The sequence below is a fragment of the Stegostoma tigrinum genome, chromosome 8 (assembly GCF_030684315.1).
Source record: "Stegostoma tigrinum isolate sSteTig4 chromosome 8, sSteTig4.hap1, whole genome shotgun sequence".
NCBI classification, from domain to species: Eukaryota; Metazoa; Chordata; class Chondrichthyes; order Orectolobiformes; family Stegostomatidae; genus Stegostoma; species Stegostoma tigrinum.
The window spans coordinates 30,425,366-30,497,454 of NC_081361.1; the positions used below are offsets into that span (position 1 = coordinate 30,425,366).

Here is a 72,089-nt window from a genome sequence, read left to right on the forward strand (position 1 = left end):
GGTGAGATTCTAAATGAATATTTCACATCAGTATTCACTATGGAGAAGGACATGGAAGCTAGGGAACTTGGGGAAATAAATAGTGATGTCCTGAAAACAGTTCATATTAAGGGAAGGTGCTGGAGGTTTTAAAATGCATAAAGGTGGATAAGTCCCTGGAAACTGAGCAGGTGTACCCCAGAGCGAGGGCAACAATTATTGGGCCCTTTGCTGAGGCATTTGTATCATTGAAAGCCATGTGTGAGGTGCCAGAAGACTGGAGGTTGACTCACGCGATGCCATTATTTAAGAAAGGTGGGAAGAAAATCCAAGGAGCTATAGACCAGTGGGTCTGACTCCAGTGGCAGAGAAGTTATTGGAGGGGATCCTGAGGGATAGGATTTACATGCATTTGGAAAGGCAACTGGTGAGCATGGCTTTGGGTGTGAGAAATTGTCTCTCCTAACTTGTTCAAGTTTTTCTTTAAGACCTCATGAAGACGACTGTTGAAGGCAGAGCAATGGATGTTGTTTATATGAACTTCAGACAGGCTTTCAACAAGGTGCTGCATGGGTAGACTGCTCCGGAAGGTTAGATTACGTGGAATACAGGGACAGCCAGCTATTTAGCTACGAAATTGGCTCGAAAGTAGGTGACAGGTTGCTGGTCGGGGGTTCCTTTTTGGACTGAAGGACTGTGACCAGCGGTGTGTTGCAAGGTTTCGGTGCTGGGTCCACTGCTTTTTATCGTTTATGTAAATGATTTGGGTGTGAACATAATAGATATGGCTAATAGATATGTAGATGACATCAAAATTGGAGGTGTAGTGGACAGCAAAGAATTTTACCTTCAAGTATAACAGAACATTGATCAGATGGGCCAGTGGGCCAAGGAGTGGGAAATGGAGTTTAATTTAAATAAAGGTGAGGTGCTGCATTTTGAAAAGCCGAATCAGGACCGGACTTCATGGGAAGGTCCTGGGGAGTGTTGCAGAATAAAGAGACGTTGGGGTGCAGGTGCATAGTTCTTTGAAAGTGGAGTTGCAGGTAGATAGGATAGTGAAGAGGGTGTTCAGTATGCTTGCCTTTATTGCTCATTGCATTGAGCCTAGGAGTTGGGAGGTCATGTTATGGCTGTATGGGGCATTAGTTCAGCCACTCTTGGAATACTGTATTCAGTTCTGGTCTCCCTGCTATATGAAAGATGTTGTGAAACTTGACAGGATTCAGAAAGGTTTCACGAGGATGTTGCCAGGTTTGGGGGTTTGAGCCACAGGGAGAGGCTGGGGCTATGTTCCATGGATTGTCAAAGACTGAGTGGAGAGGTTTAAAAAAAATGTTCAGCATTGGTAGGGTCAATAGCCAATGTCTTTTTGCCCAGGGTAGGGCAGTTGAATACGAGAGTGCATAGGTTGAGGGTGAGAGGAGAAGGTTTTGAAAGGGTCCTCAGGGGCAATGTTTTCACACAGAAGGTGGTGCATGTATCGAACAAGCTGTCAGAAGAAGTGGTGGAAGTAGGTACAATAACATTTAAAAGGAATCTGGATGGGGATACAAATAGAAAGGGTTCAGAGGGTCATGGGCCAAATGCTGACAAATTGGACCAGATCAGTTTAGGGAGTTTGGCCAGCGTGGACAATTGGACCAAAGGGTCTGTTTCTGTGCTGTACAGCTCTATGACTCCATGAGTACCAGAGACCCTTAAACATCAGAATACATTCCTCCTCTCGCCAGTTTTAGGCTGAGGAGTGGGATCTGTCTACTCTGTCCATTTCTTTCCTATTGCTTCCTCCTTTTTTTTGCTTCTTTCTTCTTGGTGATGTCCAGAATGCCCAGCTTCAGTGCAGGCCTAGTGAAGTTATCCATCAGCTGACGTGCTCTCAGCATGTTCTTCTGGCCTTGAGGTGATTCCAAAGCAGTGTCCTCGAGAGACTCAAAGTGAAGCCTGACACGTTTGGGTGTTGAGGCTCAGACTGGAGGTTAGGTGCCAGCATGAACTGGGTTACAAGAACTGACATTCTGAACTTTTTGTTTGCATTTTAAAATTTGTTTCTATGATCTATCATGGTGAACTTTTTCTTTATTTTTCCAATTGATTCCTATGATCTATAATCCTGCTCTTTATTTATTGTTCTAATTGATTCCGATGATCTATAATGCTGGATGTTTTCTTTTTTTAAAAAATATTTTCCTGACCAACAATTTGTACTTCAGAATCTTAACCTGGGTACCTCTATACATAAGTTGGCCCAAGATGTGACATGTGAGTACACATGACAATAAAGTCAATGCTAAGATTCAATTCAAAATTAGCACCCTTTATTTGGAAACTATACCCTCTGGTCCTAGACTCTCCCATGAAGGAAACATCCTTTCAACATTTAGCCTGTCGAGCCTCTAAAGCATCCTGTACAATTCAACAAGATCACATCTTTCTATATTCCAGACAATAGAGTCTCAATCCATTCAGCCTTTGCTCAGAAGGTAATCCCACCGCACTGGAGATCATCGAGTGAATCTTCTTTGTGCTGCCTCCAGTAAAATGATATTTTTAAAATAAGGGGACAAAAACTGCTGACATAGTGAAAATGTGGTCTCACCAGCACTTAGGACAGTTGCTGTAAGACATCCCTAGTCTGACATTTGTCCTTCCAAAATTAACAACATTGTACTTTCTCACATTAAATTCCAATGGCTTTTTGTCTGCTCAGGTGTCAATATCTCTTTGTGAACTCTTTGTGTCCCTCTCACAACCAGCCTTTTCACATTTTTTTTTCTGCAAATTCTGCCCCGGTCATTATATTTCCTTGCTCTAAGTCATTTATGTATGTTGGAACAGTTGTGGTCCCAGCACTGATCCCTGTGAAAATCCACTGGCCACAGGTCACCAAGTTGAAAACGAACCTCCAATCACTGTTCACTATTTCCTGCCTGTTAGCCAATTCTCCATCCATGTTAACATGTCACCTCTAACACCATGGACTTTTATCTGAAGACTTCACCTTTTGTGAGGTACCTTGTTGAACGCTGACTCAAAGTCCAAATACAACACATGTACTGGCTCCTCCCTAATTGCTCTAGTTGAGCAATCTTCAAAAAATTAAGAGTCAGGCATGATTTCTCTTTCATGGAGCCATGATGACTCTGTTTAAGTAGAGTACTATGTTCCAAATGCACTGTTATTATTTCCTTAATGATTGATCCCAATACTTTTTCAACATTAAATGTTTGGCCTAAAGTTACCTGCCTTTCGCCACCCTCTCTTTTTGAATAGTGGGGACGGGGTCACATTGGCAGTTTTCCAGGTACTTCCCCAGAATCCAAAGATTTGGAAAACGACAACAGTGCGTCCACTTTTCCTGGAGCTACACCTTTTATCTGTACTACCAATGCTTGTGCCAGCACTCGGTGCCCCACAGCACTGATGACACAATCATTGCAAATGCCATTATTCAACAGTCCTGGGCAGAAAGTCTTTGAAAGTATGTCACGAGCAATGTGGTCTTTGTACTGAAGGTTGCATTTCATGAATGGCATGGAGTCAGTGGGTTAAGTGAGTAGATGGATATTAGAGGCCTTTTTGACTGGTGGCACCTTTCCCACATAGTTCGAACAAACTGTTCCAATCCTGGCAGAGCCATTATTTGGTCAAGCAGTTTCTCTATCACCTGACTCCCAAAAGATATTTCCTGTGTGGTACCAAGCTACCTGCCTTCCTTTCTCGGATTATGGCCGTCAATTACCCCAGATACGTGGTTCCTGGAGGTGAGCTCTCAACGCATAAATTGCTGGGGGCAGGTTATGGATAGTGAAGCAGCACTAGTTAGATACAAAACATACTAACACTTCTATGAGCACTGTATTTTCTTTCTACTTCAAAAGAATGAAACAAAAGATTGCTATTTAATTTTTTTATTGAAAACAAATGTGAGAATATTAAAAATATTTACTAAACACTGTCTTTCGGAACAAAATTAGACAAAGAACTCAGATGATTTCCTACACCTGTGCATGGTATTGTTGGCATAGCCGAGATGTTGAACAATTTTAGTATTGAGTGGTTCTGTGTAAGTATCTAATTGTTGAATCCTCTATAGGGCACCAAACAATTTACAGGAGAAGGAGGAGGAGGAAAGAAAATACATAAGATCTCTCAAACATCAGGGTGGTGACCTCCCTAAACCTCCTCCTCACCAGAGCTCATTGACACACAGATTCACATTGGGGAAGGAGAATCGAACATTGCCTGTGGAAGACATGTCTGCTAGAAATGTTACAGTCCTTCAGTACGTGCTGTTCCTGGTATAATTTATACATACTGCAAGTGTGATTTGATAGAGACTCAAATACTGTTCAAATATTCTTGGCATTTTGCTCCTTTGAATGGATTTTTGTTTTCGGTCCGTTTGAAAAGCACCTGACAATGTGATTGCATTAAGATGAAAAGGTCAATGAGTGAATGTCAGATTCGGCTGTTAACCACTAAGACCCACAAGAAACCATGACAGTTCTGAGTAATGGAACATAAGCAGGCAAACAAGGAACAAAAAGTTTATCACAGTATTCACGTCTTCGGTGATCTGGTCCCCTGTGCATCTTTTAAATACCTTTCATCCCCAAAATGGTTTGCCCTTTACAAATATATATTCTTTTACACACACACACATCTCACAGTATAACAATTCAAAATAAATTTATTACAAATCTGAACATTAAATAACAAAGTCCAAATACAACACATGTCCTGGCTCCTCCCTAATTGCTCTGGTTGAGCAATCTTTAAAAAAATAAGAGTCAGAGATGATTTCTCTTTCATGGAGCCTTGATGACTCTGTTTAAGTTGAGTACGATCTTCCAAATGCACTGTTATTATTTCCTTAATGATTGATCCCAATACTTTTTCAACATTAAATGTTTGGCCTAAAGTTACCTGCTGGTCTGGTCCCCTGTGCATCCTTTAAATACCTTTCAGCCCCTTTTACACACATACACACACACATCTCACAATATAACAATTCAAAATAAATTTATTACAAATCTGAACATTAAATAACATAAAATTTGAATCTGAAACGCATGTAATGTCACTGGCAATAATAAACAATCTATTAATTCTTGTAGTTGTCCTTTGTCAAAAAAAATCAACGTTTTATTTTTAGAAATCCAGAATATTTAAAACGACTCAACAAACAAAGATTTGTGGGCTGAAGACACTGAAGACCGAGCCACACATTTCAGCTAAGTGCTCATCACTGCACCAATGGTTTGGATAAATGGTTAGTGAGTTTGTTTCGTTTTCCCCAAAATGGCTTGAACTTTAAAAATGTATATCCTCTCACAGACTCTCTCTCACTCTTACTCTCTCACTGTTTCATTCACAGTCTCACACTTAGACACACAGACTTTCTCACACAGAGTCACATCCAGACAATCTCTCACAGACTCACACTTCCATATAGCCTCTCTCACACAGTCTCACTCATCCACAGTCTCACTCACACAATTTCTCTCTCGGTCTCTCACACACACTCTCAGTCAGTCGCACTCATACTTCACACACCCACACTCACACTCAGTTTCACTCACACATATGAACTCACTCTGACATCCCACAATTTCACAAGCACAGTCTCATCCAGTCTCAGTCTCACACACACAACCTCACAATTTCATTCACACACAGCCTCTCTGTGACCTTCACTCTCACACATTCTCACTCACACTCACGTTCTCACTCACACACACGGTCTCACTCACACAATCTCACTCAGGTGCTGCGGTCAGAGATTACACAGTATGCAGCTGGAGGAACACAGCAGGCCGGGCTGTAACAGAGGAGCAGGAGAGTCAACATTTTGGGTTGGGAACCTTCATCAGGACTGGGGAGGTGGAAGGGAGCTGGGAAATAGAGGGAGTAGGGGTGGGGTTGGAGGAAGGTAGGTGGGATGGTGATAGGAGGATGCAGTTAGGGGTAGTGGGGATTGGTCAATGGGAAGGGTGGTGCGGATAGGTGGGAGAGCAAATGGACAGGTTGTGTCAGGTGAAGGAGGTGGGGATGAGAGGGAGGGTTGGACATGGGATGAGGCCAGGGTTGGGGAGGTTTGAGACTGGTGACTTCTGTGTTCACACCATTGGGCTCTGGGCTTGTGAGGTGGAATATGAGGTCTTGTTCCTCCAGTTTGTGTGTGGCATCACTGTGGTGGAAGTAGCAGAGAATGATACGCTGGATGTGGATGTTGGTGGGGTGGTATATGAGGACCAGGGGGATTATGTCTTTATTTTAGCTGGGGTGACAGGTTTGAGGGCAAAAGTGTGGAAAATGCAACAGATGCAGTTGAAGGTGTTTTGAATCAACAGAGGCAGGTTGTTGCAGTCCTTGAAGTAGGAATTATACTTCAACAAATGCAAATTCCCACTCTGTTGATCCAACATGCCTTCAACCACAGATTTTGTATTTCCCATACTTCTGCTCTCAAAACACCTCCCCGCAATAAAAATAAGGACAGAGTGCCCCGGTTCTCACATACCACCCCTCCAATCTCCGCACCCAGTGTACCATTCTCCACCACTTCTGACAGCTACAATTCGATCCCACCACCAAAGAGATATTTTACTCCCCACCCCTTTTTGCCTTTCGTAGGGACTGCTCAGCCCGCGACTCCATCGTCGGCTCCAAACTCTCCATTTACACCACCACCAAGCCCTGGCACCTTTCCCCGCAACCACAGGAGGCGCTACACCCTCCCCTACACTTCCCCCATTCACCTCCATCCAAGGCCAAAGGCAAACTTTCCAAATCTGACTGGGATTCACTTGTACATCCTTTAACCTGGTCTACTGTCTCTGCTGCTCCCGATCTTACCTCCTCTGCAACGGTGAGACCAAGTGCAGACTCGGGCACTGATTCAAGGAACATCGGTGCTCTGTACATGACAAACAACAACACCTTCCAAATGCCAACCATTTCTCGCTCCCACTTCCTGGGTGAGACGTCCATCCAGGGCTTAGTCCAATGCCAAGCATCACAACTACACCCCTCCATTGATTGAAAACTCCTTCACCTGCATCTCTTGCATTTCTCTCCTCAAACCACCTCCCCTCAATAATAATAAGGACAGAGACCCCTGGTCTTCACAGACCAATCCACCAACCTCCACATGCAGCGTATCAGTCTCCGCCACTATCGCCATGTGCGATCTGACCGCAACAATGGAGATATTTTATCCACCACGATAGTCTGTCTTTTGTAGCGATCGCACACTCTGTGATGCCCTCATCTGCTCCACACTTCCCATTTTGGGGCCACTGTTGTTTGTCTTTTTCATAAATGACCTGGATGAGGGATGGGTTCGTAAATTTGCAGATGAGACAAAAGTCGGTGGAGTTGTGGATAATGCGTAAGGATGTTGCAGGTTACAGAGGGACATAGATGTGCTGCAGAGCTGGGCTGAGAGTTGGCAAATGGACTTGAATGTAGAAAACTGTGAGGTGATTCACTTTGGAAGGAGTAACAGGAATACAGAGTAGTGGGCTAATGGTAAGAGTCTTGGTAGTGTGGATGAGCAGAGAGATCTTGGTGTCCATGGACATAGATCCCTGAAGGTTGCCACCCAGGTTGATAGGTTGGTTAAGAAGGCATACGGTGCCTTAGGTTTTATTGGTAGAGAGATTGAGTTTCGGAGCCATGAGGTCATGTTGCAGCTGTACAAATCTCTGGTGCGACCACATTTGGGCTATTGCACACAGTTCTGGTCGCCGCATTATTAGGAAGGATGTGGAAGCATTAGAAAGGGTGCAGAGGAGATTCACCAGGATGTTGCCTGGTAGGGAGCAAAGGTCTTTATGAGGAAAGGCTGAGGGACTTGAGGCTGTTTTTGTTGGAGCGAAGAAGTTTAAGAGGTGACCTAATAGAGACATACAAGACGATTAGAGGATTAGATATGGTGGACGGTGAGAGCCTTTTTCCTCGGATGGAGATAGCTCGCACGAGGGGGCATTGCTTTAAATTGAGGGCTGATGGATAGAGGTCAGATATCAGAGCTAGATTCTTTACTCAGAGAGGAGTAAGGGCATGAAATGCCCTGCCTGCAACAGTACTAGCCTTGTCAAGTTTAAGGGCATTTAAATGGTTGTTGGATAAACATATAGATAATAGTGGAATAGTGCAGGTTAGATGGGCTTCAGTTTGGTTTCACAGGTCGGCGCAACATCGAGGGCTGAACGGCCTGTACTGCACTATAGTGTTCTATGTTTTATGTTCTAACCCCACCACCTGCAGCCTATTCCTCTGCAACTGCAGGAGGTGCTACCCTGACCCTACGCCTGCCCCTTCATGTCCAATTGGGGTTCACCTGTACATCCTACAACCTGGTCTACTGTATCCACTGCTCCCAACATGGTGACCTCAACATCAGTGAAACCAAGCACAGACTCGGACACCAATTCATGGAGCACCTGCCCTCTGTTCATAACAAATGCAACAGCTCCTAGTTTCAAAGCATTTTAACTCCACCTCCCACTCCCTGGATGACATCTCCATCCTGGGCCTCCTCCGATGTCACAATGATGCCACCCGCAAACTGGAGGAGCAGCACCTCATATTCCACATCAGGAGCTTATAGCCCTGTGGCCTAAACATGGAATTCACCAGTTTTAAAATCTCTCTACCACCCTGCCTCATCCCATGTCCAACCCTCCATCTCATGCCTGCCTCCTTGACCTGACACAGCCTGTCCATCTTCTCTCCCACGTATTGCTCTGCCCTTCCCACTGACCAGTCCCCACTACCCCTCGCTGCACTCACCTATCAGTATCGCACCTAACTTTCCCCAGCCCCACCCCAACGCCCTCTCTTTACTTTCCGGGTCCCTTCTCCCTCCCTAGTCGTGAGGAAGGGTCGACTCTCCTGTCCTCTTATGTTGCCTGACCTGTGAGCTTCGTTCAGCTCCACACTCTACTGACTCACTCTGACTTCACTCAATCTGACTCTCACATAGAGACTCACACAGTCTCACTCACAGAAATGCACTTTCATTCACATACAAATTCCTAGTCTCTCATGCACAATCTCACTGACTCTCTCTCTCTCACAGTCTCACACACACAAACACACACACTCACACAGTCTCAATCTGAATGCACACAGTCACACTCACTCTCTCACTGACTTCACACAGTCTCACTCACACTCATGGTCTGACTCACACTCTCACAGTCTCACTCTCAGTCTCACTCATACACAGTCTCACTCCGACTCACTCACACACGCGTTCTTTGTCACACATATGTTTTCACTCTTAATCTCACTGACTTCACACAGTCTCACTCTCAGACACACACTTACACAGTCTCACTCCGACAAACACATATCTCACTCACCTACAAACTCCATGTCTCTCTCCGACAGTCTCACTCTCACTCGCAGTCTCACTCACAGCCTACTCTGATGCTGTCATTCTCACAGTCTCACTCACACACTCAGTCTCAGTCACAATCTCACTGACTTCACACAATGTCACTCACCCACACACTCACACATTCTCACTCACACAAACTCACAGTCTCACTCACACACAGTCTCATGCTGACTCTCACTCACAGATTGCTTTTCAAAACCAACCACTCGAAACATGTTTGTGACGTTTATGGAAGACTGGTTGCAGGATTCAATTATCCAGCCTTTGACTGATATTAGCTGTTGTGCGAAATGATATAAAAGGCAGAGAGAAGCATTTCACACAAAAATCCAAAGTTCACGTTGTCCAGGTTGTCTGAAGGCAATCACTGTTTTTCAAATTGCCCTATAATTTAAAGTAGAATACTGCCAAGGTCATTTATTCAGATATTGCAGGGCTTTGAACACTAAACAGAGGTTTTAGATACAATAGAGTCATATGAAACAGTGTGTTCCTTACAGCTAAAACGTCCAGAGACACCAAGATCTTCTTCTGGTGAAACTGGGTATCGTCATGCTCGGAGGCCTATATGTGTACCGATACTACAGGATGAAATTATAATTTACGCTCTTATTCATTGCGTAATACGTTTGCATTACCGGGAAGTACGAGCACTGAAAAAACAGAGGAAAAGCACATTATTATTCACATGTGCTTTCATAATATTGATTGTACACAGGCCCAACTGCTTGCTGGACATAGAAATATTAATGGCTGTGAGGAGCAGAACTAATTTATTGCAAGGATTCAAAGCATATTACAAAACACAAAAGAACATTTTGGAGTTATACCATCCTGAGGTAAAATCAATGACTGAAAATCATTATATTTTAGACACTTTCTCAGGGTCAGCGTTGTTGGTCAAGACTCAAATTCATTTCATATCCCTAGACGCCTGATGGCACATGCCTTCTTCATGACAGTTTGTACAATCGAGTAGCTTTGTTCGGCCACATCGGAGGCCACTGAAGAGTCAGCCAAGCACACAATAGCCCAGGTAAAGATGTCAGATTCTCCTTGCTGAACAACAATGCAAAACCCCAAATGGTTCATGAATGATCCAGCAGCTACATGGTCACTTCTGCATCAAACACAGAAAGTTGCAGTGTGATCAATGCAAAAACACTGAGAAAAGCAATCATTTCCTTTAGCATTGAATCGGAATCTTGAAGCTAACACCGCTGGGGACACCGAAAATAAACACAAGTCAGTGATCCAGCGTATGACCATTTTCTGAGGGCAATGATAGGTGCACAATAAAAGCCAGCTTTGTCAGTGACACTTGCAGCCAGTGGATTGATTTTTCTTTTCTCAGAAAATTGACAGGAATTGCATGCTGCAGACGCATTGGGACCACAGCAGAATGAAACCTCTGAGTCCTCATTTCTACTTTTCACCAGGAAATGGTCGGGGGAGGGTTGCTGCAGATTAGCAATTTGGCTGCAGTGACTGCACCCATATTTCTTGTCTCTCAGCCATGGGGCAAAAGGAGGGGAAAAAGATTAAGTTCAGCAACAGGAAGCATTTCTTTTGGAATAACCAGTTAGAATAAGACTGAACAAAGCAGAACAATGTTATATCAATGTGAATAATTCAGGGCTCATTGCCACAACCAACTCCAGATGTGTAACCTTCACTCAATATGGCTTTAAGAGTGGTGGGCATGTGGAATGCGCTGCTGGCAGTGATAGTGGAGTGAGATACTTTTGAGACTTTGAAGCGACCCTTGGATAGGCCCATAGAGGACAGTAAAAAGTACAGCGTGCAGAATAGATTGATCATAGTGGGATAATAGCTCGGCACAACATCGTGGGCCAAAAGGCCTGTACCTGTGCTGTACTGTTCTATGTTCGATGTTAAGTGGTTCTGAAGAAGGGCTGCTGGACCCAAAACATTCACTCTGATTTCTCTCTACAAGTGCTGCCACACCTGCTGTGCTTTTCCTGCACTTTCTGCTCTCCAGTATTTGCAGTTCTTGGAGATTTTTTTGGCTTTAGGGCAATCAGATGAAATTCGGTACACCGAATAATTCTATTTGGTACAAATATTAGCTGTTTACTGGCTTTACATTCATCAGAGTTGAATCCTGCTGAACATAGTTGGATGTGTTCAATTATACAAATTGAAACATCTTCAGCATTTTGGTGAAATCAGTAGGAAATATCAATCCCCTTGCAGTTGTTTTGTCATTCAGAAACAGATTTAGATTAAATTGACGCAAATTCCACTGCTCACCTTTCTTTGATTCTATGATCTGTGCAAGATCATAATCCTGAGGACGGTCGGTTTCAAATCCGAGCACGGCCATTGCTTTCGTGAAGGTGTCCGATACCCGGTCTTGGTTAGTCACCTAAATAAAACAATATTCACTTTTCATTGATGCATTCGACACACACACACAAACAAATGAAATTTGTCAAAGCTCAATTTCCAAACGGTTGATAAACATAGCTGTTTTCACTCAGAAGACCAATTGGGACATTACACTGAAAGCTGTAAAAGTTACATGAAGAAAATAATAACTGGTAGGGCCGTTATTGTAAAACATGCCTTCGATGCTCCATAACCCATAGACTGTGATCAGTAAATGCTGCAATGTGAATAGCAACAGATCCCAGTGCTCAGGTTTACCTACACAGTCAGTTTGAAGTCAGTAAGTAGTAATGAAAGTAGTAATTTAAATAAGCCACTTCCATCCCCTCCCACCCAAAACCCCAATACCATTTGCCTGCTTTTAACATTTATTGTCAACACAGAAAATGGCTCAATGGTTGTTCACGAAATCTGAAATTTCCTAACGCTGTGCTTATATGTATAAAATGGTTCATAAAATTGCTTTACAGTTTGAGATATTTAGCAATTTGTGATTTGAAGACAGTGCAAATATTTCACATTCAATCAATTGTGCATTGCACATGAATAATATTGGTTGGGCAGGATATTGAAAAGACCAATTTTTTGGAGAAATTGTCTGTTTTTGTTTAATTCTATCTTATATTTGGCGATCACGTCTCTCAGCTCAAGTTTGAGCAATGACCTGTAAGATGAAATGCACGAGCTGATTTGTTGTTTCTCCTGGAGAACCACAATGTTTTCTGGTTGACTAGACTCATGCTTAATTTCACTTTAATTGCACCGTAGTTCATGGCTAAAAAAAATTACATTTGCCAGCCACGCAAAGCAAAGATCATAATAAATACATTAACGAACAACAAATTTGAAAAATACCACAAAAGTTGTGGAAATAACTTCCTGAGGAGGTGTCAAGTATAGGCAGAATAACAATAGGTAAAAGACATTTGGATAAGTACTGAAATAGGAAAGGTTAGAAGGGATATTTTGCGCTGTATGTCTCGACAACTCAAAGTGGTAGAGTCAAATATTACACAATTAGAGGTTATGTTAACTAACATCCCGTAAATTGATCTTTTTGGAATAACTAAGATCTTTTCCACTCTGTTTGCGCAGACTGTAAACAATTAATCACTGATATTAGTGATTCATTGGCGATGCACTGGATGTTCTAAAATATGTTTGATAAAGTAGCACACAAGTGTGCGAGCAAAAACTGAAGCCAAGGAAAATAAATGAAATAAATGATCAAGCCAAACAAATAATCTATATGCCTTCCAATTTGGCCAACATTCCTTAGGCTTTACTCAACTAGTCAGTTTGGCAATTCTTCTATTTTGCACACTTCTCCAACCCTTTTTGATGTGCTTTCTTCCATGCTCCAGACTTTTAAATTTCACATGAGTCAAAGACAGGAAAGAAATACTATTCAATGTCTCTGCTAATATTACTCGATTTGTAGACAGATGGACCAAAGTGCCTGTGGCCAGCTAACTAAAGATCTGGTCCCTCCTTGCTGATTTTTTGCACCGTTAATGGCGTGGGTTAATTTGCGACTTTTCTCTTCAATAGTTATCAGCCCATTCCCAAAATGGGGTAGCAGAGTGCTGCACCTTACTATTGACATTTAAACGAGAAATACAAGGGAAATGCAGTCAGGCCTAAAACCTAAACACTGCCAGTGCATTGCAAAACCGGATAGAAATGATGGTCATAGCACACCCATAGACCAAAAAAAAGGCTTTGGCAATGTGGAAAGCAGACAATGAATATGACTGCATGGCAACAAATAATTTGGATAAAAAATTCTCTCGCCTTTATGTTGATACTGACAGGAATCAACGACGAATACGTAGACAAACGACGAGAGAAAACAATCCAGGTACTTACCAAAATAGTTTTAAATTCTTTTGCTTTGTCTTGCTCAAAACCCACATGAATGAGGCAGTTTTCCCCATTTTGTTGGTTGTATCGGGGGCGTGTTGTACTCTCGAACCTGCCTGAGCAAGCACGCTTCCGAGACTTCGCGATGTCACATTGTGGATTTGATGGCACACCACTATTGCGTGAATCTCCTGGGGAGGTGGTGTCTGTGGATTTCAGTGACTGTGGAAGAATTATTCTGTTTGAGAAGACTTTTGGCAATTGTTGCATATGAGATAGTTCCTTCTTCCCAGTTATATTTATTGTTCCACTTCTGAGGAATTATGCTCCCACTTGTGTTTACTAGCTGTTAAGTTAATGTCAACAATTCATCACACAGCACACTGGTAAATTACCAAGTTAGGTTCCTGAAGCACAATAACATTGTGGTCATTTCACTTGACCATTTAAATTGGTGCCTCAATTCTAAGTTTGTCAGATGAACCCTTTGGAACCTCAGTTTTCACTCAGCAATTGAACATTCTTACATCAACATTTATCTGCCCGTTTCACCCCACTATGCACAGAAATCTTGAATCCAACTACACTGTGTAACGTTAAGGCACACATTTATGACATTGTGAGTGACTCTGAATGGGCAAAACAGTGTATTGTGCAGGTCAGAGTATGTGTGGGACAGTACCACAGACAGAAAGAAAGACAGAGATAGCAACAGCAAAACACATGGAGCCATAGAACCAAAGAAACTAGAAGCAAAATCATTCAAGTCACTGCAGCTCTTAGTTTATTATTAATATAGAGGCAATCACAACACTAAACAGGAGAATCCATAAAAGGGCAGAGGGTATTTTAAAACAAAATAATACCACTCCAAAACACCCAAACCTGACCGAATAATGCTTAACCCAATTCTTGGGAGAATAAATTGCTAAAATATCCCTGAGACAAGTCCCCCTGGACATATTCAATAAACATCAACCATGAACTTTGATAATCTCCCGCGATACAACGGTCTTCAGCAGACAACACAATAATCAATAGCTAAAAGGCCAAGGATAGAAGAAAAACAAAACATGCAGTCAAGAGGTCTGCGTGCAGGGAGCTGAATTCCTTTATTGCAATTGTTGGATCAAGGCACAGCCAACAGACTCGAAAGTACTGCTTTTGGTGACAGTGCACTTCAAGCTGCTGCAGTCATACCCCATGCACTAAAATTTACTGTGCAGAAATTAAAAATGATGTTCAGGATTAAAGATGAAATACTTTCATTGTTCGTGTGATGATTTTTTTAAAAAATCACATGTATAGCTTTATTTATGTATTTTTCAAAGTTGTATAAAATATCTAAGCAAAACAAAGCAAATCTACACATCTCAGAAAAAAAAGCTTTCATTTCGTGAGCAAATAACATTTGTTCTGGAATTAGATGCTTCAGTAAACGGCAAAAGGTTGAATTTTGGTGGGAATGGCATAGCTGTCTTGCATTGGTTCTGAAACCAAGTAACCCAACTTTGGCAAGTGGGACCTGCCATGGGAAATTGCTGGCAGCGGCCAATCATGAGGATGGTTCATGAAGCTGCATTCAAACTGAGGATTACAGTCTGGCTGAAACCTCAAAATGGCTAACAGTCCATTAGCTCTTCAAAGAAAGGTAAAGTAGATTGGCCAGGCAGTCTTCCAGCTCCAGTGGTTGGGGCGCTATCACTGAGTACTCTTGCATCCTCTCGAAAGGATAGGATAAGAGAGGGAAGAAACACAGAAGAAAGTCAGAAAAGAAAGAAGTAAATGCATCTGGACGGACCAGAGTCTCCGAGAACAACCTATTTTATGTGGTGAGTGCCATCTTGTCTTACCTTTTCCGGTGGATTTTGCGAAGTGCTGTGCTCTTGCATTTCAAAGTTGCTGCAATCTCCCGAAATTCTGGCTGAAGCAATGCTTTCTTCACAATCGTCACTCTCAGGGGATGTCGGCTGCTGAGAGCTTTTAGTTGGTGTGCTGTTTGCTTTAACACCTCTCCTTGAAAACAGTTTGCATAATGGAAGGGGAACACATCAGAAATATTGAAACGTCATTACATTCTTGTCAAACTTTCAAACAAATTAAACTAGAATGAAGGTATGTTGATGCTGTGAGTATCAGAAGTTTGAATTGTGCCACATTCAGCCTGTGACAAATTAATAGTGACGCACTAATACCAAGAGTGAGCATTATTAGTGTTGAATATTGTTCCATTTTCTAATGGTTAGGGAGTATACGGATGGGAGATAACATTTTGCATATACAAGTGGCACAAGAATCTGGACTTATGACAATGTTATTCAACCTGATATCAACCTAGTTCTTACGAAAGGGAAAATGTGGACTTGAATACCCACAAAGTAGAAAATTTACCCCAACCTGGCCACATGCTAAGGCGTACATACTTTCTTCCTGAAAGAAGAAATTTGTTAATAATTAAAGTTAAAACAAAGTAACACCATTGATAAGTGATAGAAAACTATGCACAATACTTTGAAAGGTAGGATAGTGAACTCGTAATGTGGCCTTCAGGATATGGGTACTGCAAAAGTTAGAATTTCTATTCAGAACCTTGCATTCAGATTGCACATTTAACACAGAAAATTTCCCAAAACTCTCAAAAGGAGTACTGCAGCTGGCATGACAAAAATTTCCCACACTGAAAATCCTGATTGTTGGCACATGAGGCATGACATAATACAGGGAGCAGAGCAGGTGGCTGCTGAAATGTGAGATTGCAAACTAATGCAGCGTTGTTGATTGCCTCCACTTTGACAATCATATTTCAGCTCCGGAAACTAAAATCACATCCAGAGAACATCTACACTCATGTAAAGAGAAGATATTCCAGCAAGTGAATAAGTGTTTCCCTTCTCTTTCTTGGTTTCGATATAACAGTCACATGAAATAGTCCACATCACTGCAAGGCACAATGCACCAACAAGGCATGGGCTTTCCTCCGAAACTCTACATGGGTGTGTGGGGGAAAAAAATGACTTTGCTGAGATCAGCTCAGTCCTTGACTATTGTACAGAAATATAAAATAATGTCTCTAGCTCAGGAAAGTTACTGAAAAAAATAAGTTTGAAGTCTTTACTTATGCATGCACGACAGCACAAACATATACTTTCATGTCAACTTCTACATGGCAATATATTTGAGTTGTCATGTGGAATTTCAAGTCTGAGAAGCATGGCCGATAATTTTTCAGCACAAGTTATTTTTGCTGCCTGCTGACCCACAAAGTAGAACATAGATCTGAATTTTCATTCAAAATTGTTAATCATTGCCAGTTTTCATTTTATCGGCCCACAAATATGCAAATTCATTTCACAGTAACAGCTTTTTTGTTTAATTGTCACTCATAAACAAATTCAATGAGGTGAAATTTAGCCATGGTGTATAAACTTCTGATAATAAATGAGAATCATGAGACAGCAATACCAAGCTCATCACAGGTCCACATTCTACAATCACGGTCAAAGCAAAGAATCTATATTAATCAGTCTACAATAGACACATTCACAAGGTGAGAAGAGCACTACTATTCCTTGCTTCGCCTCAAGTTAATCAACTTTATCAGTGACTAAAAACATCTCAGTCCCATGAAGCAATAATGAGTCCATATCAAACAAAACCATTTGTCAAGAAACCGATGTACTTATCTGTCTGTCCAATCATCCCTACAATAAAGGAAGTCATGAGATATCTGTTGCATTTAACATGGGATACTTACCAGCTGAGGAGCTTAAACACGCTCTTTTTGGGCTTTGCTGGTTTCTCCAGTTCAGAGGAAATACTGGAACTGCAGGATGGCAGATAAACATTTTCAGACAAAATTCATTCAAACTTAAACAGATGCCTTTGTTCAATATTCGTATTACTGATAGCAAATCAATCATTGACATGGAAATGAAATTGCATGAATGATAATTTTGCTTGCAAAAGACACGTTTTCAGGCAGGAGTACAATGAATATTAGTTTGACTAATGAATGACAGCAGATTTAACTGCAAATGTTCTCACTGTCGGCACAGCGATCTTTTCTGTTATGTGAAGAGCAGATCAAGATGATAAGAGGTCTTACGAAGTGTCACCAGTCCCAAACGTTAACTCTGTTTTCTTTCCACAGATGCTGGCAGACTTGCTGAATTTTTCCAGCAATTTCTGAGTGTGTTTTTGAATGCCAGCATGCACAGTTCCTTTGGGTATTTTTTTTTACCAAGAAGATAACCCAACAAGTCTTTTTGCAGAACACATGGAATTGAACAAAACGGTCAAACATCGACAGCAGATGCAGAAAAATTAACAAGGACCAGGCTTGAAATAAAGTGAATTGGAAAAAATGAGAATCAAACTTTGAGTGCCTAAGGTAATAGAATAGGTTTTAAAGTGATGCAGAAGTTCGTCTGGGCCTCATCCACACTGTCATGTGATGTACAGACATTATCGGGCAAACAATATAAAAGTGGTCATGAATCAGTCACTGCAGGTGACTAAAACACCACGTGTCACGTGTAGGAGGTAGTGAAATGAAAGAGTAGCTCTCTTGACCAGTAGCAACGGGAGCAAGGCTTACTGTTGCTGATTCTTTTCAGAAAATCTGTCCGAAAATCAGCCAAACCGTCCCAGAGGTCAAAAAGAACTTTAAATACAACTTATGATCCACGCAAACTGAGGCTCTGTCACATATTGTACTTCCTGTTACAAAAAATATCATGATTGAAGTTGGCTCAAAACTGACTGTACCGGTGTTTGAATTGATGATAATGCCAGGTGCTTGTTACACATGTTCATCCATAGCCTGAGGATGAGCTTAATAGGGAGCTAACAAAGTGTGGAGCTCGCTGAACACAGCAGGCCAAGCAGCACAGATTATTTTAAATAATAACTTCTGTCCACCCACTTATGAAGAAGCTAACTGCTGTCAACTAATGTAAATATTACAAAGCCTGCTCTGTCAAAACAAAAACCAAGTTCAGTTTTCTAAAATCTGATCCTTAATCAACTCTGGCCCACCAATGGCAAAGTCATTATTTTTTAATTGGAGCTTATTTTTGCTTGTATTACTCAAAAAGGCACTGTGGCCATCTCTAGATGAGGAAATGATATTTTTAGGCAACCATTTAAAAATACTTAAAAATGCTGACCAATTGTGTCGGTTTATTGCTAATTTTGTGTTCGTAATAGGATTATGTATTTGAAAAGAAATTCAAACGAAAAGAAACACATCTCAAAACTAGTACAGTTTACATCTGGATTTGTAGATGCACCCAAAGCACGAGGTCTTGGACGTGTTGCTAAAATTGGTCACTCATCAAGTCTTTGCATTTTCCTGTTCCCGTTGGCTTAGCGGCAATACAATCTGTGCTATTATACGCCAATAAAACACATTTTGACACAACACAATGGAAATGATTCATTGAGCAACTGGCTTTATTCTGATATGTCAGAATTCATGATCACAACTTTGAAACCAAGGAAAAGGAAGACGATAATAAATTGGCAGGCTCACTCGCATTCAACAGCAGTTAAAATTGTGGAAGATTTTAATGACAAACCTTAAATATTTTATCTGCACATTCCTACAAGACCAGTTACTTACTTGTTATTCTTACTTAAGTATTGTTGCATGAAGAACAAGTCCAGAAACTTCTCGTCTGGACGAAGGATGCAACATGTCCAAGCAAACTGCATGCATTTAAGATGCGAAATTATTTCATATTCCTGAAGGAACACAAATAAATAACAAGCTGTTAACAAAAGTTCAAAATTGCAAGAAGTGCAACTGCTATATCGTACTCAGTGGTACTTTAAACAGCATCAATAACTTTATTCTAACCAGACGGTAAATCATGTCATAAAAATATTTCTGCTTTGGAAATAAATGACATTTATGTGACTTTTCAAGGTTAAATTTCAATACAGATTATCCAGGATGGTTTCAGAATACAAATTCACGGTTCAATGATGGATTTTTTTTCAAAGAAGTATTCGGGATTCACCTCAGAACCATAAGCTGATGAAGGCTGAAGGCAAGAAGCATTATGAAAGATCATTCATCCAAGCAAAAGAAATTCTGCAAAGTACAAAATAAGTGGCTGGTCTATCGTAATTGATGCCAAGGCAGAGGGTGAACATGTTGAGTTAATTTTTCAAAGTTGCGGCATCATAAAGTTTACGGGCCATGTGCCTCTAGGTTACTGGACAATTTTCTTTCAATCACATTGGCTTCTTGGTTGAACGTTGTCACGATTTGACATGTAAAGAGGGGCAGAACTCTCAAAGTCAAACGTTGATAACATGTCACTTTTAAGTTGTAAAGTGCATGCCAGTTTTCAACAGGTCAGTTGAAATAAACACTTGAAGCATCATCCATGAGAAATGATGCGCTATTTGACAGATGACACTCTGTGCTAATTAAGTGGAGTCACACAGCGTTGGTTGCCTATTTTGCATCCCAGCTGATTTTACACCACAGGGCCCAGTTTGGCAAATTCCGCGTCAGTTGCTTCTGATGGCAACCTATTCTATTCATAGGTTAGATTAAAATGGCACCTCAAGTTACAGTTTTGTCAGCAAAACCATGTGACAAACAATGAATTGAACTTTGTATCATGTTAATATTCTCACACTGCCTGCTGAATGCTGCAGTACAAGATGAAACTATCGCCTGCATGGATTTCCTCTGGGTGCTCCTGTTTCCTCCCACAGAACCAAGATCAGTAGCAAGCTGATGCTATTCTCAGCTGCTCAACTGCACAATAGGCAGTGACGTCCAGCTAACAAATTTACCTGTACAAAATAAAAATGATGCCCACTTTATCCAATCTTTAGAAAAACTAAACCTGTATTCAATCAACTGCAAAGCCTTTTGCATGTTTCTTTATTTACATATTGTTTGATTCACAACACAAAGCATCAAATTATTCTCATCAGTATCGTTAATCACACTCATTAGTTTTTTTTATTGCTATGAGCAGCTTGCAATGAAACTGTAACAATAGTGCTTATCAGCAAATAAGGAATCCAAATCTTGTAAAACAGACTTACGAAACGATAATTGGGGAAAGCCGAATCCAGTTTTGTTAAGTCCGTGAAGAAAGTTCCCTGGTATGGTACAATTCCCTGAACTATACCCTAGAAAAGTGAGGTGAATTTATTTCATCCATTGTGAACGCATTGTCATATTTCCCAAACATACTACTCCATGCCTAATTTATACCATTTATCATGCAACTAAATCTATTTAGAATCAAAATTTAGGACTCAATTTTTGACACAGTTATACAGTGGAATACAAAGTTAGATCTATAAACGATAGGCAAGTTCGGAGTTTGATCCCTGATCTGTGAACTGTCAACCAAACTCAATGTTCGTGTAACTTCATCATTTGGAGATTGGAAATTTTCTAAGTACTGTGCAATTTTACCTGAGGATGAAAACAATTTATCACACCAGATTTCCAAAAGTTTGACTCAGTAAGGTTAACCATTGTTTTCCGAAACTCAAGCATATAATTCGACTCAATATCTTTTCATAGGACACCTTTCTGACCCCAAGAAATCATTTCATGGTCTCAGAATGCTAAGGTGCTAAAAGCCTAGGAGATCCACCAGAATTGGCAAACTGGAACCAAAACTGACTTTGCGACTGGAAGTATGTGTGATTTTTGAAGGGCATTTCTGCAACTTGAAGCTTTCATCCAAGCAGCATACCGCAGCGTAAAGTGGTAGTTCTTGTTGTGTGTACATTAATTTAAGGCACAAAAGCTACAAGTGTGAACAGCAGGTTCACAGGTGACACAAGAATTGGAGATGTGGTAAACAGCAAAAAGCCTTAGTCTCCAGGATTACACACATGGGCTGGTTAGAAGCCCTGAAAAGAGGCAAATAGAATTCAATCCTGAAAAGGGTGAGGCAAAGCGTTTTGGGAGGACAAATAAGTCAGGACAAGACAGGTTAAATGGAAGTTTTAGAAAGTACAGAGAATCATGAGGACCTTGCTGTGCGCATAAGCATATTCTTGAAGGCAGGAGGACCTGGGGACCAGGTGTAAACGCACCATATTGGATACTTGCCTGAATATAAGAGTAATGACAGACGTAAATAACATTAGTTGAGCCACAGTTAGAACACGGTGTGCCTAGAGACTAAGGCATTTTGCTATTTACCACACCTCCCATTCTTGTGTCATTTGTGAACCTGATGTTCATACGTGTAGCTTTTGTGTCTGGAGCATTGAAGAACACACAGCAAGAACTATCACTGTACCCTGTGGTACACTGCCGAATGAAAGCTTCAAGTTGCAGAAATGTTCTTCAAAAGTCACGCTTACTTCCTGCCAAAAGCTAATTTTGATTCCAATTGACCAATACAGCTCGGGCTGGAACATTTCAGTTGTAGAGAGGGGCTAAATAAGCTGGGACAATCTTCAATGCAACAAAGACACTGAGGGGGAATCTGGATGAGGTTTAAAGAGTTCTGAGGGATTTGGGTAAGCGTTAGGAAAAACTTTATTCTCTGTCTATCAATATCAGGGCTTACAGTTTTAATACAACAAGCAGGGTATTTCGAGGGATTTGTTCAAAAACTTTTCACCCAGAGACAGAGGGTTTCTAGAATGCACTGCCGAAAAGGGTGGTCCAGGCAGGAACCCTTGAGACATTGAAGAACAATTTTGATGAACTCTTCAAACACCATTGCAAACCAAACTCCTGGGTGGGGGTAGGGGTTGCGGCATTGTGTAGGTATGATACCTACCGTTGAGGCAGGGGATCCCAGTTCAGTCCAACCTCGTTCAGAACGGAGTTATAAGCATGGCTGAATGGGTTGACAAAAACACCAATAAATGCAAATTCTTTAAAGGGGTAGAAAAACAAAGTTGCTGGAAAAGCTCAGCAGGTCTGGGAGCATTTGTGAAGAAGAAAACTGTGTTAATGTTTTGGGTCTGGTGACCCTTCATCAGAGCTCTATAAAGGGGTCTTGTGGTTCAGTGGTAGCGTCCCTCCCGCTGAGCCAGAAATCTGAGTTTGAATTCCACCTGTGCCAGACAAGTGTCATCATGTGTCAGAACATGTTGATGAAGAATACCTAGAAGGCGATGGGCTAAGTTCTACAAAATGGGATTAGAATAGGTGGATGCTTTTTGACCAGCGCAGACACAAGGAGCAGTGCTGCAAAAATTCTCGTCATGTTGCCTCATTCATGATGGCTAACTGAGTTATTGTGTAACTTGGGTTTAGTTCTTCCTTCGCTATCCTAAAAGGAAACACCAGATGAGCACCTGAATCTCTGCCTTTGTGAGCATTGGCATATTTCAATGCTTGAGCCAAGATGTTGTATTGAGATTAAATTCCATTCCCTACAGTGTAGAAGCAGGCCCTTTGGCTCACCAAGTTCACACCGCCACTTGAAATATCCCACCCAGAACCGTCCCCTACAGCTCACAGACCCCTCAACACTACCAGCAATTCAGCATGGCCAACCCACCTAGCCTGCACATCTTTGGACTGTGGGAGGAAACCAGAGCACCGGGAGGAAACCCATGCACACACGGGGAGAATATGCAAACTCCACACAGACAGTCACCCCAGGTTGGAATCGAACCTGGGTCCCCAGCACTGTGAGGCTGCAATGCTAACCAGTGAGCCACTGTGCCACCCCAAGATGTGCTTCACTGACCGGGAATCGAACCCAGGCCGCAGCGGTGAAAGTGCCGAATCCTAACCACTGGACCACCAGGGGTGCTAACCATCTCTCAAAGACAGCAAAAACTGCAGATGTTGGAGTCAGAGTCAATACAGTGTGGTCCTGACCTGACACGTTGATTTTCTTGCTCCTCTCATGCTGCCTGACCTGCTGTGTTCCTTCAGCTCCACACTGTATTGACTGTCGTATTTATCCATCAGACCACGGGAAATGTTTGTGCATACCTGCCTGGCCTCGCAGATTTACTTCTCTTAAATGTAGAAATATTCTACCCACAACCCAACACATTGATAGATACGCGACAAGCAGCTTGGTTATAGCTTCAAACATATAACCAAACATGTTAAATGGCTTAAGTAGCAGCAATGCTGATAACTTCCCTTTAGTTACCAGGAGAACTGCTTTACAGCATGGTTATAACAAAGCTACACCATGATGGAAAGATAAATCAGATTTACTTGTTAAGCTTAAAGATTAACTGGTTCAACTTGAGAACATTTCATTCCAATATTAAACATAAAGGGATGATTTACCTTCTTCTTTGTTACTTTCAGTGTTTTGTGTGTCAGTATTTCGTTCTCTTTCAAGGTGCTGTTGAGGGTGGCAAATTTTGAAGCTCCATCTTGAAAATGGACAGAGAAAACCAGCTATTCATTCACTGCATCTAATCTGTATCTCCCAAAATATCAAATGAGATAACAGAAGAGATTTCAAAACACAAGCCTTTATTGTAAAAACATTTTACAACACGAAAGCCTTATGTCAACAGTTGGCCAATTCGAACTCAAGAGGTGATAGCCAGGCAATGATATTTGGAAGTGATATTACAATTTATCCCACGCAGAATCATTTATCACAAAACTAGTATCAATGTTAAACCCATAAAACAATCACTTGGGAACTATTTCAGATTCCCATCCAAGTGTGCAAATCAAATTGTTGAACATCATGAAACTGCTGCATCAAACTGCATTAAAAATGAGATATAAAATTATATTTTCTGAGATTTAAAAACACAACAGTGAAAATTATGATTGCTGGCTCACTCAGGTGAAATTCACCAGACATTTGGGGGAGTATTTTCAGCAAATACGCTATGGTATATCAAGGTGGTATCTAATCACTACACTCAGTGGCAACTATGGATTGACAGTAAGTGTTGATATGGTGGCCTTGCGAATGGCACACCCATCTGAATAAAGCTTAGAAAACCATATTGCCATCGCACATCTGTGTAATATGCTCAAAGATTAACAAACCTTGCATCAACATTCACTGTACAATCTGGGAGATAGCATTATGGAAGTTACACAACTGTCCAATCTTGATCTCAGATTTTCCCGTGTATATTTACAGAAATTTACACCACAAAAACAATCATCCTGCACAACACACGTTTTTGATTATTAAAACAAATCTACTTTTAGATTCAAGCCAGATAGGAAAAATAATTTGGAATTCTGCACTGTGCGCCAATAGCAAACATAATAAACAAGGTGTGACAGCAGCACCGTAGAAATTCTGGAGCAAACAGATGGACAGCAATGCAAAAGCATAATCAACCGCAACTAGAACTTTAAGCAGTATGAAAAACGGAGTGTCTGTCAAATTGTTAACAACCCAACATGAATGCTGCATTTCGTCCTCTTCAAATACCAGCTGAAAAATGCTTTGATTTAATCTAAGAATGATTAAACAGAAAACTTGCATCTTGCCTCCTTACTGTCCTGGACACACTAGATTGGTCAAGTGACACCAAAATATTTATAACTAACAAATTATTTTGTTACTTTGTAAAATTCAGTAACAAAATGAGTGGGCAAGCAGCATGATAAGCAGAGTGAGGAGGAATGTCAAGAAACTTGGGAAAACAATATGCTTTTTGAGAAGGTTTTTGAAGTTCGTTTGAAATGTCAGTTGTGGTCCAAGCTAGTTGAAACTAAATAGTTGATGTCTGAAATGCTCAACAAACAAAGCAATGTGATTATCTCTCAGTTCCTATGTAGTAAATATTTATTACCGCAGAGAACAATAAAAGGAAGACATGCTAATTGAACAAAACCACTTACGAGAACCAATTAAAGCTGTTCATGTTTTATTAATTACGAGGCCCTCCACGCATGCAAATCAAAAGAAAAGAAAACTGACATATATCCCGCTTCATACATTGCTCAAGTGTTCAAACTTCCAAGATAACGAACACTGAGAAAGATAATCTGTGAAGGTTGCATCATGACAGAACGATTTTGGAAGACTTGAGCCAAGTTCGACCATCCACATGTAATACACGTATCCCTTGTGGCATTATTGATTCACAGTATTTGTATGCATTCAGACACCAATGTAATTCATTGTAGATATTTTGCTTGAAAATACCTATAATACACTGAATATCGATGCACTGGGCCAAATGCAACCCCTGACCTGCATTTTCCGCTGGCTACTTGTCATGATGTTGTCGTCTTCGGAGAATAGACTTGAAAGATCTTCAAATGTTGTCTTCGTGCTCCTCGTCAAGGGAATAAAACAAATTACTCCTGACAGAATAGAGTCAAGATTGCAAACAGCTGACATGGAATCTGACAAAAAAGCAAGTAATACAAACAGTGAAGGGCAGTGAAGCATTTTTCGAACAATTACAGTTATTTTAACGAAACAGTTCTGATATGTTTTGACACATCTCTGTGGCAGGTAGAATTTGAACCCAGACTATTTAACCCAGAGATGGGGATATTACCACTGTGCCACAAAAGCCCTTCATTGCAGTAGTTTTAGGAAATCTCATCACAGCAAGTGAGATTTCACCTCCAAGCTGCCTGAAAAAAAACATGATCAAATCGTCTACGGCACAGGAGTATAAACTACAAGTGTGCACTTCGAAGACGTATAGACTGCTTTCTTGGGTGATTAAAATAATTGTGTTCTTTGTATTTTAGGTTCCTATACAAACCTCCAGTTTATATCACCCCGTCACAGCACATCCACAGGAAACTGTCTTACGTTACATCCAACAGCAGATCAGTTTTGGAACACAATAGTTCAATATTTTAAGCTGTCAAACAGTTTTCTTTTTCCACTGTAGAAAATTAACTCCTCACTCCTTAGTGAAAGAATTATAGATTCTGCCAATAAGCCAATTGTTAGGATTGCACTGTAGTGCCTCTGGTAATCCTGTCAACACATCTGGAGTGTGAAGATCACTTGGGCAAGTAAACTTGGAGGTGAAACCTGCAAATTCCTACCACATATTTATTAAAAATAATGACACGGCTTTTTCAGAAAAATGACTCACTTTGACACGGCTGCCCAAGTCTTCTGAAACTCAAAGACGTTATTTGCTTGCAATGCACAGGTAATTGCACACACTGAAGAAAAATTTCCCAAAATCCTACATTCCTGTGAGAACATAAAACATGAGTTCTGTGGGAAAAACACCAGCTCCCCATGACCCATTACCTCAGACATTAAAATGTTCTATCAGAACGATGCGAGCTGCAAAAATAACAGCATTAACAAGCCGACTTTGTGGGGGCAAAAATTCCACAAATCTTAGCAACTTAAAACTTGATCTTCATTTTTTTTTTCCTTGAGACAGTTCACTCGCTACCAACGCTTGACTGGTTAGACATGGTTACTGACACCAAAGGAAAGCTTCGAATGAATAGGATTGAGACACGGCCATCTGAGTGTGGAAGTGGCGAAGGTAGGGAGGTGGAGACGGGTAATCATCTGTGTTATATCCATTGTATTCAGCTGATAAACGAATGACAGATTACATTATCTGCCTGACGCATGAGATAATCATTCAAGGAAAGCGTACAAATCAGAAAATTGAGTCTACTTTTATGAATCATAATGTCATTGAGACTGAGTTAACTAATCGTAGTGAGGATAGCATGTGAATGTCCTTCATCTGCTTGCCCCACGGAAGCTGGCAGAAAAATAGAACAAATCAAACCTCCCTTCCACAAGCATAAATTTGAAAATTGTTGGGAGGGGCCGAGGGGCAGGAGGGTAGGAAGCTTGCAATTGTTTGTTCTCAGCTCTCAAAACCACTTCTGCTTCGGGAGGAAGGCCAGGGAGGGGGAGAGTCATTAGGTCATATTGGCTTTATGTGGAGGTGCCTCACTTGGCATCATCAGATGTATGCCTTATCTGATTAAGTGCAGCAGGTAAGATCTCAAGCCCACAGTATACCGGCTTGAGGGAAAAAAGGCTGCTGCAGTAAAACGTAAGTGACGGAGGACACTTCAACATGGATGAGGCACCTCATCAACTATTGTCAACTCAAATGACAACCGGAAGAGTCAGCCAAGTGATCACTGGAAGGTGGCGATTCCTCTTCAGAATGGCCTTTGACAGCACCAGTTTCTAGGTCGGCACGGACAGCCTGTCAGGAGCTCATGTATCCATGTCAACGGCTGGGTGTCTGCCTCCATTCAGTTGAATTTCTCTGGATTGTAAAACTGGAGACAGACATCAATGCCTTAAGATTCTTTATGAGTCCAAATCAATGCAGGCAGTGTTGCCAAGAGCCAAACCAGACTTGTCTCAAATACCTGGCAAAGGTATTATTATGAATCTTCATTCCCAACCTTACGATTGAGTAAATATTTTATTGTGACAGGAATATGGGAAAATTCAATGATAATACACTTTTGTTGCTCTGATCCAGTGCCATTTTGGATGGTAAAATGAATAAGAATAAATTACTTAATTTACTTAATTAGGTAATTACTAGGTTCCTGTCCTGATTCTTTCCAAATGTACTCGTGGGAATGCCACATATTGATGACAAAGACAAGCCTGACATCAGGTATGATAGCCCTTCCTCATCCTTTTCCCAATTGCTGATTAAAATGCAAAGACAAATTCCTTTGGCAAACACATAAGAAACAGACAACCAGGCAAGTTACTGAAGGGCCATCATGCGGGCATACAGAACGCAGAAAACTGAGAATAAAATGTATAATGTATCATAAATCTGATCACCGCTCGGAAGGGAGGCAAACAACATTCTGTTATGCCTAATAAGTAACTTTGTTTTTGAAGGGCGACTAAAAATCTGAAATCAGTTTACTTTATTTCTCCACAGAAATATTTTTGATGAGAAAGAAAACTTTAATATTTCACTGCAACTGTAAACTGAGGCATGAACTATTAGCAGCCAACACTATGGAAGTTACAAATACTAGGATTTGCCATGAAGCATTCAATTCTAATTCTGCTCGTCAATTCGAGAGGCTTTCAAATCCTCAACAGATCAACACATAGTAGGAACTGCTTGCTCTCTTTCACCATGGTTGTTTCAATCAGTGAGGACGTTAACCTGTCACAAAGATTAAAAATCACAAAAGAACAGTGTACCTTGGCAACATCAATCCACTTCTCAATGATTTTAGCCCTCTGCCGTGGTTTTAGCTGCTGAGGCTGAATGATGGTGCTGGTGACACAATTCTTAACGTTATTGAACTGTGCAACGATAGCCCAGACGGTTGATGCCCGATCTGGTTGTTCAGCCCAGATGGACCCTAAACATTCGCGGGGCACAAGTTTCTTAAAATGATCCTGATCAAAAATAAAAAGGAAACAAAGGTTACATATATTAGCAGTACCGTGGTTGAAGGAATGAACTACAAACAAGGTTCTTCCATTCATGAGTAAACTCATCCTGCTAGTTTGCAATTGTACATTCAAAACTGCACAAGCTACTTTGTCAACAACTGAGTACATAATACACACATTGATGCCCAAGGTGCATATAGGTTGATCAGACAGATCAACAGCCTTGAGTTTTCAGTCATCTCCTTCTTATTTGTAGGTTAGATTCTAAATCACTGGTAATCTCCACCCAGCTCCTACTGCTGGCTCCGTGCACAGCATCAATGCATGGCTTTGTTGGCAATAGTCACTCCTACTGATGCTCAGCCATGGTGGTCCATAAGCTAGACAGACTGGCCATCAGGAAAGTGGTCCTGCATCATGTCCACTTCTCACATCAAGGCAGATTGACAGAACACAATGGCAGCCACACCCCGTGTTGGTTAAGTAGACCTCAACGTCAACACCTCCCCACTGTTGCTTTCATGCTGAAGCTGAATGTTGCCAAACATCCAAGCCTGTCAATTGATCATGCTGTTTGCATTGTGTCCTCTTGCATCCCTGTTCAAGGCTAACAACTCCCACAAACAATTATGCTCCGAGTGTCAAAGTTAACACAAACATCAAATAGCTTCTTCAGATCCCGGTGAACTCATTCAGAATGGAGAAATTTGTCAGTCTTGTCAATTTCAACGCCACAGTTGGCTGTGACAGGCTGGAGCAGAAGGGAGTGCTCAGAAACCATGGAGAGGGTAGGCTGATACTTTTGATCACTGGAGCATAAGAAGTTGAGAGGTGATGTTATAGAGTTTTATAAAATCATGAGGGATACGGATAAAGTGAATGGCAGGTGTCTTTTCTGTCGGCGGGAGGATTTCAAGACTCGGGGGCATATTTTTCAAGATGAGATGAGAAAAATTAAAAAAAAAGGCATGAGGGACAATTTTCTGAAACAAAGAATGGTTTGTGGGTGAAAGGAACTTCCAGAAGATGTGGTGGATGGGGTACAGTTACAACATGTAAAAGGTGTTTAAACTGATCACCGAAAGTCTGCCCTGGTCTTCCCATGTCAACATTATGGTCATGAAAGCACAACAAAGTCTCTACTTGCTTCAAGGCTCAGGAAATTTGGCATGTCCACTAGGATTCTGACTAGTTTTTACAGATGCAAGACAGAAAGCATTCTATCTGAATCACTGCAATTGCCAGAGTATGAACAATTTCTTTTTGCTTTCTTGTATTCTGAATGAAGCAAGTTTTTCGTTAGATATGGTATCAAACTTACATTTTTATGTAATGCTGTTTTCCATCTCCCATGCAGTTTGATCTGTCCAGGTAACCAGGCCTGCAATTGGTCAGACAAGATTAAGTTTCGTTACTAAAATTAGCATTTGCTTCCATTTACAATTGTGTGACAGCTGTTTGAATGGCTAAAAGCTCTGGTTTCAGTACTGCACCTTGTGTTCAGCTGCTTTTCTTAAACTGGTCACACTCCAGATAGATGACTGGAATAGATGGTAATTTTGTTTCATCAAACTGACAGAGCTTGTTTGCAAGAAAGCAGAGCACAGGTAGTGGGAGAGGCAAAGAGTGCAGGAGAGAGAAGGACAAAAAGTCTTAAGCCATTTCCCTTGCAGCGTACTTCAGAGAAGTGAAGCGAGGGTAAACATTTCAGGACCAGGGCGTTGAACGGCAAGCAATTTCTCATTGAAGTGTTGTGGATGATTTCTGTTGAATTAATTGAATACGAGCTCCAATCTCTAGCAATAAAGCAAGCATGACAGAGGCAAATCATTCCCCCTAATGTGATTGCTATGGTCTGGTATGCAAAGGTGTTTGCTGCATTCCTGCCACTTGCTTTCAAGAGGAAGCTCCAAAATAATCCAAACAACAGCTCTCCCGCTAATGCCTTTCACATTTTGCACCCTGATTGAAAGATCATTTATGTTTGCATTATAACAAAGTTCCCAAAGATCACAACTGGCTGCAAGATGTTAAAAGATTCTGGAGTCTCTGAGATTCAGTATTTTATCTTGTAATGAACCCAGTGGGTTCAGCAGACAGCACTCCAGACATTTGGCTCCAAAGGATGGTGCTTTTTTTGCCTTATTCAAAGCCTATCATCGATTTGAAGGACACAGTAGCTGGTGATACAGGGAAATGACAGAAATGGGAATCCTGTTTTTTCAATATATTCATATTCAACACAGGTCATAGGGAAGTAATTCAACATTTCTAATCCAAAAGATGAGCAATTTTTGATTGAAACATCTTGTCAGAATACTACTTTTCTTGAAGAATGAAGGAATAATGCAAATATCAGAGATGCAACAATGTGATTACAATTGTGAGGAATGGAGCTCAATACACTGCAGTGTTATGCCTTCACAAGGAACCCTGATGTTCTCCTGCAGTAACTGCCATCTCACCTGCAATTGCCTTTCACTTCCTTGCATTCTGAATAAAGTAAAACCTCATTCACATGTTGCATTCAACTTATTTTACGATGACGCCCTCCGTTGCTGGAAAACACGCATCTCCACCTCCCTCGCAGCCTGAATGGTCAACGTTTTCAGAGCTGCAAATGGTCACAAAGCGTTATTCAGTCATTTTAAACAAACATTTATGTTCACAACAAAATAATTTTTTATACTGTTGAATCGGTGCGTCAGTATTTCAAGCCATTGACAGTTGGGCTGGAGCATGGAAGCACAGAAAGGTGAAAAAGCATGTGGCAAACCATTTCTTCAATGCTTTACATCTGTTGTGTCATCAAGAAAAGTCTCGAATAAACAGCATGAAGCAATTATACAAGAGCAACTAATTGGACAATTTCTCCGGTGAAGAGCTTTGGATACAGTATTGACATAGAGGATTGAATGGGTATTGGCTCAGCAATTGCAAACATTAATAGTGGCAAAGAAAAGCTTGCTGCCGTGCCATCATTCTGATTTCACCATCAGCCCTTGGGATCGGTCCATTTCATTTATGCGATACTGATCTGGGAACAGCTTCATGATCAGCCCACATAAGCACACTGCCACCCTGGTGGGGCCACTCCTCACAGCAAGAGTGGCTCAGCTCTCAGTCCAAGCAGCAGGGTTCCACCACAATTCACAAAATTGTTCCTGCAAATGTCTTGTTAAAAAACAGCCCCACTATCTAACTTCTACAAAAATTAAACATTTTGGAAGCAGAGTCCAACAGTTTCCGTAATGTGGTCTGGAATCGTATATTCTAAATTGTTCTGGAAAGTATGCAGAAAATCTTAACTGCATAACTTCACAGGAATTCTTGGTTATCAGCAAATGCCATTATTCCAATTACAATAATGATCAGGAATTAAATTGCACTTGGAATTTAAGCCACTCTTTCGTTTCTTCAGTTGTTCCTGAAGAACTATTGTTTTCATATTCATTGCAGATTGGATTGGCAAACTCACTCGACCTACAACTGGTCAAAAGCGATGAATGAAATTATTTAAATTTGTATTTGCCTCCATCTATAATTGCGTGCCAGCTGTTTGAAAGGCTGAAGGTTCTGGATTTAGGATTGCAGCCTGCATTCAGCTGCTTGTGTCAAACTGGTCACACTCCAAATGGGTGACTGCAACAATATGATCACTTTATTCTTCAAAACCTTTCAAGGCTGTTGCTATTAATAAGGGTTAGGGAGAGAAATGGGACACCCATTTCTTGCATTTATTCATATTCAAAGTTTTGAAAAGACTTCTGAAGCCCGAGGAATAATGCAGATAAACACAAAGACAGTAATTCAAATGTGAGAGTCTGGAGTTCTGAACACTGCACTGCTATGTCATGTTTTCATGAGAACTCCTCACAATATCGTACAATATCATACATTGTATCACAGAGTGGAAACAGGCCCTTCGGCCCAACAAGTCTACACAAAGCCTCAGAACATCCAACCCAGGCCTATCCACATCTAGACCACCTAATCTGCACATCCCAAAACACGATGGGCAATTTGGCATGGCCAATTCACCTCGCCTGCACATCTTTGGACTGTGGCAGGAAAATGGAGTACCGGGAGTAAACCCACGCAGACATGGGGAAAATGTGCAAACTCCACACAGTTACATGGCAGCGGAATCGAACCTGAGTTTCTGGCGCTGTGAGGCAGCAGGGCTAATCACCGAGCCACCGTGCCACCCCGTAATTGCTAGCTCCTCAGCAATTTCCTTTGTATTTCTTGCATTCTAAATGAAGCAAAACCTTAACCACATGCTGTATTCAAACTTATTTTTTCATGATTGATTTTAGAATGCATGGTTTCCCATCTACACTGTCAGCGATCTGCAAATAGTCTGAAATGTGCTATTAAGTAATTTTAAGCAAACTCCTCAATGCACAATAAAAACATCGAATAGACTTGAAAGCAACTGAGTCGGTATTTCCTGCCGTTTTTCAGCTGATTTTGTGCAACAGGTCAAGACACAACTGCAGTATGTGGTGTTTGTTTCCCAGAACCCTTCAATGGTAGTTTGCAGGATAAGACAGAGAGACTGGCGCATGGAAGTTAAAAGAGAGAGAGCAGGATGCAACAAATCCATTTCTTCAACACTTTCTATTTGTTGCAAAGTCCAGAAATATCTTCAATAAAGAGCTCCAGGCTGAAACGTAGAAGGGCAACCAAATTTCCCATGAAATTGCATTTATTCATATTCAAAGCATGAAATTCTGATATTGTCTCTACATACAGGGCTGAATTGTCGAAGTCAACTGGCCTTGACCTGAGACATGAGATTCTTCACAACGTGGAGCAGAATTCGGGAGGAAAACCAAAGTCCCTCTGCACCATTCTACTATATTGTCAGAGGTGGGAAAAGTAGCTGGTTTAACAACTCACTGGCAATGAATTGAGTCACCAACTGACAGCAACTCGCTGGTGAATAGCAGAGTTCCTCAACTCCCACAGTCAGCATTGGCCAGCAAATCTCTTCAGCATAAACTCAGCTATACCAATCGTGATGGTAGCACAGAAAAGATTGTAGCTCTGCCTTCTCTCTGATTTCACCGTCACTTATTGGGATTGTGCCATTTCAATAACGGTACAGTGATCAGGCAGCAGCTTCTGGAGTAGCCACCGCCAGCACCATGCCACCCTTGGTGCTGCCACAAACCACAATTGGCTCCAGCTCTCACATCCAGCCGCAGGGCTTCATGACAATCCATAACATTAAGACCGCAATTGCCACGAGTTAAAAAGAACACCATCTTCCAACTTTTAGATGCAATACACATTTTGTGGGCTGAACCCAACACTTTCCTCAATGTGGTAACCATGGTTTGGAATACTTCTTGTTTTGTGGTTCCTGGATGCAGAAGGAAATATTCACATAACTTTACACAAACTGCTTGCTCTCCAGCAATTGCCTCTGAGAAGGTCGTATTAAAAGAGCAATTCATTACACAAAAGATCAAGCATGCTTTCAAGTGACTGCAAATATTCCTGGAGAACTAAATTTTTCATATCCCTTGCAGTTTGGATTGTCAAGGATACCGTGTCAGACAAGATAAATTAAGTCCTTGAAATTAGCATTTGCCTCCATCTGTTACTGTGTGCCAGCTGTTAGAATGGCTGACGTCTCTGGATTCAGTATTGCAGCTTGGATTCAGCGCTTGTGGTAAACTGGTCACACTGCAGATGGGTGACTGCAATAGTTGGTGATCTTTTTTTGTCAAACATACATAACTGGTCAGCAAGAAAGCAGATCACATTTAGTGGGAGAGAGAGGGAACGGAGGGGAGAAAAGGAGGAATGAACCAAGCCCATTTTTTCAATTGATTTTTCCTTGCAGTGGAGACCAGAGATGCAAATGTGAGGTAAACAATTCAGGACCAGGGCTGATGAAGGGAACAAACTGTTCAATGAAGAGATTTGGATACTTTCTATTGATCGAATTAAATAAGAGCTCTAATACTGAGGAACAAAGTCAGGATAAGAGAGGCATATTTCATGCAATTCCAAGGGTTTGGGCTGCAATGACGTTGGCTGCACTGCTGTCACATGCTTTTAAGAGGAAGCCCTGGAAAAAGCTAAACAACAGCTCTCCAGTAAATTCCTTTTATGTTTTTGAATTTTGAGTCAAAGCTTATTTATACACAAACTGGAGCAAATGTGTTTACTAATCACTGCAACTGTCCCGAGAGACATGAGATTTCCAGATTCCTCACAGCTCTGCAGCTGAAATTGATCATGAAGAAAGACATTTTAAACAAGCTTCCCCATCCACAATTGGCAGACAGCTGGTATAAAATTGCTGGAGGGCCGGGGATTCAGTGTCACATTCTTTGATCAACTGTCTTTGTGAAATAGATCACCCTCCAGATGTAGTGATGCAATAGGCTGCAGCAGGTTTTTCTTCAAAACCTTCACAAGAGGTTTGAAAGACAGCACAGGCAGACAGAGCAGAGGTGAGGAGATAGGAGCCTCAATTCTTCAACGTTTTGTATCCTTGTTTCAGAGTTCAGCTATCTAAATTTTAGCCTACAAATGGAGATCTGAATATTGAATGGATATGCAGTTTTTCACGGAACACTTTTGGATCTTTTGCAGTGATGCAAAATCTTTTCAAACAAACAAACTCTCTAATCTCTGAGAATAATGCAAACGTTATAGGTACAATCAAACAACTTTGTTAATGCGACTGCTGCAGTCTGGTGTTAGCTGCACTGCTCTGGCAGGAAGGCCCTCCAGAGAACTTACAACAAGTGCCAGCAATGTTCTTTCGCATTGTTGTATTTTGGATGAAACTTAATTAAATCACACATTAGCGAGTTTTGAGAAGATTTGAGAAGATAAATCACACAGTGGCTGAAAACTTACCTTTTGCTCGCTGCTATCATCTTTGGAATTTCTTCTGCCCCTGTCGTGCCAAAGCTTCCATATCAGCAATTGGTCATACAACGCAAATTAAGTGATTTTAATCAAGCTCTTGAATCTGCAATTTGCATTCAGCCATTGAAAAACACCTGAAGATTCAGCATTTTGGGATGAGAAGACTTGATTACCGAGCTTGTTAAAACTATGCAGTGAAAATCCAATTTGGCATTTTGTGGCTTACCTGCCACATCCCATGCAAACAGGGAGGAATAAAACATGCAATATGGTAATATCTCATCTGATTGTAACTTCAAATTTACATTCCTGCCTATCCTAATAATATTTCACCCTTCTCTCTCAACAAGAATCCATTCATCTTTGCATTTATAATATTCTAGAGCTCTGCTTTTACCATCTGTCAGGAAGAGAACTCCAAAGAATAACCACATTTTGAGAGGTAAAAAAAAACTCACTGTTTTAAATGGACAACCACTGACTATTAGACATTGACCCTTCATTCCAGTCTCTTCTGTAATAGGAAACATCGTCTCCACATCTAACTTGTCCAAATCCTCAGGATTTTTTTTTTGTTCATGTTGCCTCTTCCTCCCCTGAACACTCACTAATGCAAGCCTTGCCATTGAAAAATTTCCTTCAAGCCAAGTCAATTAGTCTCGGTATTATTCTGATAAACCTGGTCTGAAATGCCTCCAATGTATTTACTTCCTTCCTTAAATAGACTGACCAATATCAAGAACATTCAAGATATGGGCTCACCAGTGATCCTACATTTGTGCTTAAATCCCCTCATGCTAAAATGAAAACATTTGTTCACTTTCCTCATTATTTCCTGTATTACGAGCATTTTGTGATTCATGCACTGGGATCCCCGGGATCCACTGCATCTCAGAGCCAAGGACTCTCCTTCCATAATAAAAACTGCCATTCTTCCTGCGAAAAAGGACTTTAACTTCACCCGCATAAAAGTTTATTTGTCAGATCTTTGACTACTTGCTGAACATATATTTCCCTGTAATATTTCAACATCCTCTGAGGTTAAGTTTTTATGCATCTTTGCCTTGTCAGCAAATCTGTCAGTCATAAATTCATTCCTTCCTGAGTCGTGGACTGTTCGTTAATGCTTGGAAAACTTGGGCAGAAACAGATTTTTTAAATGGTTCCTCAATTTCTGTGATCCTAACCATTTTGAACTCCAGTTAACTCTCAGTCTCACATAAACACCGAAGGAAATGTTGACATTCATGTATAAAGGGATGAATTCCCTGGATCTCATTACAGAACAACAAAACAACTGGAGCATCCAGTAAGCCTGTCTCTCCCTTTCACCATGGATAAAGGAAAATCTTGAAAAGTAGGCTGTCTGTAAGGTGAATGGACACGATAAACATCCAATGCATAATGATGATCTTACAGCTGAACTAAAATGGTTGACTCAAACACTAATCTTAAACACAACATCTGTCCAGTTGGTAAAAGGGATTTGAACTTTTGAATGGCAGGGGAGCCATTTTGTTTTTAGAATTGTTAAAAAACTTCAAGATGCTACTTGCAAATGGAGAATTCCACCAAAAGCCAAAAAACCAGTCATTGATCTCAGCAGCCAAAGTAATAAACAACTACATTGTGAAAGGAGGAGCAGTAAATATAAGAGGTGACCGTCTTAACCAGAGCTACCTCAGAGTTTAATGAGAACAATTCTCCTGAAATTTGAACAAACCTCAGTTTGCTGAGATTCCCTGGTTATACAAATTTTTTGCTTATCTTTAAAAGAGTACCATCATCTAAAATGACTACAGACAGAACACAAAAGCAAATGAGAAAGGAATAACCTGCAATGATTTTTCGTCCATTATCTGACCTCTGAGAGATAATGTGAGACACATGAGTGAGCTGTCATGTTTAAAATTCCAGGGCAAGTATGGGTCATCTTTCTTTTTTTTAAACTCAAAAGCTTATTGCTGGAATTATTCAGTTGGAACATTTATTTACTTGGGCAAAGAAAGAGAATATTTTGGCCAAGGGCAAGAAGAGAAACCCAAATCTCCTGTTGAAAGGGACAACTGGATCGATTTCTGCAATCCTTTCAGATCATGCAAAACATGTCATTAGCCTACTGCTTTGAAGAAAAATATAATCACCTCTGTTTATTTGCTCCTCCTCTCAAATTTTATAACCATAGCGCATTTGGGAAACTTTTTCCTCCCAGTTGCAGGTTGTCCCTCTAATGTCAGAGGTTCGTCAATTGAAGGTCAGCAGTGGTGAGAATCGCTGTATCCCCGAATTGAGTTTTGAACAATAACCCCAAAAAACCATTTGTGAACTGCATAAACTGTTAAATACTTCCCCATCATGCAGAAAACTAATGTATAAAATCTCAGGTGACAAGAGAAAGCATCGCTGATGCCAATTTTTAAAAAAAATTCAACCTGTTGTTACAGAACTGTCGTACCCCTTCATATTTCAGTCGTAAACAGACATTCGTTTGAACAGCCTTTCAGTTTTGCAAAAAAAGGCTCCTCAGCCTGCACTCAGCTTCCAAACTTTGATTCTTCTGCTCAACACAAACTAACAGACAATTCACAGACTTTTTCCAATGAAAATAACATTCTTCCAGTCACCACATTCAGAAACTGATGCATTCCAAACATTGCTGCAGATAGCTTCAAACTCCATACAAAGCATTGAAGGAAGCCAAAGTGACTGCTTATCTTTAATACCAAGGCCTGGTCACCGTCGTAACCCACTCACCGCGCTTTTTAAACTTGGTGTTCTACTTGCCCTCGGTCGCTTCACTGTTGTGAGAAACTAACCAAAAAAATGTTGCCACCTGTTTTTGCATTCCATCCCAAACCACTTGTTGGGTGCTTCATCGTGATTTGTGCTCCATTTGGGGTCAGGGTTATTGGAAGGGGATGGGGGCACGAAGCAGGAGAAGTGAAGGACTGATCTGTCTTGTTGTAAACAAACAAGCTCATCACAAGATGTTATCAAGGGAAGTCACAGGACCTAAACTGTGGCAACCATGTGTTGGCAGAAAGGATCTATTACAGGAAATGGGGAGGCCCAAACAGTTACAAATTCACCTTCGGGAAAATAAAATCTGATTTAAATGGTGGGGAAGTAGGGACACATACCACTGCACCATAATACTCTGCAAAATCTCTCTTTATGGAGGACTTCAAGTTTAATTACTTTTAATCAAGTTATTCAGACATTTTATGACACATGACTGCAACAGATAGATTTTGAATCTGGACCTTTTAAGCAGAAGGTAGGGACATTATCACTGCATCAGTGTGTAGGATAAAGTCTTTCAGAGCACTTAAAAAATACGTGGACATTTTTGATGAGAGCAAATGAAAGGTAAAGCCCAGATCTGCACAGCTCAATGTACAAGGGGTGAGGGCTGCCGATGCAGGCAACTTAGTGTCTCCAATGATTAAAAAAAAAATTTGTCTCCCTTATTGACGTTTGGACGGAGGTTCTCAGTTCACAACTGAAGAACTTAGAGTTGTTTCCAGACAGTTAGTTTCAGTGATTCATTGCCAGAATAATTAAAAGCAAGAATTACTCAACTGAACCTTTTCTATCATTGCTATTAGACAAACTGTTGATACGCACTTGACCAGGAGGATAACTAGCACATTTTCAGTGGTGGTATATGTTTTGTATGTCGAAAGAAATATGCAGACATAGGAAAAATCCTTGTTCATGAAAGCAACTATTAAATTTTCAAAAAGTTTTTCCTCTGTCCCAAAGTTAAGAATTCGAACTTTGCTGGTATTGACAGAGAGGTCTGAAGGAAGCTGATTTCTTAATGTCTGTGGAGTGTACAAATGAACAAAGTAAAAATGATGCAGGAACAACTTGCATTTGTGTAGATCATTGACATGGCAGAAACATTTCGAAATGCTTCACATTTCCATTATCATTTAAATATCAGCCCATCTTCATGGAACTATTTTACTAGGACAGCTCACCAAAAGCTTGGTCAGAAAGGATGGCTTTGAGGACAAAGAGGAGATGTTTTGGAAGGGTATTCCAAGAATAAAGAAGATCAAGCATGCAAGGAAATTCAAATTGGCCAGAATTAGAACGGCAAACATATGAGCATTTCAGGGCTGGGGGAGAATTCATTGATGGGGAGGTACAATCTGTTCAATCCAATGATAAAGCAGCTGGTCTATTCTTGGATTATTTGAACCATTTTATAGAACAAACTTCAAGTCAAAACATCACAGAAACATGGCCAGCTCGATTAATATAAAACAGAAATTCGAATCTTGAAGTTATTTTGGATCGACCTCAAGAGTATTAAACTACAATTTGAAGTAAACAAGTATTTAATATTAAATCCCTTCAACTGCACACCCACTATTTCTCAATTTTACTTCAATCCAGTCATCAGAGGGCCTGAAACTTTCCACAGCAGGCACACTGTGCAATTGTGTGCATCAAGTTCTGTCTGCACCTTTCGGCCACAGCATACAAAAGTAAACAGGACAGTCAAACTTCAATCACGTTTGAACTCTCTGCTAACATTATCACTGATCTCACATTTCTGAACAATATTGTATTTTAGCAATCTAATTACTCTTGAAAGTAAGCTTACTGAACTGCAAAGAAAGCAGAGAGTTGTAAAGTGTTTGCTGACTTGGCAGAAAATAGAAGGAGGGAAAGAATTGAAGAAAAAGGAAACCTCAGTTTTTATGTTCCACACCTCGTGCTGTGCAAAGTCTCTTCCAATGTGCTGCCTGAGGATTATCAAACTTGATACTGTGGAGTGTGCAAAAGAAACTAAGAACTCTTACAAAGATCTTCACAGTTCCAACAGCAACAAGCACCCCTGCATTAAATTCGATTTCCTTCGTGTCAGCAGATGAATTAGATTAGATTTCCAACAGTGTGGAAACAAGCCATTAGGCGCAAGTGCACACCGCCCCTTGCAGCATCCCACCGAGACCCATCCCCCGATACAAAGAACGTCAGGCAGGTCATCTTGAGTCTTTCTCCCGGATCATGGGATGTATTCCATTGTAATGACAGATAAATATAAAGGGAGATGAAAATGGGTGGTAAGCCTGTTCCTGTTGGTGAAGATGGAAAGGAATCCCAAGCAAATGACTGGGCAGCACAGACGGCATTGCAGCGTTGTAGTTAGGAATTGGGTAGGGAAGGGTGACAGCGAGTGGGAGATGATATGACAGGCAATAGTGACAGTGAAGCATGAGCCTTGGTGGGAGCTGGGTACAGTAGCTCAGCTAGACAGTTCTTTTTGATTCACTGGTGGCATGTCACTGACAGGCCAGTATTTATCACCTGTCCCTAGTTGTCCTTGAGAAGGTCATGTTGGGCTGCCACTTAAACCACATCAGTTTCATGTGCTGTAGGTTGACACACAATGCCCAAAGGGAGAGAATTTCAGGATTTTGGCTCAATGACAGTGAACAAATGGCTATATATTTCCAAGGCACGATGATGAATGGCTTGAAAGGGAACTTGCAGATCTTGGTGTTCCCATCTAACTCTGCACTTGTCCTTCTAGAAGCAGGTGGCCATGAGTTTGGAAGGTGCTGTATAACAATCTTTGGTGAATTTCTGCAGCACATCTTGTAAATGGCACACACTGCTGGTACTGAACGTTAATGGTGGAGGGAGTAGATTCTTGTAGATGTGGTGCTATTCAAGCAGGTTGCTTTGTCCTGGATAGTGTCGAGGTTGTTGAGTGTTTTTAGAGTTGCAATCATTCAGGCAATTTGGGTATATTCCATTACACCCCTGACTTGTGCCTTTCTGAAGACGGGCATGCTTTGGGAAATCAGCAAGTGAGTTATTAGTTGCAATATTCCTAGCCTTTAACCTGCTCTTGTAGCCACTGTGATAACTGTCTTGAACACAGCAGGCCAAGCAGCATCAGAGGAGCAGGAAAGCTGATGTTTCAGACCTAGATCCTTGGCCCGAAACGTCAGCTTTCCTGCTACTCTGATGCGGATTAGTCTGCCATGTTCATCCGGTTCTGCACCTTGTCATCCCAGATTCTCCAGTATTTGCAGTTCCAACTGTCTCTTGTAGCCACTGTGTTTATGTGATGCATCAAATTGAGTTTCTGGTCAATGGAAAGCCGCAGGATGTTTACAGTTGAGAAATCAGTGATGGCAACACCACTAAATTGGCAATTATCAATAGTGACATTTCGATTGTCTTTTATCCTGAATAGTCATTAGCCGGCATTTGTGTGGTGCAAATGTTACTTATTATTTGTCAGCCCAAGCCTGGATAGTGTCTAGATCATTTTAACTTGGACTAGTTCAGTGCCTGAGGAGTCACAAATGGTGCTGAACATTGTGCAATCATTGCCAAACATCCCCATTTCTGAAGTTATGATGGAGGGAAAGTGATTGATGAAGTAGCTGCAGATTTTTCATCCCAAGACAGTGTATTGAGGATTTCCTACAGAGATGACCTGGAACTAAGACGACAAGTTTGACTCCAACCAGCGGAGAGTTTGCCCATGATACCTATTGACTCCAGGTTTGCTAGGGCACCTTGATGCCAACCCGTTGAATGCGACCTTGATGTCCAGGGCTGTCACTCTCACCTCACCTCTGGAATTCAGCTCTGTGAAATATCAGAAAGCAGATGGTCGCACTTATTTTCATGGATAAGGGTTCATTGACCTTCTTTCTACTCTGCTGAGCATTTCCCACAAGGTTCAGTCAACTTCAACTCAGGAGGCAAACATGTACTCTGCTGGCATGACTTTGTCTGGGGAAGAAGTCCTGCCTCTGCGCCATCTCATCCAATGAGACCTCCAGAAGCTTGCCTGAAAAGTAGGCACTGATTTTTCCCAGCCTGCCATGTCCAGGGCAAATGCCAGGAACTGAACAAGGCACCCTCAGATTGTCAACAATTGTCTGGATGCTCAATGGGCTTTTAAAGGTGGTGCAGGTGCCAGGGATGCCAATCAATTCCAGGATATCCAGTGGCGAGTTGTTCTGGTAAAGGCATATGGTAAGATGGACACAGAGTTGGACCTGAGGGATGGGGTAGTCAGTTAATGAAGAAAGTTTGCTAAGTTATGTCAAGAAAACCTGCCAGGCCTCACAGCAGAGAAAACTGCAAAAAACTTGATGATACATGGACTTAGCTAAATCAAAAAGCGTATTTATTTCAATCAGTCTAAGAAAAATGTGATTGGTATGGCGCCTTTCAAAACTCTTGCTTCAGTAATTGTGCTGCATGATTGCAAATTTATTCATGTTGCTCTATTTTTTAATTTAGGGAATGAGAAGCAGTTAATAGTGCATGCGTCAATTTAATGCTATTTAGAATCACTGACTATGTGAAATTTAAGGAACAAAAGGACACCATTTGGTCCATTGTGTTCGTGCCAGCTGTTAAAAAAACTCATCCAGCCGAATGCCACTTTTCCATTCTTATTCCATTGCCATGGAGGCAAAACTATTTGTGTCCAACACCGGGGAGAGATTGGCTGAGCATTTAGACAAATGAGCTGATCGAAGAGAATCATCAGGTTTTATTAAGGGTAAATCATGTCTGTTTAATCTGATTTGAATATAATCTATTCTATTTCTAATCTAGTGCAATGTTTTCAGACAGTCGTAGGTCAAACGAACTAGGAACAGGAATGGGCCTTTTTGCCCCTTGAGCCTGCTCTGCCATTCATCACGAACATGGCTGATCCATTGTTTGCGATTTCATTCTACGATCTGGAAGCCAGCTGCGCTACATCCTTCATTGTATAAACAGGTGAATCAGGGGGACAAGGGGAATATTGCTTTCTTCGTTTACAAAATGATTCATACAGAACCTACAAAACTGAACAATTGTCCAACTGACTTCTGTTAACCGATGGTCAGATTTAAACTTGTTCCCACTTGTAAATCAGATTGAATCTTCCAAACGATTAAAAAAACCCACAGCTGGTACAGTGAGTCCAAAGTCCAACCTTCCTGTAACATTCTTGCCACACACACACACACACACACACACGCACGCACAATTAATCCTTCTGAATGTATTGCTATTTCTCTTTTTAAAAACAAAGAGCACTTTTAAACTAATCAATTTTATCCAAATATAAAAATACTATGTTGTTCAAAATAACAACTGGTTGGTGGTTCAGTCATCAACACTGTCTCAGTTATTCACAAACGAGACTCAGATGGACCGCAAAACAACTTTCCTTCAACTAGCACTATGTTAGAAAATGACATAAAACATCTCATAGATTTATGACTGTTCTGAAATAATTGCTGCTTGTACTAATAAAAATGACCACAGTGGGTAGGAAATAGAATCATTGACTTATCTGGGTCGTTGTCAGTGACTTCAGATAATCAGAAAGTTTGTGTATTTTTGGCTTTGTTAGCCTTGACTACAATCGAAATTTCACACTCTGAGCAACTCATCGCTTCAGTGGGCACTTTTATGCCATGTTATATTTTCTCCTTTTTTTAATTTCACAGTCCTTGACTGCCCTCTTTGAAGATACAGGGATGTAACTGGAGCATTTTGTCACAAATATTGTGGATGCTGGAAGATTGAACGAAAAACAAAAAGGAGCTGGAAAACCTCAAAAATCTGAAGGGAAGCTGAGTAAACGTTTCAGGGTAATGGCCTTAACCTGATCAGAAATGGTTTCCTCTTCATAGATGATGTGTTGGCCAGCTGAGGTTTTCCATGGCCCTCCTGCTCTTTCAATGGCTGAGGGACGCAACTGGGCAGCAATGTTCCATCAATGCCACCGTAGTGCAATGGTAACCTTCAATTTGGTACAACATCAAGGGATAAAGATTGAAGGTGAAGAAGGGAAACTGCCAGGTAAATGCCAGGTACCACATTGTGGCAGATCCCCACCATAGTCCGGCCAAGGTGGATGTCACCCATCAAAGGAAATGGTGGCAGCCTGCTATTTGAATGAAGAATGAACAATTTAAGGGTATTTTTCTCATCTCATTGCCATTTGGCAAGCAGTGGAAAACTCACCACTCCACTCCAATGCCATGTGGCGAGGCCTCTAGCTGTTCTCAGGCTGCATGGTGCAGCGAACAGTGTAGTGAACAGGAAATTACTTCCTCGACAGCCCAACACTGCCACTCAGGACACCACACCCTCTCTCCCACCACATCTGGCTCTGTTCTTGGGCCTTGCCTGCTCGGTTTGCATGTACTTCTTGTTCCCTCAGCAGTGACCACTTCTCAGAGGGACTGCTGCAGTTCTGGAGCCACCAGCCCTTTGATGGGTTTGCAATGTGAAAAGCCCACCCACCAAATTGACTTCCAAGCCTCTCTTCGTAACATCCCAGGGAGGTGCCACTTCTGTCCTTGCCATTCTGGCCACCCAAACCCCTTTCAGTGTGAATCTCCAACTCTTTGGAAAAATCACACTCCTAGTTTCGAAAGACTAATCAGAATAGACAAAAGATTGAGAAGGCTAAGGAGCGAAATAACCAAATGTGACTCAAGGATTTCCGTATGTATCAGGTCTGACTTCATTTCAAAATTGCTTCAATCCACTGTGAAGTGGTTGGGGATATCCTGAGGGAATCCTTTGTCATTCCGTACAAAAATACGTACATTATGCGCTGAAACACAGCAGAGTAATTAAATGCCGATAAGCACTGTAAAACTAAATTAGTAACCTTCATCCATGACTCAACACATGAATCCAGGAACAGCTGTGTGAGGAATTCTGCAGATAGATGAGTAAAGGTCTACACCTTGACATTTTTGTGCAGCTTTGCTTAATTTTTGCAATGTACAAGGAGAAATTATATGTGATTTCTTGTAATCAACCAACCACCAAATTAGCCCAGCAACCTGTCAATCATGACTCAGAAAGACCCACAAATATCAATTTATTGCAAATATGGCCCTGAATGCTGTTATGTTATTCATCCAGAACTTTGTGGGCTTTAACTGTTGTATATGACAAATGAATAGTGTGTTGACGCTCAAAACTTTTTCACTCACAATGGGATATGTCGGGAATTTATCAATCAGTTTAATACTTCCTTCACTCTTCAGGACGAGTGAAAGAAAAAACATGAAACAGTTCCTGGGCAAACATGAGAGAATCCATCTGCTAGTAAGATTTCTCCCCTGAGGGAAGATGTCAGAAAAAGGAAAGATTTGTGAAGCGAAAAACATTTTATATAAGAAATGTGTTCCCAGTGGAAAAGAAAGATGAGGGATAGAGCTGGATTGAGTATCATGTGCGACAAACTTCATTGATGCTGGCTTCAAATCCTCAAACTCCTGAGTTATTAACATTTTGAGTGTACTATCAGAAGATGAACTGTAGCAATTTAAGAAGGCAAATTCCCACCATCTTTTTCAGAGCAATTAGAAATAGCTACCAACGGCTGCTTTTTGCCAGGGGCATTCATGTTTGAAATGAATTTTTCAATAAGAAGTCATACACTGACTGAATCAAAGGCAACTACAACGTACGTGACTAGACATTGCACCTTTGCTCTCCTTAACCTGATTTTTTTGCAATGGATCAAAGTTAATGTCAGTGGGAATGGAATTCTTGATGCCTCTCTATCCCCCACCTATAAGGATGGAAGGGTCGTAGGAAGGCTTACAAAAAATAAGAATCTAAACCTGACCCCAAAATTCAGCTTGAATACTTCAATTTCCAATTTTAAAGTTGATGGGTTTGGATGGAGAGACTGTGGTTGGTGGTGGTCTGGTGTATGATTAATACAGTTAAACATTGTTGTAGATTTCCTCAAACTTAATCAGATTTTAAGGGTCCAATTTTCCGTACGTGGAAGTCAATGAGTTTTGAGTTAATTCAATAACTGCTGCTGTCTTAATTTGACCTTTGAAGAGGAGCATGTGGTTGAACTGATAGACAGCAGGTGAAATACGCAATAACAACAGTAAGGCCAGTTTAACAGGGAGTGTCTGCAATCAGATGACTAGAACAGAACAAACAGGAAACATTTGACACTGTCCTGGGAAACACAATCGCATTGTGTCAAAGATAATGGGAACTGCAGATGCTGGAGATTCCAAGATGATAAAATGTGAGGCTGGATGAACACAGCAGGCCAAGCAGCATCTCAGGAGCACAAAAGCTGACGTTTCGGGCCTAGACCCTTCCTCTCTGATGAAGGGTCTAGGCCCGAAACGTCAGCTTTTGTGCTCCTGAGATGCTGCTTGGCCTGCTGTGTTCATCCAGCCTCACATTTTATCATCGCATTGTGTCAAGCTAGTTCTTCACACTATGATGTTACAATTCGCAATCTATTTGCACCTCAGCTGCAGATGTTGGGATTACACCAAGGTATACTGTTCAGCAAAGTAAATGCAAAACCATCTGGTGGCCTAGGAATTCAACCATTCCATGAGGTTGCAGGTTTATATGATCGTGTTGAATGATCATGTTGATCTGACACTGGCTTTTAACCTGTGGGGGTTTCAATGAAACTCAATGAGGCCTGGTTGTGGGATTATGAACACAATGTTTATTGTCGCGGAAAATCTGTGCTTCCTGATATGTGGGATTGCAAAGAAACCTTTATGTTTCATGTTCCTCACAGGAATTAGATTTTGAAGAACTGTGGAAGAATTGATTTATTTCAGGTTTTGGGGCTATATCAAATACTTTCTTTAAAGCGGCCATTGAAAGGTAGCTATGGACATTGGACTTTTTTTAAAAATATGTCTTCGTAGAAGTCACATCACCAGTGATAATGACTTGTTCTGCTGCTTAAACAGTCACCGGAGAGTACTGAGTATTTTGGAAGGAGCTGGGGGAAGACAAGTTGTGTAGAAGGTCTGTCCAGATCATCTCTCCTATTTTTGAAAATAGCATTCTTGCTGAGTTCAGAGACAAACATATTTGTTCTTCTGAATAAGTAATTGCAAAATCTTCTCAAAATGGTTCTTGAGTAATCTGTGTCTAAGACTCCAGAGACAACAGTGTGTGAATACTGAAGGGTACTGGGAAGCTGAGGAAACATAGGAAGCTGGGAAAAGGTGGAATAGTGGCTCTATTAGTGATGGTAGTAGACAGTAGACAGTGATAATCTCAGTTCAGTAAACAAGATGAAGAAACAGTTTGGCAGAGCTAGGTAATTATACAAAAAGGAAATCACTTGTGGGAGTAACATATTAGCCTCTACACTATTCTTTGAAATATAAAGGAGGAAATAATTAGAAACAAAAACAAAAACAAAAATTGTTGGACAAACTCAGCAAGTCTGTCAGCATCAGTGGAAAGAAAGCTGAGTCAACATTTTGGGTCCAATCTCTCCAATGATGCTGCCAGACTTGCTGACGTTCACTAGTAACTTCCATTTTTGTTTGAGATTTTCAACATCCACCATTTTTTGTTTTCATTAGGAAATAATCAGAGCTTGTCAAAAAGCTAAACTGGTAATGATGGGAGATGGGTAGATGTGGAGTTTATGGTATGTTATTTGAAATGACTTCTTAAAACAACACATTCCGGAGCTAACCAGAGAGCAGGCTGCTCTAATCTGCGTGCTCTGCAATGACATGGGTTGAATTAATAATCACAGTAAAGGTGTCTCGACGTAGTATCAATTATAGTGTGAGTGAATTTGACATTTAGTTTGAGGGATGGAGTAGTGGGTGCAAGTCTAGTATTATAAACTTGAAGAAGAGGAGTTATGAAGAGGTAAAAACAGAGCTCATTAAAGTGAACTGCCAAATTACATTCAGGGATAGGTCAATAGAGATGTAGTGTCAGACATTTAAGGGCATATTTCAGATTACATAGGAGAGATCCATTTCAATAAGAGGAGGACTCATCATTGATGGATAACTAAAAAAAGATTAAAGATGAAATTAAGCTTAAAGGAAAGGCATTGAATTGTATAATGGTGTGTTGCATCTCAGAACATTGTACGGAATTATTGAAATAGCAAAGATGGACTAAAAGATAATGAGGAGGGAAAAATAAACTATGGAAGTTATCTGTAAATACAAAACAGACATGAATTTCTAGTGATACAAGAAAAGGAACAGATCTAAAAGTGTTTCCATTGATCTTGTGAAAAGAGAGTCTGGTCATTAACAATGGAAAAGAGGGAGATAACAGATTGAGGATGTAGACGATATAAAGAACATCGGCCATCACTCCTGCACCCCCCGCCCCCTCCACCCCCCCACCGCAAAAAATAATGTCTGGAAATGGAAGGCAGGGAGGAACCAATTCTGAAGAAGGGTCACCAGATTTGAAATATTAACTCTGCTTTATATCCACAGATGTTGCCACACCTGTAGGGTTTCTCCAGCAATTTCAGTTTTTGTCTCAATTATTGGCTACTTAGGACAGTGGTCAAAATACCTTTGGAAACTAAGGAAAACAGGCAAATGGAGACAGTGCAGGAGAAGCAGCTGAGCTTAAAGATCCAATAAATGGCAATGACATCTCACAGTTCTCACTCTTCACATTTGTACGAATGAAATTCCTTTTCTTCTTTAATCAAAAAGTACACTGCAGTTGCTTTAATTGAATATACCATAGTCAATTGTAAAAAAGATGTAAAAAAATCATCAGGGGCTTCAGAAGGTTCCCCTGGGAGTCATCCCTTCAAGTGCCATCAAGATAGTTCTTTCTTTCTTCACCCTGATTGCCTCCAACGATATACACTGGAAACATGAAAGAAATAAGGTGAAGATTGCCTGGTGTTGGGACAGCATTTTGATGATGAGTTGGAACCCCAAAATACCATGTGTGCTTTTAAAAAATATATTTTGGAATTAAGGGCTGAAAGAAGTTCTGCTATCGTGAGAAGATAACTGTACATGTGATAAAAAAAATCTGTGTAGGAGTGATGTTGCATTTACAGGAGTCAAAAAAAAACTTCAGACTGGTCTGTGATCTCGTGTAACGACAAAAATAATGAGAAGATCCTGAAGCCCAGCTCAACAGTGAGCCACCCTTCGGATAATATCCCAAACTACAGACATATTGTGTCCTTCTTCTCTTTTTAGAATACCCAAGGACAGGTTTAAAACGCCAATTTCAACTCTGCTGGAGTGGACACCCATTTGTGTCATCCTGGGCTTCAGCATTGGCTTGCTGCACAGATCACATCCTATCTCGTACAAATTGCTGTGTTACAGATAAAAGCGGACTCTGTCTCAATCCGAATTAGACAAACCATCTCAAAAATAAATCAGGACAGAGGAACATCAATCAGCAAATCACGCCACGATCTTAAAACAAAATGATGCAGACACAATTCAGAGATTAATCTTGAGATCAATCTCGAGCTGCTGATTCACTCTGATTGGGGAGGAACTGACAAAGTTCTGCTGAAGAATCACTGAACTCAAAACATAAACTCTGTTTCTCACTCCAAATAGCACTAGGTCTGCAGAATTTCCGAATAAGGGTCAAGGCCCGAAGCATCAGCTTTCCTGCTTCTCTGATGCTGCTTGGTCTGCTGTGTTCATCCAGCTCTCCACCAGAAATCAGAGGTTTCATTGCCATCCACGGAGAAGGAGTTTTCCACAACTGGCATTTGGTCTTGCCAGTATAAAAGAGATCACATTGTCAGCAGCAAATGCAGTAGAGTAGATAGAATGAAGTACAAGTGAAAAACTCTTTCACCTGTAAAGTGGATATAGGGCTTTGTACAGTCGGGAGGGAGGAGGTGAATGGCAAGTGTAACAATCTCTGTGATTGTATGGGAAGACAACATGGTGGAATGAGGAAACGTAAGGCGTGATGGAGGAGCAGACCAAGGCGTCACAGAGGGAATGGTTCATCCAGAACACTTGACAATGGAGGGTAGCAAGATGTGTTCAGTGATGGACTCCTGTTGGAGATGACAGAAATGGCAGAGGATGATCCTTTGTATGTGAAAACTGGCGGGGTGGAAAGCAAGGACATGGGAATGCTATTGCTGTTTTGGGAAAAAGGAAGTGATGTTGGAAGCAGCCTGGTTGGAGGTGGTTATCATCAGAACATTTATGACAGAGGTGGAGAAACTGGGGTAAATGAGGGTGGAACCCCTGCAGGAATTGATGTGTAAACACGTACAGTCAAGATAACTGTGAGACAGAGTCATGGGTGGGGATTTGAGTAGGACTAGAACAAGGAGTGTTCCACATACCCCGCAAAGAGACAGGTATAACTGGGGAAACAAGAAGGGTCCCAGCCTGAAACGTCAGCTTTCCTACTGCTAAGATGCTGCTTGGCTTGCTGTGTTCATCCAGATCTACATCTTGTTATCTCAGATTCTCCAGCATCTGCAGTTCCTATTATCTCAGGTATAGCTGGGGCCCAACTTAAGTACTTCATGGGTGGGGAAATGTAGTGAGATTGACAGCAAATCAGTCAATTATGGGGAACTGATATGTCTGATGTTGAAGATTTACGCCACATCAATGAAAAGTTACCTTTTTCTTTTGTGGGTCAGACCAAGACAATTACCCATCAGAAAACATCTCCACTGTGGGAACTGCCAGACAAACCCATCTCTAGCACTGTTTTTATTGACAGCTGCTGGTTACGGGGAAGAGGCTAGGATGCATCTTGCCATTCTTTTCTGTGTTGGACTAGATACCTCCCTCAACTCTCCATCCCCTCCAGCACTCAGACACATACAAGTAACTCACGTCGGATGTTTGTTGTACATGATGGGTAGAAATTCATCTGCTGGCAACATCATCCCAAAAGGTTCAGTAGCTACCAACTTCTTGGCCCCCTGCTGAGATATGACGTAGGCCAATATCCTTTCGGAATAATCTGCTTCGGCTAGGTTCCAAATGCCAGGCTCTACCTTTTCTAAATATTCCACTTGCATCTGCTTTCAATCAATGTAGCTGAGGTAAAAACAGTGATGGAAAATGTGAGTGACTTTGTGGGAAAGGAGCAAACTGGCACAGGCTAATTATAGCTCCAGGTCCTAAACTGTCAGAAATTAGAAAAGGAGTAGGTCATTTGGGCCCTCAAACCTGCTCCACCATACAACAGGATCATTGCTGACGCGAAATTTCTACCAATTACTTTCCTGCTTTTTCCCTATTTCCTCAATTCCCCAACTGACCAAGAATCTCAGCCTCAAATATACACAAGGATGTTGCTCCCACAGCTGTCGCTGACGAGGAGTTCCAAAGACTCTCAAACCCAGCAACAAATTCCTCCTCATTTCAGTCTTAAACTGGCATTTATTGTGAGACTATGCCCTCTGGTCCTCGACTCTGCCATGATGGATAACATCCTCTCATCATTTATTCTGTCAAGCTCCTTTAGAACCGCGATGTTTCAATGAGACCATAGCTCATTCTTCTAAACTCCAGTGAATAGTACCATCATGTTTCACCCTTCCTCCAGATCCAGGATTGTCCAACTGAACATTATGAAATCACCTCCAATGAAATGACATCTTTTCTTAAATAATGGGACCAAAACTGCTCACATCTAAGTGTGCTGAAATATCGTTCCTTTGCATTCTGGGAGTGGACTTCACAGTCACCACGGACGTGAAGGGCATTGTGGAAGACCATCCCTGGTGACTAGCAGGGGGAAGAGCATCCAACCAGAGGGTGTTGAGGCATTGCTTGTTTCTGTTCTTGGGTGGGGTGGGGTGAAGGAGACTGTGTAATTGCATATCAAATCAGCAAACAAAATCCTGGATTTGGATTCTGGCTGGAAACAAAACCAAAGACCCCATTTATGCATACAATATTAATGCTTGCTCATGTTTGAGGCATGAAGTGTGTCTGACAACTAAACTGACCCCCATTTGTAATCAGCAGGGAGATGTCAGACAGTGGCCTTTTCCCACTGCATCTTGGCAGCAGCTGCCCCAAACTTTACTGTGTCCCTCAGCACTTAGTCCTGGACCTTGGAATGTGCCAGTTTGCAACAGTTGGTCAGGGTCAACTCCTTCTTCTGGAAGACCAACAACTTTTGGGCAGACCAAAGACCATCTTTCATCAAACAGATGGTCCTCCAGGCACAGCTGATGTTTCTCTCGGTGCACGCCTCAAGGAAACGGCCGTACGGAACAGAGTGCTGCGTCATGGACTGCTCGGGATGAACCTTGACAAAAGCCACATATCTCTCCAGACTTCCTTTGCAAAGGCACATTCCAGAAGGAGATGTGTAACAGTCTCACCCCCCACAGCTGCTACAAGGGCAGCGTGCAGTGGTGCAAACTGACCACAGGCACTTAAAGGATCTCACAGGTACTGCTCTTCTCCCCTGTAGCCAAGTGATGTCTTGGTGCTTGTTGGAAAGTTCTGGTTTTGAGACATTCTGCCAAATAACTTTGACAATCTGCTCAGGGAATTTCTTGGCAGTATCCACCTTCTGCTTTTCCTTCAGGGTCTCAAGGGTGCTATGTGCTGACCACTGTCCGGTCAAAGACTTTGATCGTCAAAGATGTTCTTCATTGCAAATTTTTCTATGAAGGTCAAATGGTACCGAACAGTCCATCCACTTGGAGTGTTCCACAGCAGCGAGGCCAGTCTCAGGTAGAACCTCAGCATCTAGTGAGATTCGGTGTTTGTGTACTGAGGGTCTACACACAACTTGGTACAGACTCATACAAAGGCAGCAATCAGGAGGAGCGCGGTCTTGGGTATTTTCATCCCCCCAACTTGTCCAGAATTTTGTCCATGGAGTCCCTTCTGACCCAGCCGATCTTCAGCTTCCAGATGCCAATGTTTTGTTGTTTTTTTTTGACAAGCAACTGCACAGAATTGAACTGCATTTGTGACAAAATATGTATACGAAGAATTTTTATGAATGAAGAATATTTTTGAAATAATACAAGGAGAGGTTGGGACAGCTGCTGCCAAGGCTCAGTGGTCAGACCACTATCTGAGGTCGATCTGCCGAAGCTATATAGGGGTTCATTCAGTTATTGGGCCCTCCTTGTGCCTCAAATATAAATATTAATGTTGTATGTATAAGGGAAGTCTTTGGTTTCTTTGAATAGAGTCAAAATCTACTGTCTTATTTATTACTTGAAATGCAACTGGACAGAATTGAACTGCACTTGTGGCAATATACATCGACAAGGATTTTTTTTAACAAATGAAGTATATTTTTAAAATTAAAAAAGTTGCAGACTGGCACATTCCAAGATCCAAGACCACATACTGAGGGACGCACTGTAGCTTGGAGCAGCTGCTGCCAAGGCACAGCAGATGAAGACCAATATCTGAGGACTCCCTGCTGAAGATAAATGGGGGACTGGACAGCTATCAGATCCTCCCAGTGTCTCAAATATATGTAAATATTAGTGTTGTTATGTGCAAAACAGGTCTTTGAATTTTTTTTGGATAAAATCAAAGTCCAATGCTTTACCTATTTCATATTCAACTGCAACGAACCAAATTGCATTTGTGACAGTGTATTTTGTCCAAAGCATTTTTTTATGAATAAAATATATTTTTGAAATTTAAGAAACAAGCATGCTGGGCATGGTGTTTGCAGTCGGCACAAGTCTGAAAGGCATCTTGGAAGATCAGCCCCGGTGACAAGCAGGCCTCACATACCAGCCCACCAACCTCCAGATACAACGCATCATCCTTTGACACTTCCGCCATCTACAATCCGACCCAACCACCCAAGAGGTTTTTCCATCCACACCCTTGTCTGCCTTCCAGAGAGACCACTCTCTCCAGGACTCCCTTGTCCGCTCCACACTCCCCTCCAACCCGACCACACCCGGCACCTTCCCCTGCAACCGCAGGAAGTGCTACACTTGCCCCCACACCTCCTCCCTCACCCGCAACCCAGGCCCCAAGACGACTTTCCATATCAAGCAGATGTTCACCTGCACATCTGCCAATGTAGTATGCTGCATCCACTGTACCCATTGTGCTTCCTCTACATTGGGGAAACCAAGTGGAGGCTTGGGGACCGCTTTGCAGAACACCTCCACTCGGTTTGCAATAAACAACTGCACCTCCCAGTCGCCACCCATTTTAACTCCCCCTCCCATTCCTTAGACGACATGTCCATCCTGGTCCTCCTGCAGTGCCACAATGACGCCACCCGAAGGTTGCAGGAACGGCAACTCATATTCCGCTTGGGAACTCTGCAGCCCAATGGTATCAATGTGGACTTCACAAGCTTCAAAATCTCCCCTCCACCCACTGCATCCCAAAACCAGCCCAGCTCGACCCCACCTCCCTAACCTATTCTTACTCTCACCTATTCCCTCCTCCCACCTCAAGTCGCACCTCCATTTCCTACCTACTAACCTCATCCTGCCCCCTTGAACTGGTCGTCCTCTCTGGACTGACTTATTCCCTCCCGACCTGCCCACCTACACTCTTCTCTCCACCTATCTTCTCCTCTATCCATCTTCGGTCCGCCTCCCCATCTCTCCCTATTTATTTCAGAACCTGCTCCCCATCGCCCTCTCTGATGAAGGGTCTAGGCCTGAAACGCCAGCTTTTGTGTTCCTAAGATACTGCTTGGCCTCCTGTGTTCATTCAGCTTCACACTTTGTTATCTTGGATTCTCCAGCATCTGCAGTTCCCATCATCTCTGATCACAGAACAGCATTGCTCATTTGCTTTCTGGGAATGGACTTCGTGTTCGAGCGGGTGTGAAGGGCAACGTTAAAGAACCAGGTGTTAAGGAAGAGTCATCTCAAAACATTACGCTACTGTCACGTTTCCTTCCTCCTCTAACCAATAAAAAGGCAAGGCTCAGAGGAGAGGAAACAGAATAACACGAAAGAAAAGTTGGCAAGGAGAGTTCTGGCAACTAAAGAAGCACAAGCCTACGTAGCTTCTGAAAGTGGTTGTTAGTGAGCAAGAAGCAAGTTTTGAGAAATTGTTATCGGAGCATGAGAAGTTTCAATTTACTGTTAAAAGTATTTGACATGGTAAGGATTAACTAAATTAAAGGGATAAGGCATGGCAGGAGAGCTTCAAATCTTACTCTGCTCTTCTTGCTCAATGTGGGAAGTCAGGCACAATTCTAGTGCTTGGGACTTGCATGCGTGCAAGCAGTGACTCCAGCTGCCGTCCTGGCAGCCTGCATTTTGAAATTGGAACTGCATCTGGGGATGCTGTGGAGCATTCTCAAGGCCGAGAGTTTCCTGGACAGCACTTTGAGAGAAGTGGTCACACCGCAGACTCCACAGGCAAGAAGGGAATGGGTGACCACCAGGCAGAGCAGGAGAGCTAAGCAGGCAGTGCAGGCATCTCCTGTTGCTGTTCTCTGGTAAAACAAATATAACAGTTTGGGACTATGAGGGGAATAGCCTCTCAAGGGATAACAGCACCAGCCAAATTCATGGCACCATGGTTGGGTCTGCTGCAGAGGAAGCGAGAAATCGGCACAGAAATGCCACACACTTAATGGGGATTCACTCATAAAGGGGATGAGATTGGTGTTTCTGTGGCCGCAAAGGGGAGCCCAGGATGGTGTGTTGCCAAACAGGAGACTGGAAAAACACAGCAAGCCAGCAGCAACTGGAGGAAAGCAGAAGTCAACATTTTGGGTATGAACCTTCTTCAATCCAGATGAAGGATAATCTGTTAAGCCTCCGGTTTGTCAAACGGGCATTCCAGTCTGCTGGGGGAGGGCAAACAGCCAGTGGTTGTGGTACGTGTTCAGACTAGCAACACAGGGTTTAAAAAAAAATGAGGTCCTAAAAGCATAACATAGGGAACTAGGAAGAAAGTTGAAATGTCAGACCTCAAAAAGGTAGATATTTCAGGATTACTACCAGTCCCACAAGCTCGTCAGAGTAGAAATAGCTCAATATATGAGATGAACATGTGGTGGAAAAAGATGGCGTGAATGGGGGGAGGTTCAGATTTGTACGGTATTTGGACCAGTTCTGGTGGAGGTGGGATAGATGAACGTAGAGCTTTGTTTAGTACTTGGAACTATGATATTATTGTGATTATGGGCCAGTGGCTGAAAGAGGGGCTGGACCAGCAGCTCAATGTCCCAGCACTTCAATGCTTCAGGTGTGATAGAAGGGGATGTTAAAGGGATGTGGGAGTTGTTGGTTATTGTGGTAAGTGATTTGAACTTCCTCTATCCTGATGAGGACTCATGTTGTGCTGGGGGCTTGGGCGGAGCAGAATTTCTAAAGACCATTCAAGAGGGCTTCTTCGCCCAGTTTGTAAACAAGCCCCTCAGGGAATGGGTTATACTGGACCTGGTTTTGAGAAATGGGCCTAGCCAGATTAGTGAAGTTGTAGTCGCGAGTATTTTGGGAGGAGCGACCGTATAACTCACAATATTAAGATACACATGCACTCGGAGAACAGCAGTCCTCAGGTAAAGCTGTTAAATGGGAAGGCGAACTACAACAATATCAGACAGAAACTGGAGAATTTTGATTGGAGGCAGCTGTTTGAGGGTAAATCCACATTGGATATGTGGGATTTTTGAAAAGGCAAGAGATAAAAGTTCAGTAGCAGCATGTTCCAGTGAGAATGAAAGACGGGTACGACAAGTTACATGAACCTTCGATGACCAGAAATATTATGACCTTGGTCAAAAAGAAGAATATGCAGGGGCTAGGAGGACAAGACAGACAAGCCCCTAGCAGTATATAAGATAAGTAGCAAAGAATTTAAATCAGGACTTAAAAGAGGTCATGAAAAGTTGTTAGCAAACAGGATTAAAGAAAATCCCAAGGCTTTTTCTACATACATAAAAAAAAGCAAGAGGTTAGCCAGGAAAAGGATTAGCCCATTCAATGACAAAGAATAGAATCTATGTGTGGAGCCAGAAGAGGTACGGAAGGTCCAAAACAAATACTTTGTGTCTGTATTCACCAAAGAATTGGGGGAGGATAATCTCAGGAAAGGGAGTATCAAATTTCTCAGGCAGGTTGCTCGTAAAAAGAAAGAGGGTTATGCATCTTAAAAATATTCAGGTAAATCAGTGCCCAAGTCCGGATGGGATCCATCCCAGAATACTGAGGGAGGCAAGAGAACAAATTTCTGGAACACTGAGAGACATCTCTGTATCCTCTTTGGCCACAGGTGAGGTCCCATAGGGAAAACTCAAATGTTGTCGCACTGTTTAAAAAGGGTAGAAAGGACAATCCAGCAAACTACAGGCCTGTGAGCCTCAAGTCAGAGACAGAAATTTTTGGAAAAGATTCTGCGAGACAAAACCGATAAGTAGTTCAAAGCAATTTGACTTATTAGCAAGAGACAGCAAGGTTTTGTGCGGAGATGTCATGCCTCACCATCTTGATCAAGTGTTTTGAGGAGGTGACAAAGATGATTGAGGAGGGAAAAAAGTGGATTATATTGTGTACATGCATTTCAGTAAAGCCTTTGTGAAGGTCCGTCATGACAGATTGGTACAATAGGTGAAGTCACATGGTATCAGGGTGCGCTGGGCAAGATGGATACAAAACTAGCTTAGTCATAGAAGACAGAGGGTAGCGATGGAAGGATGTTTTTCAGATTGTAGGGTTGTGACCAGTGGTGTTCCACAAGGATCAGTGCTGGGACCGCTGCTGTTTGTGGTCAAAATAAATGATTTGGAGGAAAATGTGGCTGGTTTGTTTATCAACCTTTGTACCATCCACAAACTTGCCAGAGTTGTGGATAGTGAGGAGGATTGTCAGAGGATATAGATCAATTGGAGGCATGGGCAGAAAGATGACAGAAAAATGGTTAAATCTGGAAAAAAATAGCGTCATGCATTTTGGAAGGAGAAGTACAGTTGCAAACTATACAGTGAATGGTAGAACCCTCGAGAGTATTGATATGCAGATACAACTTTCTGTGATTTTTCTACAGTTAGATAACATTCTGTTCATTTGTTCTTTCTTCCAAAATGAGCTACTTCACATTTGCCCACAGTACACCCCACTAGTCAATTTGTTGCCCACTTACTCAGCTTATCAAAATCCCCGCAAACTGTTTGTATCCATCTCACAACCTGCCTTTCCACCTATTTTAGTGTAGTGCTTAGATAACCAAACAAGAGGAAAACAAGAAAATACCAAGAAGTGGTCAAAAATCATTCACCTGACAGGTACAACACAAATTAAGAGCAGCAATTTCAACTTAAAGGAATACTCAAAGTGCAACTCTAATGGTGAGTATTCACCACATTCCCTTGTTTTGATTTCCAAATCACGCTATTATTTTCATACTGTTTGAGGTTCTGTCTTAATTTCCAATATTGCACTGCTCAGGTAAAACTTGCAGTTTCCCCTCCTACTTAAACTCAAAAGTGACACAGCTAACAGTTCTGGCCAGTGTATCAAGCACTTTGAAGTAGAGGGGAGCTGAATTTGACCTTTTGCCTCAAGGCCAGTGTGATCATCAACTGTTCCCAGGAACATAGCTGGATGCAAAATCATGACCCAAAGACCTTCAGCCCCAAATTAGAAACGCAACAGCTACTGCACCAACCCATAGTCTCAGCCTCTGCCTTTCCTGCAATTATTCTTGAATTAAGAATTTTTTCCATTGTAAGCTCACACCCTCTGAGCAAAACTGAAACAGTCCACATCGACTTCCTTCCAGACCATTACAAACACCAGAGAATCTCACCAGTCAAGGCTATTATTGGGATCAGCACTTTAAGGACTGAAAGACCAATGTCTAGCTTGCTGCATTGGAGCAACTCCAGAAGTTGCAGGTTGGAAGTTGTTCCATCCCTCATTTAAGTCAGCAAATTGGTTGCAAGTCGGAGTTCTCTCATTGCAGGATCTTGGGAAATCTAGTTCAGAAAACAAGATGTAAAACAGAAGGATTCTGCAATGTTCAATTTTAAGGCTGGAAATGTATGGTCTTTTGTGGTGACTGGTGCCATTATACATGGGGCATGACAAACAAACCCCTCCCACATGACCTTCATTCTCACCACCCACCACCACATTGCAAACAGGAAATGGAGGGGTGGAGGTGAGAGCAGGGCATCATGCAGTGTGGGCTGCAAGTAGGGTCAAAGACCAGCGGGCTCAGAGGCAAGGGTAGTGTGATGTTTTGCACTGGCCACACCTCTGCTCCCCATGCATGGCCCCTGAATATCACTCGATAGGGCCAGATTCAGGGATTGCTCCAACACCTCAAACTGCTTTCCGTTTGGGCACGCTGTCACTGTTGTTGCTCAGCAGGAATGGAATTACTCATAGTAATGCGGTGTAGTGATCAGAACTGAACCACTTATGATCCTCATTTGACAGTAAGCCAGTGGCAAAATCTGGGCCTTCCTATCAACTCTGTAATTCCTGCTAAAGGTGGCAGGTATTGCTCCCATGCCATCGCACCACATTCTCTCCCCTCTCTGCCACTTTCCTCACCACATATCTTAGATGGGCAGGATTCTGCCCTGAATTTTTAATCATTTGTCACATGTTCAGACTCACATCAGGTCCAGCTGGTTTTCCTTGATATCTTCCAAAGGCTTTGCAGTCCTTCTTCAAAAATGTGGCCGAAACATATTATCATCCTCCAAGACAAGAACCTTTTGCAAGCCTCTGTCAATGACCTGTGTGATAAGGACAGAATATTGAAAACCATTCTGTTGCACAGACTAGGCCTGTATTCCTCATGCATGGAGAACTAAGAACAGACTGAGTTTAAGTGTTTAAGATATCTATTTGACCTGCAAAAAAGAGATCAATTATTTCCTTTGGTAGGAGAGTCTAAGACAATGAGCATAACACAAAAATTGATGCTCGGCTACTTAGCAATGAAATCAGCAAGTTCTATTTTACACTAAAAGTTATGAAATCTGGAACATTATTACAGAAAGCTACTGATGCTGAAGGTCAAGTGAAAAATCCAAAATTACGACTGACAGGTTTTTGCTTGACAACAGTAGTAAGGATTACAGAAACAAGGTGGATGAATGAAAGCTTATTTACTTAGTTAGTTAGTGCATGGTCACAGAATTAAGCACTTTGTCACTGGCTGGGCAGAATTCGTTCAACTCAGCTTCCAGTTTAGTCAGTGGATACTCCTGAACAGAGTTTGGATTGACCACAGCACCCTTTTGACTCCAGCGATGATGGACAGCTGCTCAGAGGTCTTGGCTAAAAAATGTGTCCAGTTGTCCTGCAGATTAAAGCCGGTTGAGCAAACAACTGGGTCCATGAGGGGGAGGAGTGTGGGAGAAAGCACACTGTTGGTGGGTGAAGGAGGTCATTGAATGAGGGCAGGTATGGGTTTGAATAGACGTGGCTATCCATTCAAAATCACTTATCTGTTGGGAGAGATGGGTGGTACTGCTCAGATGGGAGCTCGGGGCATGGGTGTCAGCGCACGTGTTGCATGTACTTCTGTGTTTGTGTACTTGTGTGTACTGGGTTTGCATATCGATTGGTTCGGTGATGGGCAGATTATTAACATGCAGTGCTCTGCGGTTAAGTATGTGATGGCAAGGGCAGAAAACCTCGGTTTAACAGGCAGTAAAGCTGAGATGCAAAACAGCTGTAAACTGAGCAGCATCTTTACTAAAGCAAGAACGTTTCAATCTGGGAAGTGTTCTATGCTTAATTTCTGAATTAAACAACCAAAGTATTGTCTGTCAACTGGAAAGTGGTTATATCACAGATGTGTATGGTTCATTTCCTATAGAAACAATTCACCTTTGTACAGATCAAATTTAAATTTCGAACTCAACATTCCTGACAGTTAGCAGCAGTTCTTTGATCACAGCATAGCTGGTGCTATCTTCTTTGTTCCACATCTTGTGATTTCCACTACAAATTCCCTCAGACATCAAGACGTGAGATCAATGGTGATTTGTCTTGGTGTGAAAACCTGCAATTTCAATGTGAAATGTGATATTTACAGTCCATTCATTTTGAAAGTGTGTAACGATGGATGCTTTGTCCAATGCTGTCAAAAGAGACAGCATTATCTACTGGACGTTGGAAAATAATTTCCGATTGCTCACATCTGGTGAATGTAAAGCTCATGTCATGTTTTGTCCACTGAATACATTGTACATCAGGCAAGTTTTGAAGTTATTATGAGTGAGGAACTACTATCTGAGGTCACAAGTGTCATTACTGGAAGAAACTGGTAAATCTGCACAACATTTCCTGATAAATACGGCAGACATTGTAAGATGGCAAACAAAAATGGTTTTATTCTCAGATGGAGAGATGATATCTCATTTAGTTTTGGCTTTTTGTTTAATTCCTGCACTGTGCTTGTATTAAAAATGAATATACATTGGATAATAGCTCAGTGATTCAGATTTCAATTGAAAGTTAAAACGGAAAGAACTGCAGAAGCTGAAAATCAGGAACAAAAACAGAAGTTGCTATAAGAGCTCAGGAGGTCTGCTAACATCAATGAACAAAAAAAAATCAGAGCTAATGTTTTGGGTCCAGTGACCCTTCCTCAGAACTGAAGTTAGTTGGCAGAACATCAATTTAAATGCAGAGAAAAGGGAGGGGATGGGTTGGGAGTAAACAATGGGATCGAGCCTGAAGAGAGAGGAGAGCAGTTGGATTGATAACGGAGTCGATAACAATCTGGCAGGAAGATTAATTCACTGCTAACAATGTGGTCTCCTCGACATTAGGGAAAATGACACAGACTGGGTGACTGCTTTGCAGAACATCTACATACTGCTCGCAAGGAAGATCGACCTTCCAGTTGCCTGCCACTTTAACATACCACCCTGTTCCCTGGCTAACATTTCAATCGGAGATATAGGAAGCACTGGATGTGAGTTTGCTCGCTGAGCTGGAAGGTTCGTTTTCAGACGTTTCGGCATTTTTTTGTATTTGAAAAAAATATACTTTATTCATAGAATGTACAAAAAATAAAACATTTATACACCTACCCAGTCATGCAAGCCACTCCGGGTTACCCAGGGGGTACGTACACCAACTAAAGAAAAAAACAAAACAGAGAGAAAACAAAAAGCAAAGAAACCACCCCGGCAGTCGTCACCCGGCACAGTCCCAGTTGGCCCCCTGACCAGTTGGGGAAGGCGCCAGCTTGGCCCAGTTACCAGATAGGGTTCTTTTCGTATTCTGGACGAGGGGGTTCATACGGTGGTCTTTCCCCACCGCGCCTTGGCGGCGGCTGCCCCAAGCTTTAGCGCGTCCCTCAGCACGTAGTCCTGGACCTTGGAGTGCACCAGTCTGCAACACTCGGTCGGGGTCAGTTCTTTCAGCTGGCAGACCAGCAAGTTGCGGGCAGACCAAAGAGCGTCTTTCACCGCATTGATGGTCCTCCAGGCGCAGTTGATGTTGGTCTTGGTGTGCGTCCCCGGAAACAGCCCGGAGAGCACGGAGTCCCGCGTCACAGAGCTGCTCGGGACGAACCTCGACAAATACCACTGCATCCCCCTCCAGACCTCCTGCGCATAGGCACACTCCAGAAGGAGGTGATCAACAGTCTCGTCCCCCCCGCAGCCACCTCGAGGGCAGCGTGCGGTGGCACAGACATTCCAGGCATGCATAAAGAATCTCACTGGCAGAGCCCCTCTCACCACCAGCCAAGCAATGTCCTTGTGCTTGTTTGAAAGTTCTGGCGATGAGGCATTCTGCCAAACAACTTTGGCAGTCTGCGTGGGGAACCACACGACGGGATCCACCCTCTCCTTTTCCGGAAGGGTCCCGAGGATACTACGTGATGACCACTGCCTGACGGCCTTGTGGTCAAAGGTGTTTCCTTTCAAAAATTTCTCCACGAAGGACAGGTGGTACGGAACGGTCCAACTACTCGGAGCATTCCGCGGCAACAAGGCCAGGCCCATCCTTCGCAACACCGGGGACAGGTAGAACCTCAGTAAGTAGTGACACTTGGTGTTTGCGTACTGAGGATCTACGCACAGCTTGATGCAGCCGCACACAAGGGTAGCCGTCAGGGCGAGGGTGGCGTTCGGTACGCCCTTTCCCCCATTTCCCAGGTCTTTGTACATGGTGTCTCTGCGGACCCGGTCCATCCTCGACCCCCAAATGAAGTGGAAGATGGCCCGGGTGACCGCAGCGGCGCAGGTCCAGGGAATAGGCCAGGCCTGCGCCACATACAACAGTACCGAAAGCCCCTCGCACCTGACAACCAGGTTCTTACCCGGGATGGAGGGGGACCGGAGCGTCCACCTGCCCAGCTTCTGCTTAAATTTGGTGGTACGCTCCTCCCAAGTCTTAGTGCACGCCCCAGCTCCACCAAACCAAACACCCAGCACCTTCAGGTAGTCTCTCCTGACGGTGAAGGGGATGAAGGAGCGGTCGTCCCAGTTCCCGAAGAACATGACCTCGCTCTTACCGCTATTGACTTTGGCACCCGAGGCCAGTTCAAACTGGCCGCAGATGTCCAATAGTCTACTCACCGACCGTCGATCGGTGCAGAAGACGGCGACATCGTCCATGTACAGGGAGGTCTTGACCTGAAGGCCTCTGCTGCCTGGGATAGTCACGCCCTTCAGGCTCACGTCCTTCCTGATGGAGGCGGCGAAGGGCTCCACACAGCACACGAACAAGGCAGGAGAGAGCGGGCAGCCCTGCCTGACTCCAGATCTAACAGGAAAACTGTCTGATTCCCACCCGTTGATCGAGACTGCGCTAACGATGTTGGCGTAGAGCAGCCGGATCCAATTGCGGATGCCCTCCCCGGACCCCAATTTGGAGAGGATGTCCCTCATGTAAGCATGAGAGACCCTGTCGAAGGCCTTGTCCTGGTCCAGGCTGACGAGGCAGGTGTCCACCCGCCTGTCCTGTACGTAGGCGATCGTATCCCTGATGAGCGCAAGGCTCTCAGCAATCTTCCTGCCCCGCACAGCACAGGTTTGGTCAGGGTGAATCACTGACTCCAGGAAAGTCCTGACCCGGTTGGCTATGACCTCAGCCAGGATTTTGTAGTCCACGTTCAAAAGTGAAATGGGACGCCAATTCTTAATTTCTTCCCTCTCCCCCTTCCTCTTGTAAATGACGGTGATGATGCCCTTCCTCATGGACTTGCACGTTTCCCCTGCCCGAAGTGCACTATCGTACACCTCCAGCAGGTCCTGGCCGACCAGGCCCCACAGAGCGGAATACAGCTCGATCGGTAAGCCATCGCTTCCAGGAGTCCTATTCCTCTCCAAGGACTTGAGGGCTCTGGTCAGCTCGTCCAGGGATATCGGCTGGTCCAGCCACTCACTCGTGCCGTCGTCTAAGACCTCCGTGATAGACGACAGGAACGACTCGGAGGCCGTGCTGTCCGTGGGCTTCGTGTCGTAGAGTCCGGCACAGAAGGATCTGCTGATCCTCAAAATGTCGGGCCGAGACGACGTCACCGAGCCGTCGTCCTCCTTCAGCCAGCTAAGCACAGAGCTCTCTTTGTGCACCTTCTGAAAGAAGAAACATGAGCACGTCTCGTCCTGCTCCACGGAGCGGACCCTGGGCCGGAAGATTATCCTGGAGGCCTCTGCGGCAAAGAGCGAGGCTTGCTGGCCCCTCACCTCGCGGAGGTCCTCCGTGACATCGATCCCCATCAACTGCAGAAGGAGCAGGTTCTGCACACTTTTCTGGAGTCGTGACAGCTTTCCCCGCCTCTCTCTTGCCTTCTGAACACCCTTGAGGACAAAGAACCTCTTGATGTTCTCCTTCACCATCTCCCACCAGTCGCTTGGAGACTCAAAGAGGGGTTTCACGGTTCTCCAACCGGCGTACTCCCTCTTAAGCTCCTCGACGTTCTCTGGGGTCAACAGAGTCGTGTTTGAGCTTCCACGTCCCCTTGCCGGCCGGTTGGTCGTCCTGTAAGTGACAGTCGGCCAGCAGGAGGCAGTGGTCAGAGAAGAACACCGGCTCAACGCCAGTGGACCTGACCGAGAACGTCCGTGACACAAACAGGAAGTCTATCCTTGAGCGGATAGACCCGTCTGGCTGCGACCAGGTGTACTTCTGCTGCGCTCCGTCTGCAGGGGTGCTGAAGACGTCGAGCAGCTTGGCGTCCTTCACCGTGCCCATCAGGAATCTGGACGTGACGTCCAGTTGACTCCCCCCACCCGCTGTCCCCACGCCCGATCTTCCATCTGCATCAATGATGCAGTTGAAGTCTCCGCCTAGGATGACCGGCCTGGACGTAGCCAGCAGGGGTGGAAGCCGCTGCAGGACGGCCAACCGCTCACTCCGTACCGCTGGGGCATACACGTTGATCAGCCTCAGGGGAGCATTCCTGTAGGTGATGTCAGCCAATAGGAGGCGCCCCCCCCCCCCACCACCTCCTGAACTTGAGAGATGGTGAAGTCGCGCCCCCGCAGCATAATAGCCAGGCCTGAGGAGCGACAGTCGTTACCCCCCGACCAGATCGAAGGCCCACAGGTCCAGGCACCGGACCATTTCCCGTACCTGCCGTGGTGTGGTATCCCGCACTCCTGCAGAAACAGGAGGTCTGCCTTGATGGTGGTCAGGTAGGCCAATGTGGACACACATCTCGCGGTTGACTTGACGCTGCACACATTAATGCTCGCAATTCGTACCCCCATTGTGGGCAGTGACCGCAGTACCCTCCCCAAGTCCAAGGTCCAGCCCCTCCATCTGTCCCTTCATGCCCAATGCCCGGGCTAACTGCTGGACGCTCTCCGAGCTCAGGAAACCGTCAGTGCTGCCTTCCGGGTGGCATCCCCCTGTCAGGGGTGCGGAGGCAGGAGGGTCCGGCTCCGGGTCAGGCTGGGGACGCGCTGTTTCCTCCTTCCCGCCTGGAAGTTCTGGGGGGCCCCTCCAGTGCTCCAGCGGCACTTGACTGGGTGTCGGAGGGAGCCTCAGGATGCCTCCCGTCACTGGAAGCGGGGTGCTGCTTTCCTTCCCCCTCGAGACCTTTAACTTCTGCTTCGGGTGGGCCCTCTCTGAATCCCTCTCCGAGCCCCCCCCCCCCCCCCCCCCACCCCCGGAGGAGAGGAAGGCACCAAGACCCAGCAAGGGCCCCACTAATGTGCAGGAGTGCCAGGCCGTGCAGGAGGGCCCAGCCCTGCAGGATGGGCCCGAGGCCAGCAAAGCACCCCTGCAGGCTCCGGTCCCCCCCCCCGACAACCCGGAGCCAATGGAGGCGGCGACAGGCGACCCAGGGGAGTGGACAACAGTCCAGAAAGCGAGGAGTAAGGTGCGTCGACGGGCCCAGGAACCGCAACAATCAGGCGGGAAGAGGCAGCTACAGGGGGGCTATAAGAGCTCCTCTTACGAGGAGGATTCGGAGAGGGCCCACCCGAAGCAGAAGTTAAAGGTCTCGAGGGGGAAGGAGAGCAGCACCCCGCTTCCAGGTGACGGGAGGCGTCCTGAGGCTCCCTCCGACACCCAGTCAAGTGCTGCTGGAGCGCTGGAGGGCCCCCCGGAACTTCCAGGCGGGAAGGAGGAAACAGCACGTCCCCAGCCTGACCCGGAGCCGGACCCTCCTGCCTCTGCACCCCTGACAGGGGGATGCCACCCGGAAGGCAGCACGGACGGTTTCCTGAGCCCGGAGAGCGTCCAGCAGTTAGCCCGGGCAATGGGCATGAAGGGACAGATGGAGGGGCTGGACCTTGGACTTGGGGAGTGTACTGCGGTCACTGCCCACAATGGGGGTACGAATTGCGAGCATTAATGTGCGCAGTGTCAAGTCAACCACGAGACGTGTGTCCACGTTGGCCTACCCGACCACCATCAGGGCGGACCTCCTGTTTCTGCAGGAGTGCGGGACACCGCACCTCGGCAGGTACGGGAAATGGTCCGGCGCCTGGACCTGTGGGCCTTCGATCTGGTCGGGGGGTAACGACTGTCGCTCCTCAGGCCTGGCTATTATGCTGCGGGGGCGCGACTTCACCATCTCTCAAGTTCAGGAGGTGGTGGGGGGGGGGGCGCCTCCTATTGGCTGACATCACCTACAGGAATGCTCCCCTGAGGCTGATCAACGTGTATGCCCCAGCGGTACGGAGTGAGCGGTTGGCCGTCCTGCAGCGGCTTCCACCCCTGCTGGCTACGTCCAGGCCGGTCATCCTAGGCGGAGACTTCAACTGCATCATTGATGCAGATGGAAGATCCGGCTTGGGGACAGCGGGTGGGGGGATTCAACTGGACGTCACGTCCAGATTCCTGATGGGCACGGTGAAGGACGCCAAGCTGCTCGACGTCTTCAGCACCCCTGCAGACGGAGCGCAGCAGAGGTACAGCTAGTCGCAGCCAGATGGGTCTATCCGCTCAAGGATAGACTTCCTGTTTGTGTCACGGACGTTCTCGGTCAGGTCCACTGGCGTCGAGCCGGTGTTCTTCTCTGACCACTGCCTCCTGTTGGCCGACTGTCACTTACAGGACGACCAGCCGGCCGGCAAGGGGACGTGGAAGCTCAACACGACTCTGTTGACCCGAGAGAATGTCGAGGAGCTTAAGAGGGAGTACGCCGGTTGGAGAACCGTGAAACCCCTCTTTGAGTCTCCAGGCGACTGGTGGGAGACGGTGAAGGAGAACATCAAGAGGTTCTTTGTCCCCAAGGGTGTTCAGAAGGCAAGAGAGAGGCGGGGAAAGCTGTCACGACTCCAGAAAAGGGTGCAGAACCTGCTCCTTCTGCAGTTGATGGGGGTCAATGTCACGGAGGACCTCCGCGAGGTGAGGGGCCAGCAAGCCTTGCTCTTCGCCGCCGAGGCCTCCAGGATAATCTTCCGGTCCAGGGTCTGCTCCGTGGAGCAGGACGAGACGTGCTCGTGTTTCTTCTTTCAGAAGGTGCACAAAGAGAGCTCTGTGCTTAGCCGGCTGAAGGAGAACGACGGCTCGGTGACGTCGTCTCGGCCTGACGTTTTGAGGATCAGCAGATCCTTCTATGCCGGACTGTACGACACGAAGCCCACGGACAGCACGGCCTCCGAGTCGTTCCTGTCGTCTATCACGGAGGTCTTAGACGACGGCACGAGTGAGTGGCTGGACCGGCCGATATCCCTGGACGAGCTGGCCAGAGCCCTCAAGTCCTTGGAGAGGAATAGGACTCCCGGAAGCGACGGCTTACCGGTCGAGCTGTATTCCGCTCTGTGCGGCCTGGTCGGCCAGGACCTGCTGGAGGTGTACGATAGTGCGCTTCGGGCAGGGGAAATGTGCAAGTCCATGAGGAAGGGCATCAGCACCCTCATTTACAAGGGGAAGGGCGAGAGGGAAGAAATTAAGAATTGGCATCCCATTTCACTTTTGAACGTGGACTACAAAATCCTGGCCAGGGTCATTGCCAACCGGGTCAGGTCTGTCCTGGAGTCAGTGATTCACCCTGACCAAACCTGTGCTGTGCCGGGCAGGAAGATTGCTGAGAGCCTCGCGCTCATCAGGGATACGATCGCCTACGTACAGGACAGGCGGATGGACACCTGCCTCGTCAGCCTGGACCAGGACAAGGCCTTCGACAGGGTCTCTCATGCTTACATAAGGGACATCCTCTCCAAATTGGGATCCGGGGAGGGCATCCGCAATTGGATCCGGCTGCTCTACGCCAACATCGTTAGCGCAGTCTCGATCAACGGGTGGGAATCAGACAGTTTTCCTGTTAGATCTGGAGTCAGGCAGGGCTGCCCGCTCTCTCCTGCCTTGTTCGTGTGCTGTGTGGAGCCCTTCGCCGCCTCCATCAGGAAGGACGTGAGCCTGAAGGGCGTGACTATCCCAGGCAGCAGAGGCCTTCAGGTCAAGACCTCCCTGTACATGGACGATGTCGCCGTCTTCTGCACCGATCGTTGGTCGGTGAATAGGCTGTTGGACATCTGCGGCCAGTTTGAACTGGCCTCGGGTGCCAAAGTCAATAGCGGTAAGAGCGAGGTCATGTTCTTCGGGAACTGGGACGACCGCTCCTTCATCCCCTTCACCGTAAGGACAGACTACCTGAAGGTGCTGGGTGTTTGGTTTGGTGGAGCTGGGGCGTGCACTAAGACTTGGGAGGAGCGTATCGCCCAATTTAAGCAGAAGCTGGGCAGGTGGACGCTCCGGTCCCTCTCCATCGCGGGTAAGAACCTGGTTGTCAGGTGCGAGGGGCTTTCGGTACTGTTGTATGTGGCGCAGGCCTGGCCTATTACCTGGGCCTGCGCCGCTGCGGTCACCCGGGCCATCTTCCACTTCATTTGGGGGTCGAGGATGGACCGGGTCCGCAGAGACACCATGTACAAAGACCTGGGAAATGGGGGAAAGGGCGTACCGAACGCCACCCTCGCCCTGACGGCTACCTTTGTGTGTGGCTGCATCAAGCTGTGCGTAGATCCTCAGTACGCAAACACCAAGTGTCACTACTTACTGAGGTTCTACCTGTCCCCGATGTTGCGAAGGATGGGCCTGGCCTCGTTGCCGCGGAACGCTCCGAGTAGTTGGACCGTTCCGTACCACCTGTCCTTCGTGGAGAAATTTTTGAAAGGAAACACCTTTGACCACAAGGCCGTCAGGCAGTGGTCAGCACGTAGTATCCTCGGGACCCTTCCGGAAAAGGAGAGGGTGGATCCCGTCGTGTGGTTCCCCACGCAGACTGCCAGTCGTTTGGCAGAATGCCTCATCGCCAGAACTTTCAAACAAGCACAAGGACATTGCTTGGCTGGCGGTGAGAGGGGCTCTGCCAGTGAGATCCTTTATGCATGCCTGGAATCTCTGCACCACTGCACGCTGCCTTCGAGGTGGCTGCGGGGGGGACGAGACTGTTGATCACCTCCTTCTGGAGTGTGCCTATGTGCAGGAGGTCTGGAGTGGTATTTGTCGAGGTTCGTCCCGATCACCTCCTTCTGGAGTGTGCCTATGCGCAGGAGGTCTGGAGTGGTATTTGTCGAGGTTCGTCCCGAGCAGCTCCGTGAAGCGGGACTCCGTGCTCTACGGGCTGTTTCCGGGGACGCACACCAAGACCAACATCAACTGCGCCTGGAGGACCATCAATGCGGTGAAAGACGCTCTTTGGTCTGCCCGCAACTTGCTGGTCTGCCAGCTGAAAGAACTGACCCCGACCGAGTGTTGCAGACTTGCGCACTCCAAGGTCCAGGGCTACGTGCTGAGGGATGCGCTAAAGCTTGGGGCAGCCGCCGCCAAGGCGCGGTGGGGAAAGACCACCGTATGAGCCCCCTCGTCCAGAAAAGGGAAAAGAATCCTATCTGGTAACTGGGCCCAGCTGGCGCCTTCCCCAACTGGTCAGGGGGCCAACTGGGACTGTGCGGGGTGACGACTGCCGGGCCGGTTTCTTTGCTTTGTTTTTTTTTCTTTGTTTTGTTTTTTTCCTTTAGTTGGTGTACGTACTCCCGGGTAACCAGGAGTGGCTTGCATGACTGGGTAGGTGTATAAATGTTTTATTTTTTGTACATTCTATGAATAAAGTATATTTTTTCAAATAAAAAAAAGTGATGAAATTTCTGAAAATGAACCTTCCAGCTCAGTGAGCAAATTCACATCAGAACTTCAACCTGAGCTACAAATCTTCTCAAAACTCGCTAACAGGAAGCACTCTTAAATGGGAACGACAGATTGTACAAGGCTATTGAATAGTCCATTGATTGATGGGGTTTATAAGGACTTAACTCATGCAATGCACATGACAGCTGTCAAATTGCAATCTGTCATACTGGGAGCAAGATTATTATTCAAAGATTGGGAAGAAAATGGAGAAATTTGCTGAAGACTAAACATGTTGAATTGATTGAAACCCTCATGCCAGCTCTCATAGCAATGGGGAGCTCGACTGCTCTGGTTATTCTGTTAGGTTCTGTCAGATAATGATCTGCTCTATATCCGGGATAATCCAGCATAAAAAAAGATTGGTTGGCAGATTTGAGGAATGGTGCATCCCTTTGACAATCTGCAAAAAGTAATTCATGACAGTAATGCTCCTTTTCATGGGGATTTCCTTCGGATACAAGCATGAGTCAATCAGACACTGTGATCTGTAACTTCAGCTGCTATCTGAGGCAGAGTGGGCCTGGTTGAGGACCCAGGCCTGACCGTCTGCTAGCATCTCTCTCAGATTACTGCCTTAGATGGATCAGGAGAACCACCAATTCAACTGGGGCAACACCAAGATTCTGGGACAAGCAAATCAGAGACACACACGGGAATTCCAAGAAGCCTGTACTCCGCAAAGAAAGCCATCAACAAATACATACAGCTCCACCCCACATATACTCCACTGCAAAAGAAAACCAGAAGTGAGATATTGCAACTCAACAAACTCAGAGTTTAAATAACAGTTGGGAAAACACAAGGGCATTTTATTGGAGGCTGCACTGATGATATTACTGAGCACGGTAATGAAATGTCTGCGAAACAACACTCCAACTCGGCGAGCCAACCAACCACTACATCCAGAGAAATACAGAGTTAAGGATTCAGGCGATGG

At 43.7% G+C, this 72,089-nt stretch overlaps 1 protein-coding gene across 1 annotated transcript; it reads right to left on the reverse strand.

Annotated features, from left to right (window-relative positions):
• Window positions 1–10,271: 10,271 nt before the first annotated feature.
• LOC125450198 (ral guanine nucleotide dissociation stimulator-like) lies at window positions 10,272–28,912 on the reverse strand. The gene is made up of 10 exons (XM_048526212.2): window positions 28,765–28,912; window positions 25,822–25,976; window positions 23,931–24,066; window positions 20,741–20,827; window positions 19,293–19,414; window positions 17,424–17,492; window positions 15,523–15,685; window positions 13,676–13,891; window positions 11,669–11,783; window positions 10,272–10,514 (listed from the first exon to the last, which is right to left on the reverse strand). Exons 5-10 carry the CDS (start codon window positions 19,382–19,384, stop codon window positions 10,501–10,503), a joined length of 669 nt encoding a protein of 222 aa, XP_048382169.2. The 5' UTR covers window positions 19,385–19,414; window positions 20,741–20,827; window positions 23,931–24,066; window positions 25,822–25,976; window positions 28,765–28,912; the 3' UTR covers window positions 10,272–10,500.
• Window positions 28,913–72,089: the final 43,177 nt, after the last annotated feature.

Bases quoted from the DNA above. Each gene is read 5' to 3' on its own strand.
- LOC125450198 (XM_048526212.2), bottom strand. From the start codon at position 19,384: ATGCAGTTTGCTTGGACATGTTGCATCCTTCGTCCAGACGAGAAGTTT. The intron at 17,493-19,292 runs GTAAGTAACTGG...GCCATCCTGCAG, and splicing joins TACTTAAGTAAGAATAACAA to TTCCAGTATTTCCTCTGAAC. The intron at 15,686-17,423 runs GTAAGTATCCCA...ACTGTTTTCAAG, and splicing joins GTGTTTAAGCTCCTCAGCTG to GAGAGGTGTTAAAGCAAACA.